The sequence below is a fragment of the Rutidosis leptorrhynchoides genome, chromosome 3 (genome assembly GCF_046630445.1).
Source record: "Rutidosis leptorrhynchoides isolate AG116_Rl617_1_P2 chromosome 3, CSIRO_AGI_Rlap_v1, whole genome shotgun sequence".
In the NCBI taxonomy this organism is placed as follows: Eukaryota; Viridiplantae; Streptophyta; class Magnoliopsida; order Asterales; family Asteraceae; genus Rutidosis; species Rutidosis leptorrhynchoides.
Window position 1 is genome coordinate 68988794 of NC_092335.1, and position 72089 is coordinate 69060882.

The window sequence follows — 72089 nt, forward strand, 5'->3', positions numbered from 1 at the left end:
ACAAAAACCCAGTCGAGCTGTGTTCTGTCTCCACACCATATATACACACATATACGAAAACACACACACATATCACCCTAAAATCGTCATTTTTTCACCAAATTCAACCAAATTTCTCACAAAACTTCACTACAATCATGCCTAGGTTCGAATTTTTCAATAAGAAGGTAAAAATTACACCCCTAAACTCTTAAATTTTCCAGTTTTTGTGATATTTACCAATATTTTACCTAATTTGATTTTGTTAATTTCTAGTGTAATTAGAGTTAAATTGTTAGTATATTATGCATGTATAACCTAGATTGATGCTATTTAACATGATTTAAAGCCAAAAACTTCAAAATTTTTAGGAATCTAGGGTTTGTGTTCTTGAGTAATTTGGGGCTTTTTGATATAAACAGGTTATGGCCGATTTTTGTCATGAATTATTGCTAAATTAAGTAGTGTAACATGTTTAGGTAGCTAAATGATCCAAACTTTGATCCTAAACATGATTTTTGAGAATTAAAGTGGACTTTTTAAGTCTAATATTCATGAACTTGATTAATTTGATATAATTGCCATTTGAGACTTGTTTAATTGTTAGTAATGACTATTTTGACATGTTATTTGAGTTAAATGCTTATGAACTTTGTATACATTTTCATATATGCTTATTTGAAAAAGTGTAGATTTTGATAAAAATATGAAAATGAGCATAAGTTTAGTATAGATTAAACATGTCATTGTGATTGTTTTAAGTTGTTATTTTGCTAATACTAATGCATATTTAGATGCACAAATTTTGTGTTTAATGTATTTTGCAGAAATATACTGAAACTGGAGGTGCATCATCATCATCTAGACAACCACAACCGGAACCTGAGCCAGAATTGCAATACGAACCAGAACCCGAACAAGAACCACAGCAGGAACAACAACATCAACCTGATCAACACGTACCTTATTATGATCCGCTACAATTTGTTGATGCCTTTATAGTATTTCTGATGCATCCGCCAGTAGAATACCCAACGATTCCTGAACACACGTTGCATCCTAATATGAGATTCGATAGAAGCTGGAGAGATTACCCGACATATCAAAGTAACAATTTCAAACTGATACCGAAAAATGTAGAAGTGCTGAGGGTAATCGATTGGGAGCCTTTAGAAAGGGTCCAACTAGTTAACTCAGTTAGGGAGCATCTGATCCAAAGGTATGGCAGTTCTTCTTTTCCCGATTGGGAACGTCTATTCACCATTCGTAGACCTGCATATAAGGAATGGTGTATTGAGCTTATGAGTACTATAGCGTTAAATGCAGATGTAGATAGATTAGATGATAGAAGTTTTCTTAGATTTATACTTGGCCGTAGGATGTACAGGATGTCCATGCTGGACATGGCCAGGGCATTACAGATTTACACTCCTGGTGAATTACTACTACCCGATTGTATGAATTTGATTTATCGAGGTAAAAGGGTAGATAGGAATTTTGACGTGAACGCCGTCTGGAGGCGTATGTCAGATTATAATGTTTTTACGCTGAGAGGAAAACACTCCTACTTACATATTAACAAAGCCGAGCTTCGTATAATTCATAGATTTTTGGCTAACTCGATTACACAGAGAGGTTACAACAAGGAGAAAATGACCTTACATGATTTATTTTACCTAAAGTGTATTCGAGACCCAAGAGGCATTGTTAATATCCCTTACTGTGTTGGTTTTTATTTGTCTAAGATGGTGGAAGGAATACAGGGGGGGAATAATAGGAGGAGGTATTTTTGTTACTCTCATTGGAGAGTATTTGGGTGTAGATAGGGACCAAGGGGGTCCACTTTTGGTATGTAGGGAACAGGTTGAGCCTTTTGGATTGAAGGTCTATCAGGGTGCTAAGGTATTAAAGAGCAGACGCAACCAGGCAGTACCCTATGAAGGTAGTCATCCTCAGGTAGAGAGAGGCTCAGATGAGGAGATGGAGGAAGCGGATGACATTAGGGATGTCATTAGAGAGGCTATGACTGACGTCTACCAGCGTGTAGATGAGGTAGATATGACAAACGAGGAGAAATTTAGTCGGATGGAGCAGTGGCAAGCCCGGAATGATTACGAGCATTCCAGGCAACGACAGCATGATAGATGGGCCTATCATCAGCGTCAGATCATGAGCCGGCTATTACCTCAGGATCACTATGTACCGACCCGACCCGCTTACTATCCTTCACACCAGCCCGAGATGAGACCACCATATACTCTCTACGACCCTAACCAGGCCTACCAGTACACCTATCACCAACCATGGAACCCGACCGATGACATGAACTGGAACCCCTATCCAGATTGATATAGTTCCTATTGGTGATTTCTATGATTTTTATCTTTTTATTATTTTTATTTATTTATGTTTAAACATATAATATTGTGATACTTTTATTGTAATGTTTAATATTTTTATTTGTTGTACTAATATTTCATATTTGATTTGAAAGTGAGATTTTAAGTCCCATTTCAAATTACCATGCATGTTATTATTTGTATGTATGTATATTGTCAAATGTACACAACAGGGTAAAACAGGGCATTTTCAAAGACTGACATTAAGTTCAGCAAAAGCTACTAATTTTGACGACAAAACGAAAAACAAATGTGATGTAACAACAAGACGGAATGAACAAATGATGTGCACCATTTATCATTCAGCAAACAAACACCAATATGTTTGGAAACTTTGGTAAAATTTAATCATTTTTCTACGCTAATCACCCTCAATAATTTAAATTGTTACTGATTTCTTGCAAATGAGGGCATTGCAAGATCTTAAGTGTGGGAAGGGGTTAAATTCTTTCGGATTTTTAAAATTTTAATTTAAACACTTGGTTACCATTAAAAATACTAGTAACGCAGTAGTTGTATTAGAATCTAGTGCTCTCTGATAATAAAGAACAGCCCTAGTCTTATATACTGACTACCCAATTCTAGTAAATTTTTTTAAAAGTTTCAAATAAATGAATTCAAAATTATGTTTATACATATTTATGAACGATAAAACTAGGTGTTAACACCAAAATTATTGTTACCTCGGAAAGGACATAAATTGAGAAACAAACCAAAATGCTAGATTTCATTTAAAATGTAATAGAGGACAATAAAAAGGTAAAGAAAGGAAAATAAAAGGCCAAGTGTGGGAAAAATTTACCAAGTTATTTAAAACATATATCACATATTTTTGTACAAATAACTGAAGATACTTTTATTTTGGACAATTTTATCAGTTTTACCCAATTTATTATAATATATTTGAAAGAAAGATGGATCTACACGATGAATCAATTCCATCATTAAAAGGAAGTAAAGTCTTCCGAAAAAGAAACGCGCTTCTTGATTTAGGTCAGGAAGTTGTCGTCCAGACCAGTTGTAGAGTCTACGAAAAACCTTGAAAAGTTTTCTCGAAAATCAGCTGGAAATCCACGGACCTCAGCATAAAACAGGGTCGCCAGGTGGTCAGACTTATCCTAACCATGAGAGGATCTGTCTCGTAAAATGGGGAGGGCGCCGTGCAAATTAGCTTGATAAGACTAATGAATCAGATCCCCAGAAAGGATAATCTCCTTAAAGATTAAAAATCAGCTTTTAAGACTGATATTACTCGATCCTTGAGATTGACTTTTAAAGATTGAGAATTACAAACTCATGGAATTCGATGATATCTAAACTCGAGCTTGAACGAGAAAATATTTTGATCAAATTACAAACCGATTTATTTTCTGAAAACCCTATTTTCAATGCGTTCATTACCATTGAACGTAAAATCCTAGGAATTCATCTGGAATTCATTAGGTCACCTGAACTAAATCGGGTGTCAACCGTAAGAACGGTGGTTGCATAGCATGGTCGAAGACAGGACCTTGTGCCAGACCGAAAAACTATAGGGTGAGCTATACTATTGCTCCTACCAAGGATAGTAATTGCATCCGACACGTTATAGACCATAATTAAAAGCATGTCAGGGGACATTGCCTTAACAGTTGCTTGTTCAACGCTTTCCTTTACAACCGGACAGTAGTTTACCGAAAGGTAATATACGGAGCAAGTATACTGGACGTGTTGCTTTCCCAATACAAGGTTAACAAGTGGGTGACACAAAACCATAAGTTTTGAGCTAAAATTTTCAAATCTGAAACCCACAAAACCCACAAAAATATTTTGCAAACACCGGTGAAGGGTTATTCTGGAAAACTTATCTAGGGTAAAAACTAGATTGTATTTTCAAAAGATCAAATGTTTTCATAAAGATCTAATTTCCTTAAGGATCTAAATTTTCATAGTCATGTGGGACTGTAAACCACATTGTTACTACCATTGTTCATACCACCGTATAAAAATCACTGATGTACAAAGTGTGAAGAATAAAGAAGTGATTCTAGTATTTTTATTTCAAGACTATATTGCTTGAGGACAAGCAACGCTCAAGTGTGGGAATATTTGATAATGCTAAAAACGAACATATATTTCATAGCATTATCCCTCAAGAAAGACAAGCTTTTAGTTGCAATTGTTCTATTTACAAGTGATATTCGTTTAAATAATAAAAGGTGAAGACAAAAGACAGACTCGACGATTTGAAGATGCAAACGACCAAAAAGTTAAAAAGTACAAAGTACAATCAAAGTGGTTCAAATTATTGATGAGAAACATCTCAAAATTACAAGAGTACAAGACGCGAAACGCAAAATACAAGATATTAAATTGTACGCAAGGACGTTCGAAAATCTGGAACCGGGACCAGAGTCAACTCTCAACGCTCAACGCAACGGACTAAAAATTACAAGTCAACTATGCACATAAATATAATATAATATTTAAATAATTCTTAAAATTATTTATATATTATATTTATTTATAAAAACCGTCAGCAAGAAAGAAAACAAAGCAATGTGAGCTGGATCCTACCTCCATGCGATCGCATGGCCTGTAGGCTTAATATCCATGCGATCGCATGGGCCACTTTTTGTGGCCACATGCCTATAAATTTCGCAGTTTTGAACGAACTCAAACACATCTTTTTCTTTATCTATCTCTCACTCGTATATATATTATAATTATAATTTTAATTTTAATAATAATAAGGGTATGTTAGCGAATGTTGTAAGGGTGTAAGTCGAAATTTTGTCCGTGTAACGCTACGCTATTATTAATCATTGTAAGTTATGTTCAACCTTTTTAAATTAATGTCTCGTAGCTAAGTTATTATTATGCTTATTTAATGCCGAAGTAATCATGATGTTGGGCTAAAATATTAAGACTGGGTAATTGGGCTTTGTACCATAATTAGGGTTTGGACAAAAGAACGACACTTGTGGAAATTAGACTATGGGCTATTGATGGGCTTTATATTTGTTTAATTAAATGATAGTTTGTTAATTTAATATAAAGATTTACAATTGGACGTACCTATAAATAACCATATACACTCGATCGGACACGATGGGCGGGATATTTATAAGTACTAATAATCGTTCATTTGACCGGACACGGGAATGGATTAATAGTTAATGGACTTATTAAAACAGGGGTGAATTATGTACAAGGACACTTGGCGTAATTGTTAACAAAGTATTAAAACCTTGGGTTACACGCAGTCGATATCCTGGTGTAATTATTAAACAAAGTATTAAGACCTTGTTACAGTTTAAGTCCCCAATTAGTTGGAATATTTGACTTCGGATATAAGGATAATTTGACGAGGACACTCGCACTTTATATTTATGACTGATGGACTGTTATGGACAAAAACCAGACGGACCTATTGAATAATCCAGGACAAAGGACAATTAACCCATGGAAATAAACTAAAATCAACACGTCAAACATCATGATTACGGAAGTTTAAATAAGCATAATTTATATATTTCATATTTAAGTTCACTTTTAATTATCTCGCTTTTATTTACTGTCATTATATTTAATTGCACTTTTAATTATCGTACTTTTTAATTATCGCACTTTATTTATTGTCATTTTATTTTATCGCAATTTCTTTATCGTTATTTAATTTACGCTTTAAAATTAAGTTATATTTATTTTTAATATTTTACATTAGGTTTTAACTGCGACTAAAGTTTTAAAATCGACAAACCGGTCATTAAACGGTAAAAACCCCTTTTATAATAATAATACTACTTATATATATTTATATATTTACAAATATAGTTTTTAAAAATATAGCGTTAAACTTGGCGAGTTCCCTGTGGACGAACCGGACTTACTAAAAACTACACTACTGTACGATTAGGTACACTGCCTATACGTGTTGTAGCAAGGTTTAGGTATATCCATTCTATAAATAAATAAATATCTTGTGTAAAATTGTATCGTATTTAATAGTATTTTTTAGTAAAAATATATTTATTTCGTACACACCTCTACGCACATCAGGTTGCGTTTTAACGGTCGGTTTAGCGTCCCGGGCCTTCGTGTGATGCCCCGTCCAAAACCTATATGATACGGATCATCAACAACAGGTCCATTACACGGTATAACACTATATGCTATTTTAAAAACAAAGTTTTTGCATTCATAAAAAGATAATGTTTTTTCAACGATAAATGTTTAACAAAAGTAACATGCTTCTACGGATAGAAAACATTAACCAAAGTACGTGACACTTAGGTCATTACAAAACCATAGTTCAAATATAACATAAGTAGTGAATGCAAAGTAAAAAGTCCATGACTAGGAGACATCTCTAACAATGCAGCGGAAGTCTAACACAACAAGTCTATTACATCGTAAGCAATTTCGTCTAAGCACATGAGAAATAACATGCTTTAAAAAGTCAACACGAATGTTGGTGAGCTATAGTTTTATTGTAAACAATAATGTAATGTAGACCACGAGATTTTATATTCAAAACAGTATGAAAAGTATATGCTTAACCGTGGGCACTTAGTAATTAACTTAACAAAGTAATATAAATATCACCCCCTAAAAGTACACTTGGCGAGTGCGTAAGTTTACGAAGTATTAAACATCCGTTAAATGCTAGTGCGACTAGCCCGAGTGGGGATGTCAAACCCTATGGATCCATATCTAAGATTCGCGTTCACCGGTTCATAAACCAATGACTAAACGTTACCGAGCTAAGGGGAATCTTTGTGCCGTTATGTCACCCGCACATATATAAAGTTAAAGTACTCGTGTCTAGTATGTAAAACATAAAAAGCGCATGTATTCTCAGTCCCAAAAATAGTTAAAGTAAAAAGGGAGCTATAACTCACAGTGAATGTACGGTAAAGTCGATACGAAAACGTGAGCAAGTAGTAAGTCGGTCCAAAAGGTCCTCAACCTAAGTCAATGGTTACTAAGTCAGTAAATCGTCCCATAAAGTTTAAAAGTAAGTAAGTTAAGTCTTAAGTATCATCATTATCATCATACGTAAAAGATAAAGTAAGTTTTCAACAAGAATAGAGGTCGAAACAAAAAGCTGAATTCGAACAGCCGCTACGACCTCTACACAAACTGAAATGACGCGCGGCCAGTGGCCAAGGCTCCTTTTATGAGTCCTCTTTCCGCTGTCCGAAATTCAGATCCTAACTCGACGTCTTTTGACCGTAGAGATGGTCAAAGCGCGAGTAGGTCATAAATTTCAGCACGTCGTTACGAAGGCGTAGTGAACTTCGAAAGACTATAAATCCTAAATCGTATATCGGGATTATGCGAGTCTTAAATGAAGACTCATCTACACATCCCAAAATTTCTGGAAATCAATTTTCCAGAAGCTCCAGGAGTCAGATCAGACCCTGAAAAACATATTCAAGTGCTCCGGTGGGTTTTTTGGTGTTTGATGCTTATCACGGTTCTCATCCTTGATGCGTATAAGCCTCAAGTGTACAACTCTTGATGTTTTAGCATCACTTTGACCAAGTTTTAACCATCAACACACAATGTCAAGACTAAAAAAGAAATACAACTCACTTAAGAGTTTTAGAAGGATGATGAACCAAAGTTACATCAAGTTCTTAGTTTCGACACAAGTACAAGTTCTATTTGGAATTTAAAGCTACAAACTTGGATACAAACCAAACAAGCAAGGCCTTAAGTTATAGAACTTAGATCTTAGCTAAATATTGAAGACCTTAGACTAGAAAGTCTAGATCTTATGTTCTAGGTGAAACCCTAAGTTATAGAACTTAGACTTTCAACTTTTACAAAACCTTAAGTTATAAAACTTAGATTTTTACAAAGTAGAATGAATATAAGCTAGTGAGCCTTTATTTTAACAAGTTGGATGATCATAAGTTACATAAATTAGATCAAACAAAATGATGAAACCCTAAGCTATAAAGCTTGGATCTCTTAACAATACTTATGAGACTTCAAGCTAGAAAGCTTGTATCTTTGTTTAATGAAAACTCAAGTTACAAAATTGAAGTAAAACAACTTAAAGAAGATCGTAAGTTAATAAACTTGATCTTTTAACAAACTTTTTGTAGAAACCTTAAGCTACAAAGCTTGGATTCCTTGTTCTTGCATCTTCTTCAACTAAAGTTTGAAGTTACAAGATATATGAAGATTCAAGTTACAAAACTTGAATCTTTGAAGAATAATGATGATGATTTCAAATTAGGAAAGAAAAAGAAGAAAGAAAGTTCAAGAAAACTTACAAGTTTTCTTAAGTATTTTAGAGTAAGAAACTAGAGAGAAAAACTAGAGAGAATTGTGTGTGTTTTGTGAGAAAATGAGAATGAAGTTTGAAAATTTAAGGTGGTGGTGGTGAGGCCTAAGGCCGACGGTCACAAGCATGGGGGGACCATTTTGGCTTGGCATGGGTGGTGGTACAAGGATGATGTATGCATGTTGGGAAGCATGTAGCATAGTGTTAAAAGATGTAATAAATGGTACATAAGCATGCTAATAATCTTGTCTTAATTCTTAATGGGTTTGTCTTATGTCTTAATGGATTCATAAGTCCATTAAGATGGGCTAACATACTAGTCCATTAGCTAGAGTAGGGTGAGCCTTTGAAAAACTAAGTCCATTAAGGTGATAAGTCCATTAAGACTAACTAGTGTGCATTACTAAAACACTAAGTGAAATTAAGCAATCAACAAGCTAAGTAATTGTCATTAAGAAATAACAATTAGGATTAAGTAGTCATAACACTCCAATTATGACCAAAGTTTAACGTGTACCACGTATCTCGTTATAAACAACAAGTGACACTAGCGGTCATAAAAGCATCCGAGGATCAAGTTAAGTGATTAAGCACTTAATAACACGTTGTAAGGTATTAACAAAAGTAATTAACATGAATAATGATCCCATAATATCATCTAGCTCAGTACGCACATATACGCAGATTCGTGAAAGTTTAAAGTATAAATATAAGTCAAAAAAGTCGGGTCGTTACACTTCGGTACGTTTAAACGGCACTTGAAACAGACCACGAACACACGCTTTTGCAAAACACGAGCCCGAGAGACACCCCTGTAACGACCCAACCTCATTTTACGAAAAACATGACTTAATTTTTTTTTTTAACAGACAATCTGGACGGCGTCCAGTTATCTGGACGGCTTCCAGCAGTGAAGATCAGGACTGCGTCCAAGACCTTTGGACGGCGTCCAAATGAACTAAAAGTTTCTGCTCGATTTTTCAAATTCACACGGGCAGAAAACCCGCTTTCCGACACTTTTAAACGAAACAGTTTTCACAACACATTAGTATAATTATAATTAATATATTTCCACAATAAAAATCAAGTTTTACAACACCGGGTCCACATCGACCCAAACTACAACAAGGTAACCATTTCGACCCATTTATATATGTATTGACGGATTAGGACTCTACAACCCAACCCGATACCATGAGCATAATCCCGGGAACTACCAAATCCCCCATCCGCGTCCAATTATCCAAAAGCTACCCCTTCGAGCCCAAGCGCTCCTGCACGTATAGTCTAACAACTAGCTAGCATCAATAACACAATACTTGTAAAAGTAAACAACGAGAGGGGTAAGCCTAGGCTTAGTGAGTGCAATAAGTATACACATGCATATATAATATACCTACTTGCAACCACCTACTCACATACCGCAAACATGCTAGCAATATAATATTAGCATACGAACTCCAAGTATAAAGCTAATAACCTCCATTACCGCAACTAGCATATACTCCAAAATATAATATGCTACACAACACTACATACACAAACTATATGGTTAACCATACACACGTCATGGTGCTACCGGCTCCGTGGTTCACATCATACGTAATGCTATGACGCTACCGGCTCCGTGGTTCACGTCACTACGCATTCGAGTCATACTCTTTTATAGTGCTACCGGCTCCGTGGTTCACACTTCGGTGCTACCGGCTCCGTGGTTCACACCTAATTTTATAGTGCTACCGGCTCCGTGGTTCACACTTTGATGCTACCGGCTCCGTGGTTCACATCACAACACGTGCACCATGATGCTACTGGCTCCGTGGTTCACATCATAACACACTCGCACACACTATGGCACTCCTGGCTCCGTGGGTCATACCATAGCATACAAATAAATATACTATATACATACATGCATAAATATCCCACTCACCTTGGAAAGCCCGCACAAGTCACGTATGTAAATCGCCTCCAAACGCCACCGAGCAAACCTTTACCTATAATACGCATATAGGTATACACATAATCAACATACATTATCTACAAGAGAATTCGACGCCAACACCCTTAACCAAGGGTTTATACCTACGTCCACAATCCGCCCATTTAGACACCTAACATGGACTTCACCAATTACCACTACGGGTGGTAATTTCGACCCATTCTAGTGAGTACAAACTAACCCAATTTATACACGACACCAATTAGACCAACCGAGATCTAAGCACTAAATTACTACTTAGGTAGTAATTATTTTAAACACCACTTACACCCAAAAACCCCAACACGTGTAATATTTACCCATTTTGTGTTGACCACGTTTGACTTATGTTAAAATATCATTTTAATCCAAAATTACTTCTCGCGAGAAATTACATCCAAAAACATAATTTAGCACTTAACAAAAGCGTTTAACACCCATTTAATCCAAGTTAGTGTCATCATCAATTTTGACCCAATCAAAGTCAACCCATTTTGACATAAGTCCCAAAAACGCCCAAAATCACTAACGGCTAGCGAATTCATTTCCAAAACACCATTTAACACATGGATCAAGGATTCACATACTTGACTCGTCAAATCTTGACTCAAAACTTAGTTCGACAACAATTAGAGGTTAGCACCCATTTTGACCATCTACCATGTTTTTATGAACATCTAAATCACAAACACACTTACAACCTAGCGGTTAACACCCAAACCCATGACAAATCTAGTCAATTTCATCATTAAACCCTAAACCTACAATAATCGGGTTTACATACACAATACATACAACAAAACCCCCAATTTCATGAGAAATGGGGTTTATACCCCATCACTAGCTCAAACCCTAACCTTCTATCAAAATCAAAGTAAAGAAAATCAGAGTTAGGACTTACCACCACTACCAAAACGTAGCTAAGAATGCAAGGAACAACTTTAACACTCGAACCTTCACCCGATTCAAGCTTCTTCTTCTCCAATCGAAGCTTTCTCTCTCTAAAACTCACCCTCTCTCTCTAAATAAGAAGGGAGTGTTTGTGTGGGTGAAAAATGAGGCTTGAAAGAGCCTTGGATCAGTTTTGATGATCCTAAACCGACCCCAAAGTGAAAAGACCAAAACACCCCAAAATATACCCTTTAAAAATATTAAAATATCACAGCTGGCCCGTCAGGCCATTTGGACGGCATCCAAAATGGCCGAACGACATCCAAAACAACTGAGACTGACACTGAATCTTGTTTTGGTCGTAACTTTCAAACCGTAACTCCGTTTTCGATGAATCAAATATCGTTGGAAACGTAATGAGATTTACTATCCAATGATAAGGTTTTGGAACATTAACTCAAACTTTATTTGGGATCCAAATATACGCTTACACTCCTCGTAATTCGAATGATGTCCAAAATAACGCGTAACTGAAAAACGGGGTGTTACAACCCCTTGGGCCATTCGGCCGACCCACTTCCCCCTCCCCCTTAAATTTCTATTTTGGGCTTAATTGGTACTAGTGCATGTGGATTAGGCCCTAACTTAACTTACTAGTTAAACCTTATACTCCACACTATCTCCCTAACCTAATTTAGTCGCCAGTTTTCCTCCCTCTGCTCCCATCGACGATCACACACACACACACACACAATCACCTTCAATTTTCACTCTTTGATTAAACCTCAAACACAAAGATTGCAATTCCCTTCGTTCTCTTCGCATAGGTGTAATCTATTTGACGATCAATGGTATAATTGTATAAACCCTAACTCTAAAAATTCAGATTTTATAAAGTTTCATAGTTTATGTTGGTCTATTGCTCGATTCATCATGTTTGTATGCTTTGTTAGTCGTTAATTTGATCGTATTGAAAGTTTTGTGTGAAAACCGAATTTAATATTGATGATACTGATATGATGGAGTTGTTTTTTGTAAATTATTATTATATAGATGGAAAGAGGTCCAAAAAATTAATAACGTTAGGCACAAGAATCAATGGATTTTGTTATCGTATGCTCTAGATATGTTAAATCGAAGTTTTGTTGTGATTTTGCCATGAATCCGAATTTTCTGAGTTGTATGCTTTGTGAATTTTGTTATAACATGTTAAACATTGTATATAGGACTTAAAAACACTCAAGTTAGACTAGGATTTCATGCGGTTTGGATTTGTATAGCTTCTGTTATGCTTAAGTGAATGAACATGAAAAACTGATTTGCTCATTATCTTGAAATTGACTTTTTAATTCATTTTCAATGAGATGATGATTTAAGAATTTGCATTTCTGAAAAATTTATATGTTATAGTTAACTTTTCACCTAAGCCTTGCATCATTTGGATTTGTGAAGCTTGAGTAATATGCGAATCAAAACGATAACCTGAATTCAGTCCAAATCTGTAATGTATGCACCTATAGCTTTATAGCATGAGTTGTGGACCTTTTGAGACCTTGGCCTTCTGGATATTGAAACTTTGCATGTTATTTGACTTAAGTATAGTTTATGTCAAGTCATGAAAACTGATTCATTGTGCACACTAAGGCCATAGTTTTGGTGACTCCTGATTTGAGCTGAAACAGGATGTCCAACTTAATTGATTTAACTGTACTAATTGGCTAAACAAAAGTTGCTCACTTTTGGATATGTGGTAATATGACTTGTCCTTGAACCATAGCCATTGACCTAGCTTGATTTGCATGTCCTTAGCTCTGGTTATAGCCAAGACGAGATTGGTGCGCAGTCATAAACTGATTTAGTGAACCATAAATTCGTCCATTCTGAAACCCGACTTGTAGATATCGTATGAGACCCTGTTATTGCTTTTTGTAAACGTTTATATGTCTACCTGAGATCTGGAGCTTGTCATACTACAATGTATTATGTGCTATGAGATATTGTGCATTGTTTGCAAGTTGTACATGAACGTTATGCTAGACGATAAACTGTGATCGCGTATTTGACAAATTATGATCTGAAACGTGTTAGTTGGCTTAGGTTTGACATGTTGACCAACATTTGACATGAACGTACTGATGCTGAATTTAGTTGACCACCTTGACCAAGTTTGACTTTTGGTTTGACTTTGGTTGACTTTTGTTGACTTGCATGAATTAGTTGACTATGTGTTGACTTTTATTTTGAAACGCATCGAGTCGAGCAATAAGACAACTTACTCTATGAAACCACTATGTTATAAGACATAAATAATGACCAACCTATATACGTATATACTTAGGTTGCTTTACTCGGGTATAAACTATACAAGTTATTTGCTTACTTTTGTTCAAGAGCTATCCAAAGGTGAGTCTACATTCCCACTTTTACTTACTATTTTTGGGATGAGAATACACGCTGTTACTTACACATTTTTCAAATACTTTTATGTTTGACACGAGTACTTATTATACATATTGAGTTTTGTTCACAAAGGCCCTAGCTTGAATACTTTTATTAACTTCAGGTAAGCACAATTTAGATGGACGGATCCGTTAGGTTAGACAAACCTCACCCAAACAATATTAACTGTTGTGCATTTACTTTGAACGCTAAGTGCACTCGAACAAGTGTATATATTTTTATGGGGTAAAGGGAGTGTAGTGGATTCTATACTCTAGTCATTGTTAGTATTCATGTGCTCATCGATTATGTAAACGTTTTGCAACTGGGTTGTACTTACTGAAATCTTGTGGTCAAATGCAATTAAACTATTTTTCTGATAGCTGTTTTCAGATACTGTTATATTATAAAACCTGTAGATTCACCAACATTATTATTGACCTGTTTTGCGTGTTTGTATTCTCAGGTCCTTAAGAGGTATATGCTTCTGCTGTGTTTGATGATTTGGTCTGGCTGATGAGTCATCATGCTTTTAATAAAGACAATTATTACTTTCGCATTTAAACTTTTGCATATGTTTAATACTATTGGCTTGCGGTTACGATCACAATAGTGTTACTTACTTATTTTGGTTTATTGACTTATGTTTTGAAAGTCAACTGTTTTTAATAAAATTAAATGCGATTGCTTTGAAACGTCTCATATAGAGAGCGTAACTGTTAACTGTGGGACCTATGATTAACACGCCGTCAGATGAGAATTTGGCGGAGTGTTATAATTTGGATTCATATTACCCCATCCGTCTCAAAAAGAGTGTCTGGGAGTTATTTTTGTTGTATTTAAGATATTGACGATAAATGTCAATTTTGTCCATATAGTTAAGGTAAGTTTGACTGAATTTGTTTAAAATATGAGTGATTGAAAGTTATAAATAAGGGTAAACTTGAGAGTTTAATGATATTTATTGATTATTTTTAGAAATGGAAAATTATTTTGCGAGAAATATAAATAGTAAGTTAGACACTTATTTTGGGACGGAGGGGGTATTTTGGAAAAGATTGATAACTTGAGATGAAAATATGGACGAAGGTGTGAATTTTGCGACAAATATAAATAGTAAAGAGATATTTTGGAAGATATAAATAGTAAGTTAGACATGTGTGGGGTATGACGGAGGTGAGACGTAGATAATTCTTCCTCTCGAATAAAGAGAAGTCATTTCTCCATCTGAGTGAAACACTCCAAGAGTAGTGAAAGTCGTCCCTCTCTCTATTCGACGGGTAAAAAGATTGCTTCCAAAGAGGACCTCCAGCCAAAAAAACCCATGAAAATGGTAGAAACAAATTTCCATGAATTTAAATCATGCATGAAACTTCAATTTAGGAAATGTGTATATAGAGTATAAAAGAAAAGAAAATATTGAAAAAGTCCTTAATTTTTTTTTCTTCTAACGGTCATATTTTTATATTTTGGTCCGTCCTCAAACATTTCACAAACGCATGATGAAAGAGATGAATAGGTAGGCGATGGCCTGGGCGGTCCGCTGCTATCGACGCCTAGGTGGGAGGATGGCTCGGCGACCCCCCGACTCGACCGTCGGGACTAGCCTAATACTATTATATGTATTTGGTATTTGGTACTCTCTCCGTCTCATATTAATAGTCAACACAGTTTAAAAAAATGTCATAAAATTACTATACTTTCCATTTATTTTTCAATTTTACTCTTTACATTTTCTTTCTACCTTAATTATATTTTGGGCAAGTTAAACTTACGCAGATATCGGTAAGTAAACACTGGTTATATAGCTATAAGATATAGATATAGATATAGATATATAGATATATTGACAGAGATAAATATAAATATTCCCCACATCAAACCCTAACCTAAAAAACCCTCCCAAATTTCTTCCTCACCTTACTATGCAGCCATATTTCCACCCAAATCCGCTGATCGCCGCTTCTCTCTCAAATCCGGCCATCCTAAATCCTTCTATCTCCTTCAAGAACAACGAACGTCCATAATCTCTTATCCTCTCCCTCTCTGCCGCCAGTGACCACCACAAAACAAACCGCCGCCTGATCTGGGTTCCGTCAAACAACAGATCTGGGTCGCTCGCTATTATTTGTGGCTATGTGGATATGCGTTTCGCAAAACCGCTGCCGATCGCCATTTATAACAGTTAAACTTATCTAATATTCTTTTTTCTGAAACTTTTACTACATAATTTTCATATTTTTTTATATATTCATTTTTTCTGAAACGTTTTGTTTTACTTTTTATATTATACGGCTTATAGATAATCATTTTTCTTGATTTATGGTAAGCTTCAAGTTCTTAATCTCATAATGACACTTATAATCGTGTGTTAAATGTGTTTTTTCTATTAGTTTTCCTTATATAATCGTGTTATAACAGTTTTCGGAAACTTAATCCGAGTTTTACCTATGTGAAAACTTCAAGTTACCATACATGAGTTGAGGTTTCGTTGCATCAATTATATGTGTACTGTTTACTTTTTTATTTTCATTCATTTAGGATAAAAAGGTTGGATAAAAATTTCATTTAGGATAAAAAAGATTAAATAAAAAAAGAGATAATGGATGATGACGTGTTCATGGTTTTCTGTTTTTTAAATAAGGGGAGTAATTAGTACTATATTTGTGGGATTGATATTTTTACCATGTGTTTTACTTCTTCCAACCAAATTGTGTAAATTACCCTCAATTAAATGCTTATACGGATTACAAATTTTCTAAAACTTTTTATTATAATTCATCAAGGGATATTTTGGGAAAAGAACATATAATGATGGTGGAAGGAGTAAAAGTCATTGTAAATATCATCTCCTATTTGATAAATCAGTTCGTTTGACCCAAATTTGTGATATGACTTTTACTTTCAATTTTCTTCCTCGTTCTTTTTTCAACCTTGTCGTCTAGTGGCACTACCACGTCAAATCTGGTGGTTTTAGTGCTCCGCCGTTGTTTTTAGCCTTTGTCATAAATTGTTTTGTTTTGGTGGAATCATCTTTTCGGCCTCCTCTTGGCATCGGATTCAGGCGACGAGAGTCCGCTTCTACTCTCTGGATTTGGATTTTGAGTTTGACGGATGGAGGCAAGGTTGTAGAACTCGGATCTTCGGGAGATCTCGTTTGGACATTTTTGTGGAGATATCGGCATCTTGGAAAGATCTCGGCCGTTGACGTACATTGATCTTTTAGTTTGGACATTTTTGTGGAGATATCAGCATCTTGGAAAGATCTCGGCCGTTGACGTACATTGATCTTTTAGTTTTTTTTAATATAAGTTATATATATATATATATATATATATATATATATATATATATATATATATATATATATATATATACGAGTTTTGATAAGAAAATCCGAGAAATAGGCGAGATTCTACTAGAAAATCCGAGGTGATTGTAGTTTTTTTCGACGACTATCATTTTGCTGGTTAGAGGTCTAGTCTCGCACACTTTGATTCTTCGCGATGTTCTTTTGTGTTCTATCTTTGCTGGATTTTGCTCCTTGTTGGTGGTCAATTTTTTCCGATGGTCGTTTATGGCAGCTAGTCGGCGGGGCGGTGACTAGTGATTTGTTACGGTGTCGGTGCAGTCATAGTTGTTTTGTTTGGTTTTAGATTTGATTTAGTATAACCTCTATTATTAGTATTTACGTTTGTTATATCTTTTGATCTTGCTTTACTTATGTTTGTTTAGCTTGGCTAGGGCTCGTTGGTTGGTTTATTATTTTTCGGTTATAATTGTTAATCTTCGGGCCGTAGTAATGTTATTATGTTTGTTAGCAAAAAAAAAGTCCAGTTCGAAAAAAAGCATGCACATGAAATATATACTATATAATTAATTCCTTATCACCGGTTTGAACTGCAATTAATTAATTTTTTTCTTTTTCACATTTGGCATCCCCCCATCATCATCTGAATCTTTATTTATCATTTCTCATCATCTGCGTCTTCCTTATTGTGAGAGTTTAACATCATAATTGGTTTGAGCCGTCTCAAAAGGCACCGTCCAATTTTATCATTAATATCAATTCAATATTTTGATTTTTCTTGGGTTTGGTTTCGTTAGTCATCTATTTTTTATGGATTCATTTGAGGCAACAATTTTTTCATTTTAATCTTCTTGTAATAAGTTCAGTACTTCCATGTTTTTTTTTTTTTTTTTTTTCATTTTTCTTCACATATATAGTTGGTAATTTTTTAGTGTATTAGGGTTTTAGTTTTGTTTGCTGAAAGATATTGTATAACTGTTTCCTTATTTCTTGTTCTTTTTTTTTTTCAAATTCCAAATATCACTTTTGTAGTAAAAAAGCTTTGCATGTAATGTGTCACTTTTCAATTTTATTATAATCTTTGGTTTATATATCCTCATGTGAATGTGAATGTTACTAGAATATATATCCGGATAAATTTAGAGATGAAGCCTTCTCGGTTAAGCATGTTTTCTCTGTTAAAAATGCCTTATGGCTCGAAGGTGTGCTTGTGATGCTTTTATCTATATATCGCAGGTCTCGCGCTTGATGGACTTGATTATCCAAGGTTTTACCCTCTATACGGAAACCAATGTGCTTGTTTATAGAGGGGTTTCTTTGCTACCTAAAAAAAATAGGTATGACTGTAAAGGGATTATGCTTAAAATTTTCTACTGTCATAAATCACATCTTCTTGTTGATATATGATGCAACTTATAGCTTGTGCAACGTTTTTGTAGATCTTTAATCTATTTGAAATTTTTCCCCTTATTTTCTAAGAGGTTCACATTGGTTTTCTGTATCGTGATCTTTATTAGCGAGTTTGATGACATTGTTTCTGCTTTGATTGTAGTTCGTGTATCCCATGGACAAGTGTTGTTCATCGCAGTTCCCCATTTCCTTGTTACACATGGCATCAAATGTAATGGTAAGAAATATTATCTCAAACCCTAATGTTTTGTTCTCCGTAAGCATGGATATTCGTTGTGTTTTGAGGTTTTGGCAATTATATAGGTGGCGTTTCCAACTCAATTATTTCTCATAGCATTAGGACCGGTCAATTGTTTTTGGTCTAACCGTTTAGTTAACACCTTTAAATTCATCACCTTTTAGAGCATGAAGATTAAATGTAACATTTTGCCTTTCATCCTGACGTTGTCTTGTTCATTTTTTTGCATAAATTGTCAAATGTAAAAGTCCAATCAAGTAACTCACGATCTCTTTCAAGGATGTTCTTTGTATAACCATTCATACATTAAATCTATACAACATAATCAAGAAGTATAAAGATAACATCTTTAATCTGAAGAAACGTAACCTTCTATTAAAATCAATGTGGGTAGGTAGAACATTGGATATTTTGAAGAAGATGTTGGAGTTGAAGGAAAAAATTAAGCGGTAATAAAGTTAGCTTCAATCCCAAGAATCATACCTAAAATGATAATATATAAAAAAGTTGGTGAAAACGGGATCTTTTGGTTGAAAATAATATATTCTAAATTGGAAAGAAAATTAAGATGAATATAAAAGTACTTGCAATTTCTACATGATATTTTCATCCGCCCTTTCGTTGTTGAAATATATTGGTGCAACTTAACCCATGTTTCATCTGGATTATCATCACACCTTTATATTCGCGAAACACACCAGATCATAACTTATGATTTCTCTCGGTAAATTATCATTCTCCATAATCATGAATGTGTAACCTCATGATTGGTTTGTAAACAACCCTGTTTAGAATTGTGTTAACATCCACATTCATACTGACCTTGATATCCTTTATATATTTGTATTTGATACAATCCTTCACATTTTTTTCAGAAGTATGACCTTTTCAAATTCCAAGAAGCCTAACGAATTTAAAACTAGAGTTAATTAGTCATTAAGATCTTAAGGTTCATTTTGAAATGATTCAACTATTGCTGGTGATTTTTCCATCTAGTAAATGAGACAATTTCCAAACACAAGGCGTTGCAAAAAATAGAGGACGTGAAGAATTAACGTGATAAGCAATTAAAACATTATACTCCATTTAATAGATGCCCAAGATTCGAAAAACTCGTATCCCGTGATATAAACATGATTTTGCAAGATGGTTGGTTCATGTTAGTCTAAAATAACATACCTACCATAATTTTCTTTTCACGGGCATTTTTGCCTACAATGAAAAATTAAGGGCAACAACTGTTATCAGAGCAATTGTCTAGATTATCGTTACTAAAAGCATACATTATATTTCAAACTAATTCACCACATGCAAATAACTTGAAACTATAAACGTGTATATATCTGGAGGCATATGTTTGTACATTCACTCCCATACGGCCAAAGTAGCCAGACGTTCCTAATTGAATTAAAATGTGTTACCATGTGCGTGGAATGAGATGGGTCCATCGTAGTTCATGTGGTCCGATGTCGTGGTTATATTCGCCGAGATATTGCCGAATGGCACACTCTTTAAGATTAGACAATTATCAGTGTCCCACCAAATTAATGTCTTGGCATTCCTTTCATTTCTAAACGGTGGTCGGATACGAATTCAAAAATGCTAAGACATCATTTTAGTAGGATGTTGAGAATTGTCCAATACTAAAAGGGTGTGTACATGATAATATTCAACGAATATAACCACGTCACTGGTTCAAATTAACTACTATGGACACATTTCATTTCACGTACGTGGCAGCACATTTAAATTTAATTGCGGAACGTATGGATGCCCTTGGTTATATAAGAACGAATTTAAAAACACGTGTCTCCAAGTATATATACATGTTCATAATCTCAAGTTATTTGTACGTAGTGAATTGATTTGAAATATTATGTGTTTTAGTAATGATAATGTATACAATTGCACTACTAACAGTTAGTTAGCCTTTATTTTTCCTTTTAGGAAAAAATGCCAGTGACAAGAAAATTGTGGTGGGCGTGTCGTTTTGGACTTGAATGAACCGACTGCTTTGCAACATCATGGTTATGAAGGATAAAACGGTTTTTCGAGTCTTATGCATCTATTGAAGCAGATGGGGTATAATGTGTTACTAGCTTGTCTTATTTTAATGTTTCTTCACGTGCTCTGTTTTCTGCAGAGACTTGTGTTTGGGAACAGTCTCATTTACTAGATAGAAAATCACCAAACAATAGATGGATTGCCTTAAATTAACTTTCAGAAAATCTTATTGATCCATTAACACTCTAGTTATAGATGCGTTAGGTTTCTTAGAATTTAAAAAAGTCATACCCATTAAAGAAAATGCGGACGAATGTAACAAATACACGAAGGATCTTCAGATAAGTATGAATGTATATATGAATACAATTTTTAACAGAGCAGTTGACAAGCAAATCGTCAAGTTACACAGTCATGATGATGGAGAATGTTTTTTACCTTCAGAAATCAGAAATTATGGTCTTGCGTGTTTCCCAGAAAGAAAGGTGTTAATAATTATCCACATGAAACATGAATTAAGTTGCGGAAATATGGTTCAACAACGGAAGGGGGTTATGTAAATATTAGGTGCAAATTGCAGGCACGTGGAATGATTCTTGAGCTTAATGTTATCTATATTTATCTTAATTTTCAGTTTTGAATATATTATTTTCAACCAAAAGATTTAGTTTTCACCTACCTTTTTTAGACTTTTTTTCATTTTGAACATGATTCTTGAGATTGAAGTTGTTAACTTTATTATCTTAGTTTTTTTCTCCAACTAACATTTTTCTTTTTTAAAATAGCCACATTTCTACCTACCTACATAGATTTTATTAGAAGGGTACGAGTTTTTAGCTTAAAGATAATATCTTTATATTTTTTGATTTTTGTTATATAGATTAAACTAGTTGTGGAGCCCTCGCTTCGCGCCGAGGGCTCCGTTTTGAATGCGAGTTAAAAAAAAAAAAGTCTTTCTATTTTATAAAAAAGAAATTTTTTTTCGACATCTAACATTGAAGGGTTGTTCCTTTTGTGAAAGTTACTTCTTTTAGCGTTAAAGTTAGTTGATCTATTTTGTAAAAAAGAATGTTTTTCGACATCTTTTGGTAGCATTGAAGGTTTGTTCCTTTTAAGAAAGTTGTTTCTTTTATCGTTGGAGACAAAAAAAAAAAATGAAGCGCAGTAGTGGCCTATGTGGGTCCTACTGTTTGAGCGCAGTGTACAAGTCGGTAAAGCGTGGTGGGTGTTATTATTCAGCATTTTTGGTGTTAGTGATGGATAAATAATAAGTTAGAATATAGGTATAAAGTGGAGGTTCGATTTGTATTTTAATGGAAGTTAGGGGGTTAGGTTTGTGAAAAGTGAAAAATTGAATAGTACTATTCATAACAAATAAGACAAATTTTGTCTGTTAGTTATATTGGTAATTTAATGCATCAATGATTATATAAAGAGGCTGCTTGAAAAATATCGTCTTGGGTGACGTGATTGAACTTTTAGATTTGGCAATTAATACAAAGATTAGATAGGATATCATCGAGATGGATGGTAAAATGTTACTTTTAATCTTCATCCTTTAGAAGGTGATAAATTTAGGGGTGTTCATTAAACGGTTACACAACCGACCGATCCGAACGCTTTTGAATGAAACATTTTAGCTAATTTGGATTTTCGGTGATACGCGAATTATTAATTGGTTTGTGGACTGGTTTTGGATTTAGAAATAAAACCATGGTTTTCACCCGAAGAGTTTGATTAGGTTTTTGAGATTACTTGATTATTATGTTTTCCTTCTCATTATGTTATATTGAGATTTTTTTTTTGTTGATGCTACAAAGCTTATTGGTCTGATTCATGTGATATTGTACCTTGATTGAATCGATTCTATGTGATATTGGTCTGATTCATGTGATATTGTACCTTGATTGGTCTGAAACATGTTGGTAAGAAGCATGTAGGTATACTATGCAGCATATCGGAATTCATGGTTCTTTATGGTCGGAGGTCCCTAGGAAGCAGCCTCTCTGCTCTACAGAATAGGGAGGGACGACTTCCTCTACCTGGGGACCGATAGGTATCCGTGGGTGGAGGAATGACTTCCCTTTTACTTTAGGGTAGAGGAAAGGACTGTCTACATCTAACCTCCCCCATACTCCACTCTAGTGGAATTGGGTATTGTTGTTGTTGTTGTTGTTGTTGTTGTTGTTGTTGTTGTTGTTGTTGTTGCATTAAGGTACTTAATTTTGTAGGTTAAAATGCTGAATATCAGAATGTGTAGTGTTATGGTATTTGTTTACATGCTTATGCAGGTGTGTAATATTGGCTGTTGACATGTTGTTACTGTTACAAAGGTATGACGATTTCTAATCTTACCAATCATATTTGTTAATTTACTATATTGAAGGTCTTGAATACTAGAATCATTAGATTTTTGCTCATAGGTATTATCTTATGATAAAATAACTGGGACTTTGTTGCATTAGCTACATCGATGCAAATTTAGGACATTTTCAGAGGTAGACCTGCAGCCATGATCGATGTTTAGTTTTACATGGATGGTCAGCCCTACACTCTGCAGTTACTCTCTTTATTACTATGTGTTTTTGTTGTTATTTTCGTTGGTTATCATGGTAATCTATTTCGGTTAATAAGAATTACAGAAGCTGCAGTTTTACTTTTCTCTAAATAAGATCTTACATACATATTATATTTGTCATCTGTTTCACTTGTAATTCATTAGAACTTTGATCATATGCTCACTATACTTATTGTTTTGTATAAATAGCTGATAATCCTTGATTTTACTTTATTATTCACATACCCTGAAGCTGCTGCAGCTACTCATAGTTACTATTACAATTGTCGCGTACAATTGTTTGCAGTTAGCAGCTTTCAAGTTTCACCTATGACGGGACCATTGTTGAACTGATCGGACTGGACAGCAAGCCACATGCAGGCTTATGTAACAAACACCAACTATTACAATGTTTATAGTTAAATACAGCCTAACATCCAAGTACAAACATGGCAGGTTTACCTTTTTGGGTGCACTGACTGAATCTGGAACTGTACAAAGTAAGCGAACTATCTAAGTGTATGCTCTCACTAAAAACTGACCGCCATTTTACAAGGACACAAGTTCACACGCAGCGGAACGATTCTCAGCGTCGAAGACCAGGTCGGAAAATGAAAGGACTGAAGACTGGGAACAAGAAATAGAGCATGTTATTTTGTGTAAACAAATATAAATCATGCTATAACATGCTCTGAAACAACCTCTATCAAACATTGTATCATTCAGATAGAATACTTCGAAACACTGCCTAACATCATAAAAGACTGAGGTCTCCGCAACAACGCTCGGCTGACCCTGAGCCATGTTTAAAATCAATCATCAATCAACATAGACATACAAATAAACCATGAATTTTCTAATGGAAGTCTTGCTGGTGTCATTTGAGATCTGTTCATAATTATATATCCTGAACATTGGATTGTGTATGTTATTCATTGGTTTAGTTAAAGGTGTAATAAGTAAGCAATAAAAAACAAAAGGTGATTAAGAGAAGCTAACAGCATCAATCAATCATTCCTAACGCTATTGGTATTAAAAGTTGAAACACTCAACTTTGTTTTCCTCGTGCCAAATCTTAGTTCCCAACAAATTTTTATTTCCACTTGATTTTCTATAATTTTAAGACAAAATTTCATTCCTCGTTCCTGAACTCTACATCGACTTTGACTCCCGGTCCCTTTTCTTTTTTTTGTGCAGTCCGAGTCCCTAAACTATGAAAAGAGTACATCTCCCGTCCCTCCGTCTACTTTCTGTCAAAACCTACCGTTACCCCTTATCACGTGCTTGTCATGTGAGGGTATTTTTGTCATTGTTTTTTCTTCTTCTCTCATAAAAACCCCCAAATCTTCACAGCTCACCCTTTTTAACCATCGTCCCCAAATTAGGGTTCCATCTTTCCAAAAATCGAGCACGCAGTCGTCAACAAACACATCAAATAACGATGGTTTATTGTAATTGTGGTATACTTGCAGCTCAACGAACGTCAACAACGCGAAAGAATCCAGATAGGCGTTTCTTCAGATGTCCAAATCAGGTTCTTCTTTTTGACGAATTTTATTTTGATTTTATTTCTGATGTCGAATCCAGAAATGAGGTTTGATTAAATAGTTTGTAATCTGTTATATTTTCAGTTTTCGAATTGTGGTTTCTTTTGTTGGATTGATCCACCTACGAGGGTTGACGCTATCAGGGATGAGCCACACCACAACAAGATCTGCTTCAATTGGAAAAGCAAAAAACAAGAAGACTAAAGTGGATTATTTTTCTTCATTGGGTTGGAATTATATTGTACTTTATTGTATTTTAAGGTGTCAATGGTGGTGTTTCTTGATTGTAAAATGTTGGTAATGTATGCTGAAGTAATGTATGTGCCAATGTTGTGTTTTAACATCAATAAACATCAATGTTTTGATTCTTTCTAATTTAGCTAATGACAAGTACCAAATAACAAGTACCAAATAACAAGTACCAAATTACCAAAAGACAAGTACTAAATAAAGGAAATCATTGTTCATTACACAAGTACCAAATAATCAAAAGACAGTACACTAGATTGTTCATTAAACTAACACCAAATACCAAATAACATTGTTCTAAAGACAATTAACACAAACCAAAAGACAATAAACACAAACACATTCAAGGACCACCATTTCCAGTTTTTGCTTTCTTCTTGCTACCTTTACCACTTGATTGCTTGTTGGCACCTTTACCACTTAGTTGCTTTCTTTTCAATCCTTCACCTCCATTAGGGCAACCCCTTATATTATGACCATATATTCCACACCTTGAACATTTAATACTTGTACCCTTCTTTGACAGCTTTCCTTTATTAACCATGTCATCTTTTTCTTCAAGGGATTTCCTCCTGTTCTTCTTAGGACGACCTGCAGTTGGAATTTTTTTTGGACATACCAAAGTTGTTGGCACTGGAGACTTGACCCACTCAGATTTGCCCTTCACAGGGTTAATGGTATGAGAATAAGTTTTTTCCCAAGTAGATAACCAATAAACATGATGGACATTTGACTCTAAAACAACATCTTGACTATAAACAGACATGTTCAACATTGCAGCTACTGCATGCTTACAAGGCATGCCTGTAAGCTCCCATTTTCTACAGCTGCAAGTTCTCAAAGTCATGTCAACCACAACCAAGAACTGTAGCATTCTGATTCCACAATTGCATAAGCAAGAGGATAAATTCCATTATTGGAGTCAAGACCAACAGATGTTAACATAAAACCACTAGCTGGTTCTTTCATAAAAGCTCCATCCAACCCAAGAAGATCTCTTCCAATAGCATTAAATCCTCTTTTCAATGGACCCAAGTATATGTAATTCCTTTTGAACACTCTTGTCATTGATGATGGTGTATCACAATCTTCTACCTCAAGCTTAACAGTGCTACCAGGGTTAGACCTTCTCAGTTCAAGTATATAATCTCTCAGTTCTCCATATTGATCCATGTAGCTTCCCTTTATCAATTGTCTGGCTTTTTGAAGTGCCCTAAAAGCTTTATGTGGATGTATTTTGACCTCCAAATCCTTCTCTAATTGGGCTTTCACTGCTTTCACTGGGATTTCTGGGTTTGTTTGTAAATGATCAACCAACTGTTTAGAAAGTAATTTTGATGTACATTGCCTAATTATTCTTGATTCAAAACAATCATGTCGATCTCTATATGTTTTAACCACCCATGTATCTGCATTGGGTTCCTTGGACACATGTAAAACCCAGTCACATTCAATGTGTTTTTCCCTATGATGTGATTTTTTATTCTTATCTTTATTGGTTGAAGTGTTTTTTGTTTTCTTTTCCTTGGGTGTAGTGGATGTATTTGTCTTTTTCCCTTTATTTCCCACCATTAATTTGGTCCCACTACTCTCACCTACCTCCACATCTTTTGAAGTTTGACCAGACTCTTTCCAAACAACACCCTCACATCTTGCCCTCACTCTAATCCTGTCATTTTTCACTATTACCAGATTTCTTCTACTCTCAACTGCATGCAAATTAATTGCTTCTGTAACCTCTGCCTTAGTTCCAAACTCTTGACCATGAATGAACCTAATAATACCAACTCCAGCTGGTCTTTCCTGCTCTTGTGCCTTCAATTCTTTAATTTTTTTTTTCCTCATAAAAGCAGGGTCATCCTCATCACCAATATCACTATCAAATTGATCAATACCAAAATCTTCATTATCAACATAGTCATCCTTTTGTGCTTCAACAGGTTGTTTGGTTGAATTTCCCATGTATTCAACATCAATATCAATATTGTTTACAAATTCTCTCATGTCAACAAACTCATCAAATATATCATTCTCTTCATCTACAATAAACTCAGCATCATCTTCATCATCATTATCACTTTCATTTAATGCCTCAGGTTCATCATCATCAACACCTTCTTCCCTAACTACTGGAACTTCACTGGATAGGACAAATGGTTCATCATCTTCAAAATTATTAGCTTCTTCCCTAACTACTGGAACTTCACATGCAGGGACCAATGGTTCATCAACTTCAACATTAATATCACATTCCCTAATTACTGGAACTTCACTAGATAGCACCAATGGTTCATCATCTTCAACATTATTACCACAATCCCTAACTACTGGAGCTTCACTAGATTGCACCAATGGTTCATCATCTTTAACAATTAGTTTACCTTTTAAAACTTCAGCTCCTTCTACAACTAGTTTCTTAGCAACTTTACTTTTTTTACCTTTTGGTTTATTCTTAACTGTTATTTGCTCTTCCTCAACTATCACCTGTAAAACAAATTTACTTCTACCAGCTGGACTAACAAACTCAGGCACAATCACCTTTGGGTTGAGTTCATGTTCTGTGTAAACAGACATTTCCACAATCCTATTCTTCTTCCTACTTTCTTTGAGATATTTAAGCATATTTCTAACATCATCATCTGAACCTAATGGTTCTAAACCAAAATCAAGGTCACTATCAGGTCTAAGAAAGTGATATACTATCACCTTAAAACCATCATATCCCAGGTCCTGAATGAGATGGTCAAGCTCATGTATTGAAAACATATCTATGTCAATAAAATCAATGTAACTTACTTTCCCATTCACATATTCCCTTCCTGGAGCATCGGTAAACTCTCCACCATGATGAATCTTTAGTGTAAATAGTAAATCATCACATCCTGTTAAAAATAAAAGACAAAATAAAATAGACAAAATTAGGGTTTAGAAGGATATCGAGTGTGAAATTACGGAACAAAAAATGCAATTAAGATACACAGACACTCACCATAAATAAATCTAAGATCGTAATCAGGATCTTTAGGGCGAATTGTGTAATCCATCGATTATGAGCTTCACATGCAGTCTAATGAAAAAGTTAAGTTCACGAACCCTAATAAATTTGGGGACGAGGAATAAAGAGTGAGCTGTGAAGATTTGGGGGGTTTTTATAAGAGAAGAAAAAAAACAATGACAAAAATACCCTCACATGACATGCACGTGATAAGGGGTAACGGTGGGTTTTGACAGAAAGTAGACGGGGGGACGGGGGATGTACTCTTTTCATAGTTTAGGGACTCGGACTGCACAAAAAAAAAGAAAAAGGACCGAGAGTCAAAGTCGATGTAAAGTTCAGGGACGAGGAATGAAATTATGTCTAATTTTAAACAAGGTTCCCCTGCCTGATTACACGATTAATCTTTTCAATGAGATGATTTCCAAAAGGGTGGGAACCAATTTGGTGTCGACTAGAAAAATACCAGCCCGCGCGATGCGGCAGGGCTTTTTTGATTGCGTATTCATTTATAACGTAGCGTTATGTATTTACAGATTTTAAAACGCATTGCTTCAGGTATGTTTGGAAACACCTGGTTAGTACATAGTATACGTAATGGACTCCGCGTTTTTAACGCCGGAAAAATCACGTAAATAAGGGAACAGAACCATCGATATGATGTGGTTAGTTTAAGTTGTTTATTATACGTGTACGTATATGTGAAAAATATCCCGAAATATTTAGCGTATTTTAAAAACATTCCGTTTCGCACATAGCTAGTTGCATTGTGTTCGTAAAATTATTTGGAGTTGAACGGTGAAGTCGGTAAAATTTAACTTGTGGCGAGCGGAAAGATATGGGCCGTTGAAAATTCGGGTGGATTTTGTTTAAGTTAATTTAATAAAATAATGAATTTATAATTTTAACCCTGAAAGATTTGAGAAGTGATCAAAGTTGCAGGGGTTTTTTGAAAATTGGTGATGTCGTTTTGATGGTGATGACTGATGAGACGATCAAAATTTGGACTTGGCTTAGTGTATAGGATAGATAGATAAATAAATAAATTATAGGTGCTCCCCAATCATGTGAAGCCACGTGTAATTCAGAAGAAGGTAAGAAAATTCATGAAATTGCTTCACAAGGAAAGGGTTTGAGCTAGATGCATTATTAGTTTCTACAGCTTTAATTGACATGTACATGATCTGTTTGGCAAAAAGGTTTAATTTGGCGGTGAAACCCAGACACCGTGTGCCGTAGCACCTATACTGCCCACCCCGTAAGGGCTAAGTATACCGTGTAAAACTCCTCCGCCCAATACCCAACAGTTGGCGCAGGCCAGATTCGAACCTGCACCCCATATTTGGCAAGGGGTATACAACTGCGGGCCCGGGGTTCATGGGAGCCGGGTACCATTCAACCTGTTCTTCACCTGATGAAGCTATTGAACTCTTTAAAATAACGCCCAATAAAGAAGCTGTTTTTATGTTTTTAAACTATATGTGGATAAATTATCGAGTCATTGAGATTTGAAAGGCAAATTATTTTTAAAAGGGGAAACTTTATGACTGGTAAACAAGAAAAAGCGACAGAAATAAATGGTTTCATTTAATTTAATAACAATAATATATGAAATATGAATTTATTACAAGCAAAGATACCAATCAGTTTTAATAAATTCAACGAACTACAACCTCTTCAACACATTCACATATAGGTTTGCAGTACTTGAGCAAGTAACTTGTGATCGCACTACACAGGTATTTCTTTTGATCGACTCGAACATCCTCCCGAGTAATCCATCTTCAAAAACTTCAAGTCTCGAAAAGGTGAACATCGCTTCACCAGCTCGTCTATAAATACATATAGAAGCTCAACAACAAATGGAAAAATCCTAAATTTTCAAATCTTCAAATGTTTTTAACAGGGCCGTCTCAACAATTTGAAGGCCCTAGGCGAAAATAAAAATGAACCCTCACATACGTTTAATTTTTTAATACATATAAAAAGATAATACTTAAATTTATCAATTTGTATATACTTACAATGCATTTAACTATTTAAAATAACAATATTACAACTTTAATTGACAATATTTTATTTAACTAAATGGAATATTTTGAGAATATATATATATATATGTATATATATATACATATATGTACATATATATACATATATGTACATATATATACAATGAGGAAGTAACCAATCGGGGAGAAGCAATTTTTTTTTCGTTTATTGAAAAAACTTTGTTCACGAACATTATAGATTGGATGAAAATATGAACATTTAGAAAAGACACTTCGTGATGAATGTTATTATTTTGGCGGGAAAACGATCGAAAAAAATAACATTCAAGATGATATTGTTCGTGAAGAATGTTAACGTTTTTTTTCCATGTTTTGTGAAGTAAAATTTAGCCCGATTTAGAGAATAAACTCAAAACACTAAACCCTAAACCCTAAACTCTAAACCGTCCGTGTTAAAAACTCAATCTAAATCCTAAATCTAAACCCCAAACCCTAAATTTCTAAACTCTAATATCTAAACCTTATAAACCCTAATATCTAAAACCTCAACATATGCTCGAAAAACACGATAATTGTTATATATTACTTCTTCGAGTATTTTTCCGCCAAAATAAAAATATTTATTACAAAGTGTCTTTATTAAATGTTCATATTTTCATCCAATCTATAATGTTCGTGAACAAAGTTTTTTCAAAAAACGAAAAAAAAAAATTGCTTCCCCCCGCTTGGTTACTTCCCTCTTGATCCTACCACTATTTATATATATATATAGTAGAGGGATCAAATGAGAACTTTTTTTTGTATGAGAACCCTGAAAACTCAAAAATACACTGAATTTCGAGAAAAATGGGAAATTCGAGCAAAAAACTCCATATTCGAGCAAAAAATAGGACACGGGCGAGCAAAAAACCTGATAGTCGAGCAAAAATAGAGAAAGTCGAACAAAAAAAAAAAAGAAGGACGAACAAAAATTTGATATTCGAACAAAAAATGTGTTCTACATTTTTGAAATTCGAACGCAAATATGTAGAACATATAGGTAGTCGAACAAAAAATGGTTCTACATTTTTTTTGGAAAACAAAAAAAAAAAAAAAATTTTTTTTTGCTCGACTATGAAATTTTTGTTCGTCCGTGTTTTGTATTTTTGCTCGAATTTAAGTGTATTTAGGTGTTTTTTGGAGTTCTTAGAGTTCTCACACTAAAAAAGTTCTCACTGGATCCTCTCCCAATATATATATATATATATATATATATATATATATATATATATATATATATATATATATATATATATATATATATATATATATATATTTGGGTCCTTCAAATTTTTTGGGCCCTAGGCGGTTGTCTATTTTGTGACGACCCGGAAATTTCTGACCAAATTTAAACTTTAATGTGTAAATGATTTCGACACGATAAGCAAAGTCTGTAATGTTGATGTTTCAAAAACTTTGAACTGTGTTCATGTAATCAATTACCCTTCGACTATTCCCGACGATTCACGAACCATTATGTATGTATATATATATATATATATATATATATATATGTATATATATATATATGTATATGTATATATATGTATTATAAATTAAAATATTATATGAGTTAATTAACGATGTAAATAAAATAATATATGATATTAAAATAAATAAATAAATATATATATATATATATATATATATATATATATATATATATATATATATATATATATATATATAAGGTATATTGAACGTATATTTATAGGGTTTCGAATTTATTTAGTAAACGAAAATAGCACTCGTTTGTCAGTCGATCGATATTAAGCAAGTTAAATTCAAATGTATATTGAACGTATATATATATATATATATATATATATATATATATATATATATATATATATATATATATATATATAAGGTATATTGAACGTATATTTATAGGGTTTCGAATTTATTTAGTAAACGAAAATAGCACTCGTTTGTCAGTCGATCGATATTAAGCAAGTTAAATTCAAAGTTATATGTGATTTTAAAATAAACGGTGATCCAAAAATTGATTTTTATAAATTATAGGCTTATTAATAATACATTTAGAAGTTATTTGATAAATTTTAAAACTTTTTATATTTTACTTGGGGTTGGGAGTGAATAATTAATGTAATTTTTATTTAATAGTTAATGCTCGAATTTTATACCATAATGACCAAAATAAATACATATATAACATGCAGTTTAAGATATAAAATATATTAGGATTATTACAAGTTATATATATAAACTACAACACCAAATATATAAATACTATATAATTAATAGATGGAATTATTTGATTTTCATTATATGTTTTAATATATATATAACTGATATAGGTTCGTGAATCCGATGCCAACCCTGCATTGTCCAGTGTCGTCATATGTATTTTTACTACAAAATACAGTATTGTGAGTTTCATTTGCTCCCTTTTAAATGCTTTTGCAATATATTTTGGGGACTGAAAATACATGCGCTACTTTTATAAATGTTTTACGAAATAGACACAAGTACTCGAAACTACATTCTATGGTTGGATTATCAAATCGAATATGCCCCTTTTAGCTTGGTAGCCTAAGAATTAGGGAACAGACACCCTAATTGACGCGAATCCTAAAGGTAGATCTACGGGTACTAACTCCCCCCATACTGGAAAATGGTATGCTTTAGTACTTCGAAATTATCATGTCCGATGGGTGTCCCGGAATGATGAGGATATTCTATATGCATCTTGTTAATGTCGGTTACCAGGTGTTCAATCCATATGAATGAATTTTTATGCATGATATTTATGAGAAATGGAAATATGAAATCTTGTGGTCTATTAAAATTATGAAATGATCGATTATGATAAACTAATGAACTCACGAACCTTTTGGTTGACACTTTAAAGCATGTTTATTCTCAGGTATGAAAGAAATCTTCCGCTGTGCATTTGTTCATATTAGAGATATTACTTGGAGTCATTCATGACATATTTTAAAAGACGTTGCATTCGAGTCGTCGAGTGCATCAAGATTATTACTAAGTCAATTATAGTTGGATATATTATGAAATGGTATGCATGCCGACAACTTTCGATGTAATGAAAGTTTGTCTTTTAAAAACGAATGCAATGTTTGTAAAATGTATCATATAGAGGTCAAGTAGCTCGCGATGTAACCGAATGTAATGTATTTGTCCAGATGGATTAGGACGGGTCGTTATATATTTTGCTTATGTACAAAGACGCCTCTGGTTTTTAAACGCCCGAAAATAAACACAGCAAATATTCAAATGTTTTTTTCTTGTTTATATGTAAGCCAATATTGGGGTAATCGATAGCCACTGTTTGAAGAACAGGAAGACCATGGAGAGCTTTCAATTCTGAAAAATTACGTGCTTGAAATTCAAACGATTTAAGGTTTGGAGTTATGAGCTCCAAACAATTAATCCACTCGCGGGATGAGACTTTTAACTCCAAAAGCTTCAAAGCATGTATGTTCAAATTGTGATCCCCAGTTTCATTTATAGGACAATCAATCAACGTTAATTTCTCCAAAACCGGGAATCTTGAGAACGGTTGTGAATCACTAATAATCGTCCCCTCAAGATGTAAAATAGCCAAATTCTTGAACGGGCCTGATTGCGGTTCCAAAAGTGGGCAATAAACATTAACATCGCTTCGTAGTTTCAAACTTGTTAACGAGTTTGATGAATTCTTTAAGCAATCGGGCCAAGATCCGTTTCTGCTAGTGTCGATCCACAACTCAAGTTCTTTAACATTGTGTGATAACGTGTAGTTAAAAACTTCTTTTAAAATCTTGGCACTCGATATTCCACGACGGGTAAATGTTAATCGATCCAATTTCATCACAGGATCACGAAGAGACAAGCTTTTGTGTACAAACTTATCAAAAATATTGAGTCGTTTAAAACCACCGTCACAATCTAAATTGACGGTAGGGATCGACGTCCATAACGATTTCCATGTTCTGGATAATCCGGATGTTCTAACAGCGTATTTGACATCAAGAAACGATAGAATATGAAGCTTTAAACATTCGGGCAGATTCGTAAACACATCTACGTCCGAAGATGAATGTTCAGTACGAACACTTTTGGCATTGTCCACGTCAGCAGGTTTTATTCCTTCTTCATCACGTGTTCTTTTATTATTGACTTTAGTATTGGTAACCGGGAGTTTGGCGGCCTTCACCGACCGGTTTTGACGTGGAAGAGGTAAATTGATTGGCTCATATTTAACGCAACTGGTTATCACGTCCATTGATGGTTTTTGTTTATACATACGTCTGCAAGAATATAATAATAATGTAAAGAAAAAAGAAGATAACAATAATAATAATAATAATAATAATAATAATAATAATAATAATAATAATAATAATAATAATAATAATAATAATAATAATATAAATTTCATAAATTTTCAAGTGTACTAAAGGAATCGATACCACCAGAAACCTTCATATATACTTTAATTTCGACACTAATCGACGGCTTTTTAGTCACGTACACATTAATTAGTTCCACGTTATTATTTTTAATTTAATGAAATAGTATATTATTACGAGTTTAATATAAACATAAAACGTTAATATATAGTTTAACAGTTACCTCAAATTCTCAAAACTGCTCCTCCGACTTCAATCAAAGTTTCCGACTCGGACATTCTCTGTTCGACCGCTAAGGTTTTAGAACAAAATATTGGTTATATTTATAATTTTTAGAATGTTTGCTATTTAACGACAAATAAACTAGTAACTCTAGAGCCGGCCCAGCCCATGGACTATATGGGCCATTGCCAGAGCAGCAAACCAACTCGTTTTAGTTCAAGAACTCAATTGTTAATTAATTTATTATTTATTTATTTATTACTTTAGCTCAATATATGTATATGTTTGTAATTATTAGGGAGTATATTATCTATCTATCTATAGTTAATATTAAAAATGCTATAATGATAATTTTATTATTAGGTAATTTCTTTGTTAAGAAAAAATCAAAAAGAAAAAGAAAAAAAATTTAAGTATGGTGAGTGATGTCATTGATCAAAATAATTTTGAATTAAAATTAAATCTTATTAATTAATTATTATTATTAATAATTATTTTAATTATTAAAATTAAATAGTTTTAAATTATTTTAATTAATTATTTTGAATTGAGTACGAGAATGTATAAAAGCTAGACAGAAAGAAACCAATTCTAAATTTATATTTTAATTTACACTTTTAAAATAAAATAACAATCAATATTATCTCTTATGATTGCATGTTGATTGTTTAATATGCATTTTAGGTGTTTGATGAAATGTTCAGCTGACGAGTTTCTTAGTCGAATTCTGTGGTTCCACGTGGCATTAAATTAAATAACTTTAACATTTACGTTCACTTAATACCTAAAACATATGATTAAACTATTTCGTTTAAACAAATATGTGGTAGGTCATATTTCAGCAAAAGTTACGCCAGCTTAAAATTAAATACCGTTTTTGTTTAAAATAAATACCGTTTTTTGTCTAACTTTTGCTTTATAAATTGTGATCACAAGTCCGGACACATAATTGTGAGTTTTTAAAAATGATAGTGTTCTATCCTCTGCACCGAGTCTTGGCTACATGGACAAAGTACCAAATCCAAGTCCATGCCCATGTGATCGAAGATCAAGTTTATAACTTCAAATAGTTCGCATGCAAAGAAGGGAGCTTGTTCTTGATCTTTTTAGATTATGCAACAATTGTAGCTTTGTGACACAATTGCATTCGGTCACCATCAAGACTGGATTTATCCAAGATAGTTTTTTTGCTGCTAAATTAAGCAGCTGTTATGCAAAAGATTCATCACTTGAGTCTGCACGCCAGGTGTTCGATGAAACACTTCAACGAACTGTGTTTATATGGAACTCCATTTTAAAATCTTACTGTAGAGAAAAACTATATGTGAATACACTTCAACTCTTTCGTGAAATGGTACCTGTTGAAAAACCGGACCAAGCTACCATTTCTATTGCATTAAACACATGTTCTGGATTGCGGGAACTTAGGTATGGTCGAATGATTCATGGGTTTGTCAAAAAGAACTATGACCTGGATTCAGATTTGTTTGTTGGGTCTGCACTAATTGACATGTATTCCAAAGGTGGACTAATAGGTGAAGCTGTCAAAGTTTTTGAGGAATATACAGAACCAGATATTGTTATGTGGACACATATGATTACAGGGTACCAACAGATTAATGATTTGGAATCAGCATTCGGGATCTTTTCACGTATGTTAAAGGAGGGACGTGTAAGTCCTGACTCAGTAACAGTTGTCAGTGTTCTTTCACAGTTACCAAATGTGTTGGCTTCAAGTTGTGTTCATGGATTTGTGATTAAAAAGGGATTTGAAAAGGGTCTGTCAGTGTGTAATGCTTTACTGAATTCGTATACAAAATTCGGTTATATCAATGCTGCAACGAAGTTATTTAGAGAAATGGAAGAAAAAGATGCAATTTCATGGGCTTCTATGGTTTCTTGTTATGCTCATAACGGTGCTCCTGATGACGCGATTGTTCTTTTCAATGAGATGATTTCCAAAAGGGTGGGACCTAATTCGGTGTCGATTATAAGTGCTCTCCAATCATGTGAAGCCACGTGTAATCTAGAAGAAGGCAAGAAAATTCATGAAATTTCTTCAAGGAAAGGGTTTGAGCTAGATGTGTTAGTTTCTACATCTTTAATTGACATGTACATGATCTGCTCTTTACCTGATGAAGCTATTGAACTATTTGAAAGAACGCCCAATAAAGATGATGTTATTTGGATGGCTTTGTTAAGTGGATGTGTTCAAAATGGAATGGCGTATAAGTCAATGGAGGTTTTCGTTAGCATGTTATATAATGAAGTCAAACCAGATGTTAATGTTATGGTGAGAATACTCACTGTTTGTTCAGAATTAGGTGTTCTTCAACACACTGTATGCCTTCACTGTTTTGTAATCAAATCTGGATTTGATGATAATTCTTATGTTGAAGCTTCACTTATTGAATGTTACTCTAAATGTGGTAGTTTATTTAACGCCGTTAAAGTATTTAACGTTATAGAAAATAAAGACGTTGTCATTTGGAGTTCAATGATTTCCGGTTATGGTATTCATGGGAAAGGAAGGAAAGCTTTGGAGTTATTCAATTACATGGTCAACATTTCAAAAGTCAAACCGAACAACGTGACGTTTCTTTCAATATTATCTGCATGTAGTCATGCAGGGTTGATTAAAGAAGGCCTGCATTTGTTCAATATCATGTTAAACGAGTATGAAATAACACCTGAATCGAATCATTATGCAATCATGGTTGATCTTTTTGGACGTATGGGGGAACTGGACAAAGCGATTGGTGTTATTAATAATATGAATGTACCAGTCGGACCTCAGATTTGGGGAGCGTTGCTTGGTGCTTGTAGGATTCACGATAATCCTAGATTGGGAGAAATTGCAGCGAATAATATGTTTATGTCTGATTCTAATGATGCTGGGTACTATGTTTTGTTGTCAAATATGCATGCTGTTAATAAGGATTGGGATAACGTAGAGCGACTTAGAACAACAATTAGTCAAAATAAGTTGACTAAGGTACATGGTCAAAGTACAATTGAGGTTAAGAGTGAGGTTCATAGTTTCACAGCAAATGACAGATTTCACCCTCAGGCTGAGACCATTCATGGGTTGCTCAAGTCACTGCAAGTGATAATGAGGGAAGAAGGCATATCTTCTTCATATGGGTTCTATTGTCGATGATTCTTATTTAATAATATAATTCTTGATTTTCATTATTTCTAAATCATATGATTTCTTTCACCCATGTCTTTTGGCAAATAAGCATTAGGACAGATCTTATGGGCCATTTCAAGAAAGTATGTTCTTTTTGGTGCTTCTCTTAGTCCAAACAACACATATACATAATAATAGACTCGACTAAAAGACACAAAATATACATTTTCTAATCGTATTCATTATAAAGTTTCAATCTTTCTAACCTAAAAGAAATCAATCTCTAAGTAGTTACCAGAAGGTTTCACATCTACACTACCTGGTGGAGTTGCACATCGGATCAGTGCCCAATTGACTGCAAGTTATGATGAGGGAACAAGGCTTATGTTCTTCGTATAGGTTCTAATGTTGATTATTTTTATTAAATTATATAACTTTTTAAATAAAATTTCACCTACATTCCTAATAACTTATAGTTCTATCATTTATCTCTTGACCAGTATATATCACACCAAATGCAACTTTATATTTAAAAAAAAAAATGTTCTTTTTGGTGCTTCTGTTAGCACAATCCAACCAACACAAAGAATATACACTTTCCAATCATATTTTTTTACAAAATTTTCAATCTTTCTAACCTAAAACAAATCAAACTCTAAGTAGTTACCAGAAGGTTTCACATCTACACTTTTTGGTGACGCTATCGGTACATCTGGTGGAGTTGCACATCGGATCAATGCCCAATTCACGCTCTCAAAAAACGGGTGTTGCTTTATCTCAGTAGCTCCTCTTCTATAAGCAAGCCGATGTTGCGGTTCTTTAACCAATAACCCTCTGATCAAATCCCTCGCTGCAAAACTAACGGACGGTGATTCCGGGAACCGTAACGGGTGCCCAACCACATTGAACAAAGTAGCCCGATTACTCCCACCTTTAAACGGAGTTTTACCAAACAGCAACTCATAAAGAAAAATCCCAAATGTCCACCAATCAACAGCACTACCATGCCCTTCACCTTTTATGATTTCTGGTGCTAGATACTCGTGGGTCCCGACAAATGACATGGACCGTGCGTTTGTTGGCTCTGCGATTAGCTCAGGTAGTGGGATCATTTGGTTGTATATTTCCACTTTTGGTTTAGATCTGATGTAATCTTTTTTTGACTTGCTGCTCATGAACCGTGGACCGAAACAGGATGGTTGGATGCATGATGGTTGGATCATACAAGATGGTTCCATACAAGTGGGTTGAACACGTGAACTGGAGCTTTTGGGTTCTATAACGGTGTTCGTGGATCGAACTAGTCTAGGTTTTACAACACATCTCAAAGAAAGATCGAAATCCGAGAGCATAATATGACCATCTTCCCTTACTAATACATTCTCTGGTTTAAGGTCTCTGTAAATGATCCCGAGCATATGCAAGTACTCCAAAGCAAGGAGAACTTCTGCTACATAAAACCTGCATAATATTCACCACTTAATCAGTAACATATAAACCAGAGGTGAACAAATGGGTCATGGGTCAAACACATTTGGGTCAGAATGAACGAATAATAAAGTTCATTAGATCCACTTTCTGTCAAAATCCTTCATAAAATTAATTAGTGTACCAAATATGATTATAAATTTATATTTTGGTTTAAAAATAAGGTAACTATTTCAACCAAATGATTCAAGAGGCTTTAAGCGATAAAAATACACTGATGACGTTTCACCCCATTTGAACCATGCTTGATTCTAACTACATTTTTTCTGTTTGACCCGTGACCCATTTCATGCACCACAAACTAACTATCAACGTATAGCATATGACCCAGTTTTGAGCAATAAAAATACACATTCGAGATGTTTCTACCCGTTTGACCCATTTGACCCAATTTTTTATTCTAGCTACATTTTTTCTGTTTGACCCGTGAGACCCATTTTGTTCACCACACATTAACTATCTATGTATAGCTAAAATATTAAGTGATAACTGATCTTTAACAAATGATTTATCCAGATATTTACGCATTTAAATACTCGTCAGGTGACTTTCAACCCATTTTCAACCATTATAAATCAAACAAAAACCCATATTAACCCGTTTACATGTAAATAATTCACAAGTCAAATGCAAAAGATAACTAACCTCGCTGCGTGCTCAGAAAAACACTTCCCTGGTTGTTTTTGGCGGAGAGCATGCAAATCTCCTCCAGGACAATACTCCATCACCAAACAAGACAATTTCTCAGTGTCAAAATGGGCATACAAAGTAGGCAAAAACGGGTGATCTAAAGATTGCAAGATTTCTCGTTCTGTTTGTGCCCTTACAAGCTTATTCCTACTTGCTAACATGGCTTTATCCATAACCTTCAGTGCAAAATAAGTTTGTGTACCAATTAACTCAGAAAGATAAACACTTCCAATATCTCCACATCCTAACTGCTTCAACTGTCTAAAATGTGACATTTCTAACAACCCCGATTCGATTTTGGATCTCACTTCTTGAATAGCTTCCCATCTCGTGTCGTTTTGCATGTGAGGTCTGTAAATGGCACTATTGTAACTACTCGAGCTGCTGATATCGCTAAAATCACTCCCAGTGCTTCCCCTATATAAACTACTTGACTTGTTGCTTTCAAGATAGTCAATCGGTTGACTAATTTGACCGTTTTCGATAGCCTTTTCATACGTGCTTGCAAATTCACTAACTTCTGTGCTGAAACTTTCTTTGGCTTCAGTAAAATGTGTATTTGAACATAAACTGTTTTGTGGGCTTGGGTGGAATCTAACCTGGCTACTGGTTTGACTGAGGACTACTTTGGGTCCAACTGATTGCGGTTTGACCATAACAGGATCCAAATTATCTTTTGGATAATCATAAGTCGTTTTGTATGAAAGTTTTGAACTTCCACTTGAGGTTTCTGCTAACAAATGGGTTGAAGGTGTGGATTCTTCGGGTCTTGATTGTTTCGATGAGAGTGAATTTGGTGGTCGGTTATTAGCAGTGCGATTGAACCCTAATCTTGTTGCAGATTTATGGCTAGTTGCCAATGAACCAACCCCATCAATAATGGAATCCATCTAAACGCATTCAACCACTATTGAAATAAACACAATCACCACCTACAAGAACATCAAAAATGCAGTTTTCTTGATTTATTAATTGGATTATCAATTTATCATCTCCATGTCAACTCAACAATATTATTAGCATGTAAAGAACCCATTCTAAATCTTTAAGCAAACCCTAAAAAGATTATATCGCATTACAAGTTTTATAAACTCAATTAACAGATAGAGAATCACGCAGAAACTAGAATTTCAAAATGAATAGAATTCAAGACGTAAGATTGTTCACTCAAAGATCCCAAATTTGGGTGAAAATGATGAAATTAAAATGCATACCTGATTAAAGATTCATAACTGCATGAAGAAAGTGAGAGCAACGGAGAACTGATCTTACTGTAACCGTTTTGAGTCTGATCGAAACAAGATCAAAATTTTATTTTTAAGAAAATTAGCGAATCACTTTTGGGGGAAATTGGAGGTTTTGTTTTTGGAGGTAAAAAGAATGCTGGTATTTTCAGTTTTGTGCACCAAACTTTGTAAAAGTTTAATTTGACCCCCTAAAACTCATACTTACTCAGTTACTCCTATTTGTTGGTTCCTATCTTGTACGATTAAGTGTATCAAGTTAAATGTTATACAATCAACCTTATAAATTTATGATTCATGAAGAAATAAATAATGGAAACTGATAGTGCAACTTCATTATGGTATAAATTTTTAGAAAAAATACATCTTTACTATTAATATGAGTTACTATCAATATATGTATTACAGCATATACGAGATGTTAAATTGTTACACGAAACTTGATTTAAAACAATAACGGTACTTAATTGATTGTATGACTTCACAAAGAATGCATTCTTATGTTATGCTGACAATGTGACATAACGATAAACCTAGCAAAAAAGACACACTAATATATACTGTATAACATAAAATTGAAGTTTATGGTTAATAATGGTTTAAGCGCATATTTCTAGTTATCATTTAACCATTTAATTGTATTCTAATGAATTATTCCTTTAAATGGTTACGTTAACATATTTGTTTAATGTTTTATGAATTTAGCCCATGGAATTATTAAAAGATATAACAACAACAACAACAACAGACCCAATTCCACATGTGTACGGTATGGGGAGGTGAGACGTAGACAATCCTTACTCTATCTTTGAATAAAGAGAAGTTGTTTCTCCACCCCGAGTGAAACACTCCAAAAGTAGAGAAGGTTCCCCTCTCTCTGTTCGACGGATAAAGAGATTGCTTCCAAATGACCTCCGGCCAAAAAAAAAAAGAAGAAAAAAAAAGTGTGTGTTTGTGTATATATATAGATATATCTGTAAGATAACAAAAAAAAATAAATGAATAAAAATAAAATACTCTTAATTAAACTTTACAAACCTTGGAAGTCGTTGCAAAAAGATAAACATTAGAAACCATCAAAGAACATCTATCGTTAATATTAAAATTTTATAATGATAATGTCATTATTAGACTAATTTCTTTATTAAGAAAAAATAAAAAAAAGAAAAAAATGTAAGAATGGTGGGTAATGTCATTAATTAACTTAAATAATTTTGAATTAAAATTAAATCTTATTAATTAATTATTAATTATTATTATTAAATCTTATTAATAATTATTTTAATTATTAAAATTAAATATTTTTGAATTATTTTTATTAATTATTTTGAATTGTGTACGAGAAGGTATAAAAGCTAGGTAGCAGGAAACCAATTCTAAATTTATATTGTAATTTACAATTTTAAAATAAAATGACAACCAATATTATCTCTATGATTGGATGTGGGTTGTTTAATATGCATTTTAGGTGTTTGATGAAATGTTCAGCTGACGAGTGTCTTTGTTGGACTCTGTGGTCCCACGGGTCATTAAACTAAATGACTTTAGCATTTACGTTCACTTAATACCTAAAACATATCATTAAACTGTTCAATTTAAACAAACCCGTGGTTCCACAGGTCATTTCACTAGTTAATATTAAAATACTATAATGATGACATCATAAATAGTCATTTTTCTTCATTGCAAAAAAATCAAAAAGAAAATAGAAAAAAATCTAACCCACTTAAATGACATCATAAATCAATTTAATTTACAATTAAAATTTAATCTTTACAATCAATTATGATTAAGATATAAATTAACAAAAGATGCAGCCTTTATTCCTTTTGTAATTTAAGGAGTATTTATTTTTTTATATGGTAAATAAAATTACCCCCGTGCTCCGCAATATATTCGCTAAATCAAAAAGCATATACGGATACAACTCGCTGACCTCAAAATATCTGCTTTTTTCCAAATCAAATTAAAACCCTAGAAAACGATAAAACATCCACATGATCATATGTACAAACTTTAAAATAATTTGTACAATCTTCTACAGAACACTCAATGAACAAATGTACAAATTTTAAAGTATATTATACAAATTTTATATAATAATTATATTTAATTTTTAAAAAAAAATCAAAAGGCATTTGTTATTAGTAATAATTATTATTACAGATATAAATACTCAATTTTTAAGCAAACTTTATTATTATTATTATTATTAATTATTATTATTATAATTAGCATTATTATTATTATAATATTAATATTCAAATATTGATTTTCTTTACGTGATTAATTGCGTTATATATGTATGCGAATACATGTCTACACATGTTTGTAAAAACAACGATAAGTTTCTTAGTCATAATCCGTAGTTTTACGGGTCATTAAACTAAACGACTTTAGCATTTACATTCACTTAATTCCTAAAACATATTATTAAACTGTTTTGTTTAACCAAACCCGTGATTTCACGGGTCATTTCACTAGTATCCCGGTTAAACCGTTAAAATTTCAGCTAGAAGATTAAATCACAAGGAAAAAATAGTTAAAACTTAAAACGCAAAAATATATCTTTTTAAGAACTAAACCATTATTAACCCTAAACTTTTTATATCTAAACTAACGACTATTGTTGTTTATATCTATTTCGATTTGGAAACAGAAAAATGATTCGATCATAAACTTTTTACAAAATATTGAAAAACTCTAATAACATGTATGACTGTATGAGACAGAAAAACGTGCTAATATTTTATATAATATTCTATTCTATTCGACTTGATATTGACACATCAATTTGTAAATTTTGTACGTATACTTTATTTCTTAATGAGTTCCAACATTTCTAATTGGATTCAAGTATTCAATGTGATACATCAATTATGTAATTATACAGTCAAGCGTTGAAGAGTTTCTTATGGTTTATTTATGTTACTGGGACCGAGAGCTGAGATACTTTGATAATTATTCTAAGAGTCACTGCTTACAAAAATTCTGATTACTTCCGATTAATCCACAATTACTCCTTTTATAAAAAGGCCAATCTGATTTTTCAAAATTCATTTAAGGGCAAATAAATCGAAAATATAACACAAGTTACTTAAATTGACAATAAATGTAATATCATTTTTGCTCAGTCACGTAGAGGATTATGTACTTTAAATTGTCAGGAAAAGGATTATGATTTCAAAAAGTGTAGAATTGAGGTAATATTGTCCAACCCACTAACGACCGTTAATCAACTTTCGTTAAGTGTTCACATGTGCGTGTTCACATGTGCTTAGCATGTGAGGGTATTTTCTGTCTTTTTTCAATCACCTTCATAAAAGTCATTGTTAACATGTTAGTATGAATTTAAACTAGAATTTAGAGTTTCTAAACAAATGAACGTTTATATTTATTTTCTAAACGATTATGTTAAACTTTATATTTACAGTTTTTTTTTTACATATACAATTTTAAAATTTATTACTTCGTATTTTAAAAGTATAAAAGATTAAATTCGTTTAATCCTCGATTAATTTCTGAGTTGTCGATTACTCGCTTCAAAAATGCCGACATATTACTCTGGGTAACGAGTTTTATAACCTTGTACACGGGTAAATCATCTAAAAGTTAGTGATATTGAAGTATATAGTACTAATCTTCATTTCTGACACATCGATTATGTGATACTTAAACATATACATTGTTAATTAAAATGATCTCAAACCACCGAGGCATTGTCTGAGTGGTACAACTCTTGTGTTGATTCCGGACCCACGTCCTTAAAATTATAGGCGAGGGTTCAAATCCTGGGAGGGGAGTTTTCTCAAGGATTATGTTGGGGTAATATGGTGCATGCCTTAAGACTTTCTGTTTAATTTAAAGCACATCAGGTACCCAATGCGAAGATAGTGTGTGAATAGTTTCCTCCTGCGTGTATATGTGACGAATGAGAGCATATTGATATCACCGTTAAAAAAATGATCTCAAGCTTAACACCACGTACGTAGACCCAAGTTGGTCCTTGTAACAAAAGGTGTAAAAGAATATGGCACTCACCAACTCTTTTATATTCTTTAATAACCAAACAGAAATATGTAAACGATGTCAACATGTTTATGTAAACTTACTCTGATATATTTTTTTTTTTTTGAAAAGCCAACTTTGTATTAAAACTCTCAACAGAATACAATCTTTTTGAAGCATATAGCTTCTCAAACACACCCACTATATACATTCATACATCACACACTTACTCTGATATATTTAAGCATTTAAGAAACGCGTAGTTCGGTAGTTATGTAGTCAACTGTTTCCATAATTATTAGCTACCCCATATCTTTCTTTTTCGCTCTATCATATTATCATTATTTCATTATTTCATTATTGTATATATATTCAAATAGAAAATGAATGAACAGTAAATCTCAATTGAGATTTTGCTTTGTAAAACGACTTCTGTAAAAGTAAATATATTAAATATCGTACTACGATATAACAAAAGCAAGATTGGATAAGTGGTTATAACAAAAGCAAGATTGGATAAGTGGTTAGACGCGTTTGTTACCGGGAGTGTCTTGCTTTCGACTCCCTGCTAGCGTTTCCCCCTTTTGCTACTTTATTTCCTTTATCATACTCTTTTGCCCATTAATCCTCCATTTTTTGAAGTTGTTCACAATACACCCCTTAATGTTTTTTATTTGTCCTCTACTTTGTTTATTTTTTATTGACCACTTTTTTTATTTTTTTAAATATTTTATTTAAAATTTTTATTTACATTTTTCCTCTTTTTCTTTATAAATTTTGTTTCTACTCCCACACTTAAATATTAAATGAATATTATGTTGATTTTAATTATTGATTTGAAACATATTTTCTTCTTGATTTTGTTAAAAATTATTAACGCTTAAGTATTTAATTTAAAACATAAGTTGCATACAATGAAAAACTGGATAATTACGTTAAATATAAAAAATAAGGGTCTGCTGTCGCAACGCGTGGCTGACCGTTTATCATAAATCATAAATCATAATAAAATCATACTTTCAATTGATATAATTTGAATATACAATTTACAAACTAAACGTCGAAATCTTTTCACACTGCATATTATATGAGACAACGAGAAACGTCCTATCAAGTCCTCTCCAAATCACACATTTCAGTAAATATAGTGGCGGAGTTTGAACGTTGCGGTTGAAGAGGCTGATTTTTTTTTTTTAATGCGTGATATGTTTTTAGCAAGGAAAAACACTATTTTTGGGTGGACAAAATTGCATATTTTATACACATTTTAGTTGACAATATGAATCTTAAGTTTACATCATCTAAATTAACTTCTTAAACTTTAGTTTTAAACTTGATTTCAAGATAAAAATGCCCAAGAGATATGAAAGAATGAAGTAGAGTGTTGATGAAAACAAAATGTACGCGTCTTCACAATTTTCGTCATATCTTCTTCATACAGCCAACGATTTAAAGGGAAATTCGCCCAAATACACTTTTTTAAGTTTTATTTCAAAATACACTTTTTTTGTAAAAAAAAAAAAATGTCTTTTTACATTTTACACCATTGGGTAGACCAAAGTGTTAGTCGACCACCATATACCTTGGTCGACCACCTCATTTTTCAAGGTGATCGACCAAGCTTCATTGAGTTTTCGGGTCGACTACCGTGTAAACATGGTCGACTACCTCTCATTTTTTCATGGTCGACTACCCCAACAAAAAACAATGCGGGCGACCTAATACATGGTCGACTACCAATTAAAAGAAAAGGTTAAGGTTGCTTGAATACTGCCAACAAGTAATATGTGCTTGAATACTGCCCAATAATAATATTAATAAACTAAATTCTTGAATCTTGAAAGAAAATGTTGCTTTCCTTTTAACCTTGTTGATATATTACTACACTCTTTATTGGTTTTTGTTTTTCTCAGTCAATAAAAAACGACTGCCGGAGCATCCACGTTCTTTATTATTATTTTTCCTTTTGTATCCGTACTTGAAGCCACCAAGTTCAGCCTCTTTTAGATTAATTGGTAATCGACCACGTTTTAAACGCATCTTCTTAATTGAACTTTTTAATTGGTAGTCAACCATGTATTGGGGCGCCGCGTTGTTTTTTGTTGGGGTAGTCGACCATGAAATAATGAGAGGTAGTCGACCATGTTAACACGGTACTCGACCGGAAAACTCAATGAAGCTTGGTCGACCACCTTGAAAAATGAGGTGGTCGACCAAGGTATATGGTGGTCGACAAACACTTTGGTCTACCCAATGGCATAAAAAGACAATTTTTTTTAAAAAAAATGTATTTTGTAGGAAAACTTAAAAAAGTGTATTTTGGGCAATTACCCTGATTCAAAAGGTCAAACATCCGTAACTCAAAGGACTACAAAATACCATTACTTACTGAAACTTTTGGAGGGGCGAGGGCCCCCTAATGCCCTAAAAAAACTCCGCCCCTGACTAAATATGAGTACGAGTACTCAGGGGTTATTATTTATTAGCCTGCTGTTATCGAGCTAATCATTAACCATAAGTTTGTAGGTTCAAAATTGAAAATTAGTATATAGTCGAGAAAAACTTTGTGTTATATCACCGGAAATTAGTAAGTTTTTCGAACAATCCCCATTAATTGTTACATACTAATTGAGTATAACGTTGTTGTTTTTAAATAGCTAGCTTGTATATTAATTCACAAGATTTGATGATCACCCCAATAATTGTGCATCATTTTTTTTTGAAAAGCAAGCACAAAGATTATATATATATATATATATATATATATATATATATATATATATATATATATATATATATATATATATATATATATATATATATATATATATATATACACACACACACACACACACACACACACACACACAACCCATACAATTATAGTTGATCCCGAGAATTTAATTACCTAGAACAAGATGGGAAAAAAAAAAGACATTTAGACTCTAACGAGTATTAGATATTAGATATTATTTTAAAAAGGAAACAAATAATATAAGCTATTTAAAATAAGACCCTCTGAGCCTTGTCAGAATGTTAGTGGACTTTGATTTCAATTTTTATAGAGCTTTTTTTATTGTTGTTTTTGGGCCTATCTTGTGATTCACCTTTGTTGCTTCAGTTGGATTTCCTTAGTTTCTCTATTTTCTCGAATCTTCTATTGTGTATGTATGTATAAAAAGAATTGACCTCTAAAAACTATATCCTGGGCGATCTATCGGGTTGCTCCCCCTCCGAGCCTCTCATGATCGTTCATATATCGCTCATATAGTAAGATGACTAAACACAAAAGTAGTCCAACACTAGAAAAGGAGGAATTTGTCATTATTTTTCATAATATAAATTCAATATAATTATGTGTTTATGTATTTAATTAACACATTGGTCCTATGGTCTAGTGGTTAGGACATTGGACTCTGAATCCAGTAACCCGAGTTCAAATCTCGGTAGGACCTTTTTTTTATATTTACACAATTATTTTTATATAAATATAAAATAAAATTCAACATAACTATTTTTTTAATGTCAAACAAAGTCGGTTTTCTGCTGTTGTAATCATCCATATTCTTTAATCAATCTACTAGCTTATACTGATTAAGACAGTAATTTATAATATTCGCTTTATCTGTGTTTTAACTTACACTTTTACTGTCAAACCCCATTTCTTATTATTCGGATTTTTAAAAATATATATAATATATAATAATGTATATATTTAATGTTATTAGCTCTCTGCAAGCGAAGTTTTTTTCCTGATAATTATAATTACTCCGATAATTTTATGAAACTTAACTTATTTAAGTATATAATAAATAACTAATTAATACGCGTACAAAATACTCCGTATTATAATATACAAACACAGATATAGCCTACATTTTATAAGATTACAGGTTATTAACTAAATAAATAAAAAAGTAGAGACTACAAATATATTTTCTTAGACAATTGAAGAGTAGTTAAACTATATTACTCTGTATGTCATACTCATATACATTTCGATATATACATAACCAGTTATTATTAGTTATACTCTTCGATAAAACTCAAAACATAAATATATAATGCTATCAGGAAAGCAAAATCAATAAAAGTAATACGAGTACCATATTAAATTTCAAACTTATTAATTATTATTGTTTATTCATCATATATACATAGCTATGAGCCTATTAACATAAAATATATATACATTCATACAAAAGCTCCCAAAAAATTAAGACCTGCATTTTGTACTGTGAACATTTGTAAAGTAGTCAAAAAAAGAATCCAATTCCGGTGAAGTAAAAAACTCGATATCACCATTTTTACGGCATTTTACCACCGGCCGCCTCTTCCTCGGTGGCGGGGGACACGTAAGCCTCGATCCTTTGGCAATTGGAGTCGTTGAACCGAAATCGGAACTTGTATCACACTCACCGCTTTCTTTTTTACTTGAAAAGGATCTCAATCGAGTACACATTTTAATCGCAATATTTATTTAGGAAGAAAATTTTTATAAAAATAAGAGCTGATGAAATTGAGAGTACATAGGAAGGGGAAATGAATAAATAGTAGAACAAATCTCGTTGAAAATTTGGGTTTTTGGCGCCAAGATGTTTATAACGGCTATATTTCCCGCGCTTTGTGAAATTACAATATTACCCTTTTGGGGGTGGGTATTGGAACATGGGCAACTGTTTGGATATGATTAGTGAGTGTGGAAGGTGACAGACCCGGGCCCATTAGATTCCCCAGAAAATAAGCCACTACGTGTGATTGCGTTGCCATCTTGGCCCATAATTAATTTAATTAATGTAATAATAAATCTTTATAAATATAAATATACTGTAATTATTATTATTTTCCAAATATTCCATATGACATTTAAGAAGGAAGAGTTAAAAAAAAAAAAAAAAAAAAAAAAATTGATTTTCATGAACAAATTTTGTGCGCCTTACAAGGAAAGTACAATCTTTTCACAAAAAATATTTTAAAGTTTTTTACGAAGTAAAATCTTTCTAGTAAAAATCGTTTTCTTGAATTTAAAGGCTAATAATTTGTACTGTACATAACAAATTTTGTACACGTACCACTATCTTTATTATAGCATTGTCGGCTACAATATTGGAACATAATTAGTAGTGTGTGAGAAAAATTGGTATGGTACGAATTGGTACCCTAACTTAAAAGCTATTATAATTGTAATCATATTCTTTGAGTGTTCCATTTCTGTTTCTAGAATGAAAGTTCATTTATTCAATTTAGTTAGGGTGTGTTTGAATGAAAGTAGCTGGAGCCGGAGCTTGTAGCTGGAGCTGGAGCTTATGAGATAGAGCTGGAGCTGGAGCTTATTTTTGAAGCTGGTAGCTGGAGCTTATTATTTTTTATAAGTGTTTGGTAAATTAGCTGGAGCTTATTATCCAGTTCATAAGCTCTATTTTTTTTCATAAGCTACTTAAAGTAGCTTATTTTTTCAGAGCTTATGATTTTCATAAGCTCTACTTTTTTTTATCTACCAAACGAAGCTTATGACTTGTAGCTTATTAAAATCATAAGCTCAAGCTCCTATAAGCTCCCATAAGCTTCAATAAGCTCCTAACCCAAACACACCCTTAGACATCATCCAAAACGGAACATAATAAAATTTTAAACATTGTATAATAGCTTCGTTACAACCAACAATGCAAGTAGGGTTCTGCGTTCACGCTATTGGAGACGGCAGATATTCTACTCAAATTTCATGACCGCACTAAGATGCGTCGCTATTGAGATTTGAATATGTAAAAATTTCATAAAAATATCAAAACCCTGCTATGCTATTTTGAGCGGGGCGGATTTGATGGTGTTTAACATGTGCGCTTGTACATGGCCCATAATTCAAAGAGACTCATAATCAACCAATTTGTAGTACTTATGAACATTACTGTTATGACTGATACTTGCACTTAACCTATTTTTTTAGTATTTTTTTAGTATTTTTTTTTTTGGTATTTTTTTAGTATTTAATGAACTTATTCTTGCAATTGTTTAAAACTTATGTATACTAAAGGCCTATTTTTTAATAACTGAACATGACCTATATGAAAAATTGAAATCGACAGGACGCCCCTGATTTTGAGATAGTTGTTACAACTAACCTTAAGTTATAAAATTATTCAGTGACAAATAATCAGCTATTTTAACTGACATCAACTAGGAACTAGGGTTAGTTTACAAAGAAATTTTATGTTGAGCACTCGACTAATTGCATGTTAATAAATATGACCTTGTTTCATAACATTTTATTCAAGTTCAAGATGTACCTAAAATGACAGTACTTAAATTAATTGACTGTTGGTATTAGTCCTAAACTCCTAATGTGGTCATGTAGAAGAAAAGAACAGTATTCAAAGCCTTCTTCTACATTTGCTCACAAACTAAATGGTAGCATGGATTGTTTGGTTTCGTTAGTTTGTTGTATGCGTTATTTGTTTTCAGGTTTTATTACGGTTTGATTAAGTTGAGGCTCGGATAGATAGTTTGTAAAGTTGTCGCATTCTAGGTACAAGCCTCTTCGGAGTTTCTATCGTTGTATCCTTTATTGTAGATACTTTTCTATTCGAAAAAGTTTTCCGTATTTATAAAAGTTTCGTTATTTCGACAAAAAAAAAAAAAGTAGTAGATTTAGATTTGTATTAGGACAAAAGTAAAATAGTACGGAGTATAAAATTAAAATTCAAAATGTAATGTAAAAATGAAGACCGTCTTTATTCGTTTCCACACCAGCATTGTACATGGGGGTTACTATGATTGTATCCAGGTGTATTACAGTACATAAACTACCATGTCCTATAACACAATATTTAAGCAAGCTAATAGGGTTATGTAATTCCTTACTGTAACTATGTGTCACAAACTTACATATAGACTAATCGTTACAACAAAATGGAGATCATCTCATCCACGTGGAACAAATCATATCCATCAATATTGCCACTTCGAACATAAGTAGGTTCAGGCAAGAACGAACCACAACTACATCACGAAATAGGGTTATGTAATTCCTTACTGTAACTATGTGTCACAAACTTACATATAGACTAATCGTTACAACAAAATGGAGATCATCTCATCCACGTGGAACAAATCATATCCATCAATATTGCCACTTCGAACATAAGTAGGTTCAGGCAAGAACGAACCACAACTACATCACGACTGAAAAATAAAACAGCTTAATCTCTTCACCAATTGACACTTCATGACCTGGACACCAGTAGAACATTAACTAACAAGGCATTAAAGCTCAGACACAAGACGTATAGAAGTGGCAAATGAGCAGTCCAGGCTGGATGTTTAACGGTTCAAAATGGGTATAGGTCTGAAGATTCAATGTTCAGTATGGGTTGGACCAACCCAAAAACACTTTATTGTCTATACTGCATCTTATATATAATAAACGTGTTTTATGTATTATAACCAAGGTTGAAAAAGACGCGAGACGGGGTCGAGACGGTCAGGACCTTAAAACTATACTGCATCTTATATATAATAAACGTGTTTTATGTATTATAACCAAGGTTGAAAAAGACGCGAGACGGGGTCGAGACGGTCAGGACCTTAAAACGTTGAGACAGGGTCGAGACGGGCGTTCTATATAATATATATATATATATATAGTGGCAGGATCAAGAGGGAAGTAACCAATCGGGGGAAGCAAAAACTTATTTTTTTTTTTTTGTTTTTTGAAAAAACTTTGTTCACGAACATTATAGATGGGATGAAAATATGAACATTTAGTAGAGACACTTTGTGATAAATGTTTTTATTTTGGCGGGAAAACGCTCGAAGAAGTAATATATAACAATTATCGTGTTTTTCGAGCGTATGTTGAGGTTTTAGCTATTGGGGTTTAGATATTAGGGTTTAGATATTAGGGTTTATAGGGTTTAGATATTAGGGTTTAGAAATTTAGGGTTTAGGGTTTAGATTTAGGGTTTAGATTTAGGATTTAGATTTAGGGTTTAGATTTAGGATTTAGATTGAGTTTTTAACACGAACGGTTTAGAGTTTAGGGTAACCCGAGGTAGCCCAAGTGGTTGGGGCCCTGAGATCCTTGCAAGAGGTCTCAGGTTCAATTCTTGGGGTGGCCAGGGAAGGGTTGGAAACAGCCAGGGAGTATTCCTGATGGGCTGCGTACACTAGAGTATGGGGTCGGATTACTCGCCCTTCCCGGGTAACCCGAACAGGGAAAACCTTACAACTTTTACCTCGCAGGCGCGGGATTGGGTATTGTTGTTGTTGTTGTTTAGAGTTTAGGGTTTAGGGTTTAGGGTTTGGTGTTTTGGGTTTATGGAATAAACCCAAAACACCAAACCCTAAACCCTAAACCCTAAACCCTAAACTCTAAACTCTAAACTCTAAACTCTAAATCGGGCTAAATTTTACTTCACAAAACATGGAAAAAAAACGTTCATATTCTTCACGAACAATATTATCTTGAATATTATTTTTGTCGATCGTTTTCCCGCCTAAATAATAACATTCATCACGAAGTGTCTCTTCTAAATGTTCATATTTTCGCGTGATCTTGATGCCGAAAAAAAAAAAATCCAAAAAACACGAAAAAAAAAAAAAATTGCTTCCCCCCGATTGGTCACTTCCCCATTGATCCTGCCCCTATATATATATATATATATATATATATATATACACACACACACACACATTTTAAAGCCAAAAAACCTTCGTTTGACTGACCAGTTTGTACCTATAATCGCTATTACTGTTAATATAATACAGTAAAGTAACACTAAAACTACATCTATTTCGATCGATTTGACCGATTTTAACCAAATTTTTTAGTTTTGACCGACGTTGACACGACCTTTCCCGTCTTTGACCCAACTTTTCCGTCTTTGACCCAACTTTTGACCGTTGACAGACTTACTAGATGGCGAGACGGGGTCGAGACGGACTAGTCACAAAAACGTCGCAACGAACGCACCGAACGACGTTTGCAACACTGATTATAACAAGATCTAAATTATCATAAATAGCTAAAAGTTTGTTTGAGATAATTTTAAACATAGTTTTCAAATTTGTTTACTAGTTTTCATTTTAGCCGCAGTTATAGAGAAAGTATAACCCATAAAGTCCAACAGAACGATATTTCCACCTCTAGATATATGCTTACCGATGAATGATCTATTGGATGATGTAAAGCTCTTGTTTAGCAATGGAGTATCGGCCAATAACATTCCCAGCTTCCATTATAAACTGTTCTTGAAACGTTCCCATTCGTTTACTAGGTATGTCGATATTTAGATCTTTGAAATCGGGTACGTCTTCTGCTTGTATACCATCTCCACATATCAAGAATTGGTTTCCAACAATGAACGATCCCGACACACGAATTGCAACTCCATCTTCACCGTGGGCCTTACATTGTAACTTCTCAACCACATGAACAAGCTTTTCAGAAGGCCATTCCCCAGCTAATGTACTCCGAATATTCGACAGAGTCGTGAAAATATCATTCGGACCAATTGATTCTTTCCCCGAAAAGCTGAAACAGTGAAGCAAGATAATGTTACAAAAACATATGTTTAGGAATATTGCACACTCAACCCACGGTCACATGTCATCGCGGCCATATCAAAAAGGGAGAGGGTAAAACTGTCATTTTCCGCAACTCTGGTGGAATTTTAATTATTTTCCAGAACATTGGTGGCCTAACTATTACATGTACAATTGACATAAGCTACAATTAAAACCAAAAAAAAAAAAAAAAATTGTCAATCACATCTACCTGAAAGTTGAACAGTCGGTATAGAAGCTCTTTGCATACTTCCAAAGTTCATCGGACCCGTCAAAAAGTAGATAATAATGTACTGCTAGCATCTGATGAAACAATAACATAAGATTCAATAGATGCAATGAAGATTTATCCATGCTGCAGATGTTTTTAACGTGTACATATTACACCTTTTGAAGTGCATAAACTGTTTCTATTTAGTCCTGTGCACATGCCACCAGCTTGAACGTGTTACTTCATTAGTATACAAGATATGAACAGTTACTCTTATAAGAAAAACAACTTACATCTGCTAAATCTTTCAGTCTTTGTGTTGGATCAAAAATGTTACGAACGAACGCTGCCAAGTCCACTTCGGCATTCTCGTACTTTTTGATAAATGGATGTGAAAGAAGCTGCATAAGTATATCAACTGAAAACTATAAGTTCCTTATAAAATACTAACAACCCTTCAAAAAAGTAAACTCATAATCTCTGAAATGTGCCATTACTAACGATCCTTCAAAAAGTTATCTTTTTTCTCTCTCTTTTTTATGTCAAACGCGAACAAATCATGCAAAGTTGCACCCTTTTTTTACCTGCTCTGCAGTTGGTCTTGCATCAGGGTCTTTCTGCAAGCAATCATCGATAAATGAGCAGAATTCTGGAGAAAAGACGTCTTTTGGAGGTGATGGAGACGAATCATCGAGGATCTGTTAAGATATGACAAATATATTATATATTATATATTATATATATAATAGCACAAATATAAGAAAACCAAAAAAATAGGAGACAACTCAAAGGGTGTTGTTTCACTTGTTTCTATATACATTTTATTCACAAAATGATATATTTCGTATAAAGTTTACCAACTATCCTCGGGGAATTAGCATATACGTAGTATATGATAGTACAAAATTATACACCGGTTGATTTAGCTTAGATATCCTTAAAACGTTAAACCCGACATGTCCAATAAGAACTTGATATTCATACCTGCAACATAAGATTAACAGGTCCTTCGTTAGCTGTATACGGAAACTCTCCAGTGCCACACTCAAAAAGAGCAAGACCAAGGCTCCAAATATCAGCAGGATATGAATAACTTTCATTTCGGATACGTTCAGGTGACATATATGTTACAGTTCCAACGAATGTAGCACACTGAAAAAAGGATCTAGAGATATTACAAATAACAAATTCATAAACAACTTTGCATTTGAAAGTAAGTGAAGTAAATAAAAACAAACCATTTTAAGAGATGCATACCATGGCCATAGAATTCTCTAATCCGGCACTTATTCCAAAGTCGGTTATTTTTGGTTCTCCCTTGAGGTTCACAAGCAAATTTGCAGGTTTTATATCTCTATGGACCAGGTATCTAACTCCATGCAAGTAACTTAGTCCCTGAACAGTACAATATAATAGAAAGTATCAAGTACAGTACAAGAAAAAAAGCCATGAAAACACGAAAAATGTGACTCACTTGCAATAGCTTTTGAACCATTAAAGAAAGAACTGCTTCAGGTATGCATCGTTGTCGTTTTACAATATCAGCTAACGAACCCCCGTCCATATATTCTAACGCGATACTAATCTGCCCGGATCCAGGTGTGTAAAACGCCCCATAAAATTCCACTAGACCTTGATAACAAGGTGCCTCACATAACGTTCTTATCTCAGTTAAAAGTTGCTGCCTTTTCTCCTAATAAAACATAAGGGAACCAAATTTCATACACAATACTAACATATACATACAAACTATTGAAACAAAAACAAAATGATACATTCATACACAATAATACAGACCTTTTCAAAGATGTTTATCTTCTTTAATGCAATTATTCGATGAGTTGGAATATGAATTGCTCTTTGAACTACACTGCTAGCACCACTACCTATAGCTCCATATACACGCATTTCATGTGAAGCACAATTATAAGTCTTTTCTGTTTCGTCAACATCATTGACGGATCTCGACGTGCACTTTTGCAACCCGAGTTCGTTTATATTGTATACACCGTAAGATCGGCTAAGTAAGTTAACAGTCCCACCATCTGATAGCTTCATATAATTAATTACAGAATCAGTAAATTTACTGTAACCTAAGTGTAAATTTACTCAAATAACGACATTACTGTTACCATATAAGAATCAGAAGGATCCAAAGTTGATCCTGAAGAAAAGCCCTTTTCTGCATCAAATAATGGTACTAGTTTCTTTTTCAATTCCTCTAGTCCAGCCATTGTATATTGTACATACACTATATACTAGTAGTATATTAGTATATACATATATACTTTGTGTATATGTATATTTATATCAATGCTACAACATACTCAATCCTGCAAATGACACACATACATCATGAATTAAGATCATCATTCTCCTCGATTTCTCTAGGGTTTTTTTGGGCATAATGACAAGAAAAGCTAAAAAATAAATATCTATAATTTAGGGCGTATACTCATTTCCCTCCACAAAAAGGAAGTAAATTCATTTTTTTGCAAAAAAATAAATCTAAGTTCAATTTAGAGAAACATACACTGATACACAAACGGTGTCAAAACATTAAACATATACTTTTCTTGACACTCAAACAGTATAAAAAAGTAACTTTTAATGATAATATTTTAGCAAAAGTTGTGTTGGTGATTTTAGTGTCATCCAATATTCATTTTAGTTGATTGCGATTTACTTGAATGCAAGAGTTAGCTAGTTATACTTAACAACGGGTTTGGAGAGTGTGGAGTACACGCCCGTAAGAGTTGGCTGCTAACTGTCGCGTAATTGCGGGGGTCAAGGGGGTTGCGCCCCCTTGCGGGGTCCAAGGGGCAGCACCCCCGGCGGGGTTACATATTTGAGTCAGAAATGAAAGGTTACATCTTTTCAAATATTAACTGCCGAATTGAAGAGTTTTTCTTAATTCGGTTTTGTCATACTGCATTCATACACACAACAACAGAAATATACAAAATCTCTCTGATAATTTGATTAGTGATTTCATTGCCAAAAACATTAATTGCATTCTTGTCTTATCCTTGTAAAGATTTCGTGAAACCAAGGCAATCGTTGGGTCAAAATACTTTATAAAGAAAGTGAATACACGACTCAAAAATCAATCCGGACCGTCAATTCATACCCAATTTCTAACAAGTTGGATATCACACCGCAAAGATTGAACTTTAACCTATATTTGAGTCAGAAAAATGATAGATATATTAGTATATAACTCAACATGACAAGTTTCTAATTGTACGTTTTATTTACAATTTATATAAGTAATTTGCAAGTTTTAATCATTGGGGTTTTTGTACCGTCTTAAAAAGTAATAGAGATTAACTAACAATATGGAGGTTTAAGGTACCTTAATCATTTTCCAGTGAGTAGATAACAATGTTATGATCAACAGTGGTAGTGATGAGACATCTAGGACGGTGGCAGCAGACGACGGAGATGGATCGACGTGTGGTTTAGATGAACTGTAGAGATTAATATTGATTTAATTAATTATCATTATTTGATTTGATGAGATTTTTGGTGCTAGGTCTTGACGAAGAAGAACAAGAACTGGGTTGCAGAAATGATAAGAAGACCTCATAAACACGTTAAAAAAAAAAAAAAAAAGTTGAAAGTTGAAAGTTTTAGTGGTTTTTAGGGTAATTTTGGGGATTGCTATTTTGCAATTAAACCCTCAAGTGTCATGTATTTCCAGAATTACACAACAAGTTATATACTTGTTGTAGTCTTCGTATATATATGAAATGCATATCAAAACCATAAGTCATTGATGTGAGTAGAACAACTATTAGGATTCAAAAATCACACCCTTAATGGGTTTATATTACATGTATTGATAATAGTTACAGTTGCATACAACAGGAAACAATATTCTATCTATAATTGTGCCTAGCTTCCTCATTAATAAAAGACTTCGACTTTATCACCAAGTATTACGTTAATACCCCCTCAAGTGAATAGGTGACGGGCTAACTTGAAGCTTGGAATGAAAAGACTCAAATAGCGGTCGCGGTAAACTTATGGTGAAGATATCAGCAAGCTGAAGATGAGTAGGAACATATTTAGTGTAAAGTTTCCATAAAGAGACTAACTCGCGTACAAAATGATAATCGATGTCGATGTGTTTTGATCGTTTATGCAAAACGGGATTCTGACTGAGAAAAAGAGCACTTATATTAACAACTATGTGTAGCATTATTCTACAAATATATGAACGGCTTGTTAATATTTTCATAATTAACAAGTGTACTTGGTCAAGATTTTAAAAATATTTGGGTGCTTTAGAAGAATAATCTCTTACAAATATGCTGATCGATATTACAAATTTAATATAAAGGCTAATCGCTAAGATCGTGAATCATATTTTTTTTTTTTACTATTGATGTGCCATATGTAGACAAACTATAACGTATAGAATGATAGTTATTAGGAGTGATCCACGAAGATATAGTTATTAGAATGATAGTTATTAAAAGTGTTATGTGTATAGCCTCCAACCGTTTAGTTGGTAAAAATGTTATTAGTATGACCCTTATAAGTTACAATTAACCCAATAAATTAATGTTGATATTGATGTGAGATGTGTGGTTATAATGAAAACTGTGTCTAAATGTAGATTATCGGGTGTTGTTCATGCATATTTTTTCCAGGGGAAAACCTACACACGAACAACAATGCGAAAGGGTTTTTTTAGGCGTCAACGTCGTTGATCTCCGGTCCGTTTACCGTGAATAACACGTGCCCGAGATGATGATCTCGGGAGGGTGGCCAACGAATTGCCCGCCGGTCGATAGTCGGAACCTATCGACGGCAAAGGGAGAAAAAACCCTACAAGACGCGTAGGTAAAAACCCTAGCGTTGCGATCGTGAAGACGATCGTGGAGAAGATCTGGCGAGAACTGCCGCGTGCTTTCATTGAGAGAGTGAGAGGTGAGATCGAATGACCATATGAGGTGTGATTTGTGTAGGGAGAGAACCCTATATTTATAGGAGAAAGACTAGGGTTAAAGGGAAATTAGGGTTTATAGCTTATGGGCCAAGCGTAAATATAACCCTAATGGACCGTACCCGATCAAGTCCCCCCATTTCGGTATGATATCTTTTGTTAAGTATCGTATCGAATTCTCCATTGCAATACAGTAAGAACAAAACAAGTATGCGCGATAGCTACGCGAGTGATACGCGGACAGCCTGCGGAAAACCAATTCCGCGTGAAGCTGCTCAAGGTTGCTGCACGAAAGCTACGCTGAAAACTGTAATGACCCGTCCTAATCCATAAGAACGAATACAATAACATATGATTACATCGCGAGGTAATTGACCTCTATATGATACATTTTACAAACATTTCATTCGTTTTAAAAGACAAACTTTCATTACATCGAAAGTTGACAGGCATGCATACCATTTCGTAATATCCATCTATAAATGATCTAATCTGTCATTTACTTAATCATAATCTTTACTGAACTCAACGACTTGAATGCAACGTCTTTTGAAATATGTCATGAATGTTTCCAAGTAATATCTTTAAAATGAGCTAATGCACAGCGGAAGATTTCTTTAATACATGAGAATAAACATGATTTAAAGTGTCAACCAAAAGGTTGGTGAGTTCATTAGTTTATCATAATCGATCATTTTCATCATTTTAATAGACCACAAGATTTTCACTTCTCATAAATACACATCTCGTATCAGGCATTTCGCAAACTGCATAGAGATAAAAAATCATTCATATGGATTGAACACCTGGTAACCGACGTTAACTTAATGCATAGAATATCCCCAAAACAGAACCTCTCGTCTGTATAATAATCTCGAAGTACTAAAGCATTCGTACCCCGAATGGGACTTGTCAATGTCCATAGATCTATCTTTAGGGTTCGAGTCAATCAGGGGCCAGTTCCCTAAATTCTTAGGTTACCAGACTTGAAGGGCGATATTCGGTTTAATAATCCAACCATAGAATGTAGTTTTAAGTACTTGTGTCTATTTCGTCAAACATTTATAAAAGCAGCTCATGTATTCTCAGTCCCAAAAATATATATTGCAAAAGCATTTAAAAAGGGAGCGAATGAAACTCATCTATTGTATTTCGTAGTAAAAAATACATATAACGTCATTGAACAAGTGCAAGGTTGGCCTCAGATTCACGAACCTAAATTAATTATATATATATATTTATATGTTGATCAATATTTGTCTAACAAATTAAGTCAGGTCATAGTGTACCACAATCCTAATGCTCGAGACTAATATGCAAAAGTCAACAAAAGTCAATTTGACTCAAAATGATTTCCAAAATTTATACTTGATTATTATATAGTTTAAATATCGACGTTTTATATTTTTAAATATTTTTAAAAGATTTATTAGAGTACATAATATAATTCATTTATTAATAAATAAAATTTTATATAAAAATATACTTTTATATATCTTAAAATTTGTAAAGTTCATTTAATATCATAAAATATTATTATTATAGGTTTTGTATTACATATTTATTTGATAAAAATAACATTGATAATAATACTAAGTAAAAGTTGTATTATTTTGTAATAATAATTGTTATTATTCTATTAATAAGAATATCTATATTTATATTTACTAAAACTGATATTATGATAAAATGATAATCCTAATTATGATAACTTTAATATTTACGATACTTTTTAATATAATTTTATTTAAAATGATAATAATAATGATATTTTATAATAACAATGACATTTCTATGATAATTTTAGTAAAAATATTAATAATACTTTTAATAATAAATTGATAAAAGTAATAAGAACTATAATTTTTATCCAAATTAATATCTTATAATATTTTAATTTCATCTTGATACTCAAACTCATTATTTCCTAATTGATTTGTTAGTAACTTTTAAATCGTCTTTTATATCGCGTTCATTTTAATGATAATAATAGTAATTATAATAATTAAGTGTTACTAATATTAGTTTAATTATAATAATACTAATAATAATAAACATTATGATAATGATAATACTAATGACTATTCTAATGATAATAATAATAATACTAATTATAACTTTAACGATAGTAATAATAATAAAAATAACAATTTTTAATGATAATACTTTTTATTGATAACAATAATAATAATAATAATAATAATAACAATAATAATAATAATAATAATAATAATAATAATTTGATAAAAACTAGAACGACGATAATAACGACGATAATAATAATCATTTTTAATAATAATACAAAAATTCAATTGACTATAACTTCTAATCCGTTCATCGAAACCATTCGATATCTAAAGGAAAAGTTCTTAATTTTTCGCTAGCTTTCCAATGACATGCATATCTTATACCTTATCTCAACCGCAGGTGTAACTAATTTAAGATTCAACATAACCTATCTAAGGGCAATATCAAAAGTACAAGCATGCATAATCCTATATACTCTAGCACTAGTCAGAGATACACTATTATTATGTAAAAATTTATTTACGAGTACTCACGTATCAATATTGAGATTCAATATTGCAGGAAATGTACGTAAACGCAACGGAGATGATAAACACTAGGTTGACCTCACGAACAAACCCATGAACCATACCCATCACCGCCATAGCTATAACCCATAATTTCCTTAGCCCTATCCTACTCGCAAACTAATTTTGAAAATTACACGAACAGCACTCCGGCGTAGTATTTTATGTATAAATACTAATAATAATAATATTAATACTAATACTAATAATTATAATAATATTAATAATAATAATAATAGTAATAATAATAAATATTACTGAGTATAGAGAGATTTGAGAAAGACGGATAGATAGTTCAGCTCGTAACCGAATGAATTTATAGAAGTCATTCATTTTCACCAGTTTTCCTATAATAATAATATAATTAAATAATTATAATAGTATAATAAATAAAAAATAAAAAAATCAAAAACGTGTAATGTATGGGTATGAAGAAAAGAAAAAAAAATGGTCACCTTTATGACACCCGTGATTTTGAATAAACACTACGTACCATTTTTTTATTTAATAATATTATATATAAATATATATTTAATTGATATGATTAATTATATATTATATTATATTCACGTTCATGGTAAAAATATAATTTTTACAAAAATGACACGGACGCGGTCTCACGACTCATGTACCACTTTCGGTTTTTCGAGCGCACTTTCGTACGTTTAGAAAACTAGTCTTTTACGTTACGCGGCGTGTACCTTTAGTAATAGTTTGATTTATTCATCAATAAATTACTTTGTAAAAATGTATCTTATAAAATTTGAGCGTCGTGGTCATTTGCTTCTATAAATCAGTGACTCGTTGTTTACCAAAATATTTTATTTTAAATTAAGATGTTTTATGACGAGATTAGAATATATATATATATATATATATATATATATATATATATATATATATATATATATATATATATATATATACCTTTTTAGAAATATAAATTTTGTATCCAAAATCTTTCATCTGACAATATAACATTTAGTTTTTCAAAATTATTTATTTTTCAAAGTTTATTTTCATTTCATTTAGGAAAATAGTTTAGCGCGTAACGTTTTTCTTTTTTTAAGAATTTAAATGGATACAAGTACTAATCGTTTTTAAATATCAATTGCGTCACTAGGCGGGTGTTACTACTGTGATGCCCCGTACTAAATCATCATGTACGGACCATCAACGACAGGATCATTACAAGGTTAAGTACTATATGCGATTTCAAAAAGAGTTTGCATTCATAACAAAAGTGATGTTTTAACCAACATCGAATGTTTTACAACAAAAGTATGCTTCAATGAACAGAAGCAATTAGTAATTGTACGTGACCCCAATGGTCGTTACAAATCATGTTTCAAATGAAATAAAGTTTGAATGCAAAAGTAAACGTTCATGCGGGACATCTCTAAAGCAGCGGTTGTCTACAGCAAGACTAGTACAACAGCGGAAGCAATCTTAAGCACCTGAGAAAAACATGCTTAAAAACGTCAACACAAAGGTTGGTGAGCTATAGTTTAAGTATAACAGTAATGTAAGTAGGCCACGAGATTTCAGTGCTTCAACAAGCGTTTAAATCAGTAATCCAAATCAGTATGATAAAGTATATGTTCAACCGTGGGCACTCGGTAACTAACTTAACGTTTAATAATATATCACCCCCTGAAAGTACACTTGGCAAGTTCGTATGTTTACGAAGTATTAAACACTCGTTAAATGCTAGGGCGACTAGCCCGAGTGGGGATGTCAAACCCTATGGATCCATATCTAAGATTCGCGTTCACCGGTTCAAAAACCAATGACTAAACATTACCGAGCTAAAGGGAATGTTTATGCCATTGTATAACCTACACATATATAAGTTTAAGTACTCGTGCCTAGTAAAACATAAAATGCGCATGTATTCTCAGTTCCCAAAATAGTTGAAGTAAAAAGGGATGCTATAACTCACAATGGCAAAGTAGTAGTAACGTTGGTATGGGAAAGTGAGCAAGTATGTAGGTCCAGAAAGTCCTCAACCTAAGTCAAATATTACTAAGTCAGTAATTCGTCCCAATAAGTTTATGAGTATATAAAATAGGTCTTAAAGGTCATCATCATTCATCATCAAACGAAAGGTATAAAGTAAGTTTTGTTCAAGGAAAGAGTTTAAAACAAAGGCTGACTTGGATCAGTCACCACGGCCTCTATACCTACTGAAATAAGGTGAGACCAGTGGAAATGGCTTCGTATATGAGTCCTTTAAGTGTGGTAAAAATTCCAGAAGAAAACTAGTCTTCGTTTGACCGTGGCGACGGTCTAAGTGCGAGTAGGTCAGAATTTTCAGCACAACGTTAAATGGACATAGTGACGATCGGAGGGCCATAAATCCTAAACCGTAACTCGGATTAAGACGAGTCCTATATGAAAAGTTATCTAATCGAATAGAGATATCTGAAAATCATACTTACAGTAGCTCATGTTGTACTGATCATACCCAGAAACAGTAAAACAGTAGGTTCCGGTGGGTTCTTGGTGCTTGATGTTCATCACGGTTCTCATCCTTGATGCATATAGCTTCAAGTGTACAACTCGTTGATGGGTTTACATCATCTTTACTAAGTTTTGACCATCATAACACTAGTGCAAGTCTAAGATATGTAGCACAACTCAATTAAGTTTTGCAAGTGTTTTGATGAACCGGAGTTACATCAAAGTCTTAGATTTAACACATACATGAAATATAAAAGTAATATTGAACTATAAACTTGAAAGTAAACTAACTAATCAAGATCTTAAGTTGTAGAACATAGTTCTTAGTTTGATCTTGATGATCTAAGACTCAAAAGTCTTGATCTAAAGTTATTAAGTTAAATCCTAAGTAATAACACTTTGAATCTTTACTTTTATGAAACTATAAGTTACAAAACTTAGATTATCATCTTGTAAAGTGTATGTAAGCTCATAAGCTTTTGTTTATAACAATTTAAGTAGACCATAAGCTATAGAACTTAGATCTTTCAAAAGTATGTGAAGTTATAACTAAAGAGTTACACTTCCATGTTCTTGAACTTTAAAGTTAACTTTTGTTCAAGAAAAATGAGATCAAAGTTAACTAGTAACACTTGACCATTAACAACCAAAATCACGATTTTAAAGTGCAAGTAAATGGAGAAATAAGCTAGATAAACAAGTAATTAGTTCATGGTTGTTCATACTTTAAAGATTCAAGCCAAAGTCTTGATCTTTAGGAAGTAAACTTTTAAGTTTACTTCATGAACTTCAAGTATGATTTTAACAACACATGAACTTACAATCTTTCAAACATTGAATGTAGAACATAAACTAGAAAGTTTAGTTCTTGTATGTTCTTGTTATGAACAAGATAAATGGAGAATAAACTAAAGAGTTTGATTCTTTAATTACTAGTAAGTATATAACAATAACAAAAGAGCAAATAATTAGTCAACAACAAGAACAAGTAACAAAACAACAATGATGATGATGTATATGTATGTATGTTACGGTTTTGGCCAAGAAAAGAAGAGAGAAAAGATGTTCATAATACTTACAAGTATTTGAGAGAAAAGAGAGAAAAGTTGAGAGAATATGGAAGCAAGTATGTGTGTGTTTGAGAAGTGAAAGAGTAAGATGAGAATGCTAGTAGATATGAGTTACAAAAAAAAAATTGAACACACTCACACCTATTGGAGCCGACGGTTTTGGGGTTCAAGGGTGGGAGGAGTTTGTCTACTAGTTCCTTCATGTAACAAGATCAAAAGTTGGTTAATAGGTGTACTTGCATGGGGATCATGGTGTAACTAGATTCTTACAAGTATTAATCAAATTAGTTAAGTCCTAAAGTGATACTTACATGAAAGAATGGGCTAATAAGTCCATTAAAGAAGTAGGGTGGGCTTCTTAAGTCCACTAACACTAATAAAGGCCCAAGTTCAAGTAATTAACAACTAAATCCAACAAAGCCCAAGTAATTAACAAGTAACCTTAGTTAATTAAAATGATTAATAAACCTTAATCATGAATGTAAATAATATTCAAAAATATTATTCGTGAAAAGTTCGTGTGTCACAAAGACGTGTCGGGCATTCAAAAGTTAATCGCGGTAACAAGTAAATGTAATAACATACATTCGTTTAATCACAAGTATTAATAATAACCATTATTAATTAAAGATGGAAAAGTCAGGGTCGTTACATTACCCACCTGTTAAAGAAAATTTCGTCCCGAAATTTTAAGGAGTGACCAAACAATGGTACCGTATTCGAATAAGAAGGGCGTATCAAAGTTCCGTGAGACTCGTGGGCTCAGAAGTAAGTTATTTACCTTGAAAGGTACTTCGGCGTATGAAAGTGAGAATAGGTATATGCCGTTAATTAAGTCTCTTGTCCTAAGAGGTCAACAAATTGATTTCGTTTCTGATTAACAGGAGTATGTCATCTGAATGTATATCCACAAAAGGAAAGATGGTGTGTTTAGCCTTACAGGCACCTTCAGTTAGAGGTGTTCAAAATATCCGAATCCGAAATCCGAATCCGAATTATCCGAAATCCGAATCCGAAAATATCCGAAAAATCGGATATCCGAAAATTCGGATATCCGAAAATCGGATATCCGATTTTTTGGATTCGGATATCGGATGGAGTGTTTAAAATTTTCGGATATTCGGATATCTGAATATCCGAAAATTTCTAAAAAATCCGAAAAAATCCGAAAAATATCCGAAATATCCGAAAAATATCCGAAATATCCGAAAATTATCCGAATATCCGGAAAATTATCCGAAAATATTCGAAGTTCTTCAAAAATATCGGATATTCGGATAATCCGATATCCGAATCCGAAATTTCGGATATCCGAAAATCGGATATCCGAAATTTCGGATTCGAATTTCGGATGAGGTTTTTCACTATCCGAATTTTCGGATATCCGAATTTCGGATATCCGAAAATGAACATCCCTACCTTCAGTAAGCTGAATGCGTGAAATGCATCCTTAATATTTCTAAGCTCATCTAAAACATCGAGCGCTTATGTCGTAATACAAAGCTGACAGGTAGAATGGAAAACATGGTGATCACAACCATGCGATTTGATGTCTGGATAGTGTTAGCCACGGATTTTACTAACCCCTTGATTTTGGAAGGAGACCATAGGCGTAAGGAACCCGATATTTAAGAACGTTTTATTTGAATAAGTGAATTGAAATATAGCTAAAATTGATCAATCGGACATGCAAGCCATAATTATTCATAGTGTCTTCAGAATGGTCTGAACGAACAATGAGGGATATCACCTAGTTTACCATACTGCAGGTGAACCTATCCTTGGATGAAATGAAAACACAGTTCCGCAATGTAGCTTCATCCTTTCAGTTACATGTTGAAGTTAGGGTTAACGTTAACTAGAGCAACATACAGTTGCAACCAATGAAGGAAGAAATATATAGAGTATCCATCTGAGTGTCATAGATGTTTTAAGCAGTCTCTTCCCAAAAGGGATAACGAGATTCATAGGTTCTCAGAGTATCTTATATTACATTTCCAAAAGGAAGTCGCACGAAAGGCGTGAGAGTGAACTCTTCGAGTGGTTCGTTCTGAATTTACTTGTGTACTTAAGGGGACGAGCTGATGAGAAGATACGTGGACTCTTGGTCCTAAAGAATGGTTTATTCCGAGTGAAAAGAATCTCCAAAATGATTCTTGTATCTCAACATACTGATTCATAGAGATGATGTTTACGAGGGTGTTGCGTTTAGCAGTGAAATTTTGAGAGTAGAAACTCACCTAGTGCCTGTCCTACAATGGGGTGGCCACTGAGTGTACCCTGTAAAACTGATTTATTGGCCCGCGTTTTTGTCATGTATAGCTTTAAAAAGAACATTTTATGGGTGCAAAGATTTTCTAACAAATTTCATAAAACCGCCACCCAAAGTGGCTCAAGAGTTTTTTTTTTTTTTTTTTTTTTTTTAACAAAGATCCCAATAGTAAGTTTCATCTCTATCAGATGGCGAGAAAAAGTGTGACCCATACATGGTGTAGTCTAATATGAAAACCTTTAATAAAATCAACTAAGGGAATTTTGAAAAAAAAAAAAAAACAAAACCTTTAAATGTTTGTTGTGACAACATAAACGGAACGAAGTTCCTAGTAAATTTAGAAGTAGGTACAACGTGTACCATTTTGCACAAAACTATTTGACTTAAGTTGAATGACTCGGTAAAGGAGCAATTTGAAGATATAACTTAGTATCAAAATAAGTAAGTATAAATTTATACATATATGATTTTATAAATCGTATAAGTGACAGAAAAGTTTTTAGCACTTTCATTGTCTGTAAATATTGTGAGGACCGCACAACGTGTAAAAATTTGATAAACATAGTTTTTCGTATTTCAAAGGTTATGAGTTGAAAAAGATTGAGTGGAAAAGCTTTGAATCATCGGGTGACCAGTTACTAGGTAATGAAAACTAATGACATATATGTAGTTTTTGGTAATTATCAGGACACAAGTCTTTGGGCAAAAAATATTTACGTGCGAAGCCATTGCTAAAAGTGAGATACAAAGGATAGAGCACGAGGATGAGAAGTTAATTGCTTCTTGAATTTGCAAAGTGCCACACAGGTTATGACTAGTATTAAAGTCGGAATACTGATGGTGTTAATATCACTAAATGAGAGTTTCTTGGAATGAGTCAGGACTTAGAGTTATGTAAGAAAGAGCGTTGTTCCAACAGGTGTGGTGAAATAAATCTATGGGGTAACGCAATAGTTTTGAATGGTGTAAGTGTTAGTGGACGCCCGAAGGCCTTGCATGACGTGGTAGTCAGTGCCCTTATCACATACACAGGAATCTCTCAATTTTGACGGTTATAAGGTCTCCATGATGACTTGGATACGGGTGAGCAACGAAAAGTTTTATACAATAAGCAACGGAAGTTTCATAAAAATTGTTCATGGTGACAATGTAAGAGAAGAAACGAAGTTCTTAGTAAATTAGGGTTATGTACAACACGTACCGTTCAAAGTATAATATCTTTTAAATGAAAGACTTGATTTGTAAAAGTGAAGGTAAAGTTTCATATGTATTTGTCAAAAGTAATCATTTACTTTATTTTATATAACGGGTACGATTAAAAAAAAAATTTGTATGAATGGCAAACAGAATAAATTTATTTTTATAAAGCTTTGAGAGGATAGCATAGTAAAATAGTGTGTGTAAAATTTTAGCAAACAAAATTTTCATATTCCGGAGGTTACAAGTTGGAAAAGATTGATGAGAATCGAGTAAAAGACTTTTGAAAATTTTTGAGTGATATTTGAGGTAATAAAAACCATTGAATTTATATGTGATTGACGACTATTAGTAGGGCATAAGTCCTTTGACCAAAAATGCTTAAGTGTGAAGTTGTTCTTTATAAGTGAGATACGTATGGGAGGGCATGAGGATGAGAATCAACCACTCATTGATCTTTGGAGAATTTAGAATTGGTATGACTAACATCGAGGTAAGAAAGATGATGTTGTGGTTATCATCGAATAAAAATTTCTCGTAATAAGCTAGTATTTAGAGATGCATAAGAACTAGTATCAAATAAGATTCTTGGGTAATCTTTAATATAGAATTTGAATTGCTGAAGTAACGGAATAGGATTTCCTTTAAGTATCGTTGTGCTAGGTTGTCCATTGTATCGATTTCTTTTATAGCTAGAAAGTGAGCAGTTTTGGTGAGATGGTCAATAATAACCCGGATGATATCCTAACCGCCTACCGTTTTCAGCAGCTTCGTGATGAAATCCATTGTTATTCCTTCTCACTTCCCTTGTGGGCTTTCGGATTGTTGAAGTAACCCAGGTGGCTTTTGACTTGCCATTCCCGCGCGGTATACTAAAATTTTCTCACTATCAATATCCTTCGCTTTTATCCTTGAAAGTCAGTTCGTTCCAACTATTTCATCAAAGCTTCCTAACTTGATGAGTATTAGGTTAATCTTAAAGTTCATCCCAACTATTGCATCCAATTTCCCTAATTGATGGGTGTTAGGTTAATCATAAGGTTCATTCCAACCAATCTTATTATACTGCCGTGAAAATTTTTATCAATCTTCTCAAATAACATATGCATGTGTGTAGGTAACTAATCCTTTTCAACTACTACATTAAAACTTCCAAGTTTGGTTAATATGAGGTCATCTCCAAATGACCCACCTGTTAATCTTAAAGTACTACCTTAAATTATTCCCCTATCTCTGCCAGCTTACCATTTGCTGGCCCAATAGAATACTTGACTCTCATGGTTGTTAATGGTTTATTATTCATAACGCTAAGGTTCTTAGATATAAGGTTTATATCATTCTAGTATTAAACAACTCCGAAACAATAAAACGTTGTGACGAAACGTACCCTAACAAGAATCAGGATCCATGCAAGTTTCCATAACGATTGCTTTACCGCAGGTAAGTTTAAAGTTTTTCCTATATGAGAACTTTCTCTTTAAATGTCCAGGGTGTCGATATCTATAACAAATTTTCGGGTTATCAGTTCTGCAATCAAAGCCCTTCTCGTATAGTATCTGGGCTATGTGGTTATTCCTTCCCTACCTTTAACCGACTATAATACGTATGCTCAAATGATCCCTGCCAAAATTTTCCCTGGATCACTCCATATTCCTCATGTAGTAACATTGGGGCTTCTGCATGATTTACTTCAATATAATCACGATGGCCTGGCGTCATTATATTGTACTAAATCGTACGTTCATTCCAATATCATTCCATATGGTCAATGTAACGTGATCACTTCCAATTTTACACAATTTCATCTAATGGTGCTTTATCTATGCCATCTCAAAACAGAATTCACACTAATCTCACAGTTTCTCGATGTGGGTGCGTAGGTTCCGTAGATCATGTATTAATGCCTAATTGTCCCAAAATTTCTTCAAAATATTCGGGTTTAAGTAACGTCGTTAGATTCCTTTCTAGAAAAAAAATCAATCTGGGTCTCGCATCGAGTTGTACGTGTAGCAAGTAGTAATACGATGTGTCTCGAGGCGACTCGCAAGTCTTTGGGTATGGCTGAGCATCAGTAGAAGACACTATGACCTCATTAAAGGGAATGCCTTCCCGACTTCTCCAATGTCTAGGAGTGGTAGGGACTTAAGTCCAGAAGTGTCGTTAGATCGTCGAGCAGTGGTGAAGAATGAAAGAGTTAAGTGACGGTCATGAAAGCGTACAGGGTATGTGTCAACTGAACAATCTTCTAGATTGCGTGAAGTAATGTTTCGATCTCT

The 72089-nt window shown here is 33.4% G+C and overlaps 4 protein-coding genes, 1 long non-coding RNA gene and 1 other non-coding gene across 9 annotated transcripts; 3 read left to right on the top strand and 3 right to left on the bottom strand.

The window, feature by feature from the left end:
* The first annotated feature begins 15853 nt into the window (after positions 1 to 15853).
* LOC139899883 (uncharacterized) lies at positions 15854 to 24763 on the top strand. Of its 3 annotated transcripts, none has more exons than XR_011777627.1 (5): positions 15854 to 16153; positions 18516 to 18616; positions 18832 to 18906; positions 23223 to 23264; positions 23355 to 23666. It is a non-coding gene; the product is annotated as an uncharacterized lncRNA (long non-coding RNA). The 3 variants fall into 3 exon arrangements; XR_011777628.1 differs by lacking the exon at positions 15854 to 16153 and adding an exon at positions 23945 to 24763 and having other exon boundaries at positions 17365 to 18616; positions 23355 to 23875; XR_011777629.1 differs by lacking the exon at positions 15854 to 16153 and adding an exon at positions 23796 to 24763 and having other exon boundaries at positions 17365 to 18616; positions 23355 to 23471.
* An 8790-nt stretch (positions 24764 to 33553) lies between these two features.
* Positions 33554 to 34579, bottom strand: LOC139900072 (FBD-associated F-box protein At3g52670-like). The gene has a single exon (XM_071882877.1). It carries the CDS (start codon positions 34577 to 34579, stop codon positions 33554 to 33556), a length of 1026 nt encoding a protein of 341 aa, XP_071738978.1.
* Positions 34580 to 35940: 1361 nt separating this feature from the next.
* On the top strand, positions 35941 to 38176 carry LOC139896283 (putative pentatricopeptide repeat-containing protein At3g01580). The gene has a single exon (XM_071878881.1). It carries the CDS (start codon positions 36004 to 36006, stop codon positions 38086 to 38088), a length of 2085 nt encoding a protein of 694 aa, XP_071734982.1. The 5' UTR covers positions 35941 to 36003; the 3' UTR covers positions 38089 to 38176.
* A 487-nt stretch (positions 38177 to 38663) lies between these two features.
* Positions 38664 to 41553, bottom strand: LOC139896284 (protein kinase PVPK-1-like). Its single transcript, XM_071878882.1, has 3 exons — positions 41454 to 41553; positions 40195 to 41171; positions 38664 to 39522 (listed from the first exon to the last, which is right to left on the bottom strand). Exons 2-3 carry the CDS (start codon positions 41127 to 41129, stop codon positions 38700 to 38702), a joined length of 1758 nt encoding a protein of 585 aa, XP_071734983.1. The 5' UTR covers positions 41130 to 41171; positions 41454 to 41553; the 3' UTR covers positions 38664 to 38699.
* Positions 41554 to 48874: 7321 nt separating this feature from the next.
* TRNAQ-CUG (transfer RNA glutamine (anticodon CUG)) lies at positions 48875 to 48946 on the top strand. The gene has a single exon. It is a non-coding gene; the product is annotated as a tRNA-Gln (tRNA).
* A 3558-nt stretch (positions 48947 to 52504) lies between these two features.
* On the bottom strand, positions 52505 to 57593 carry LOC139896286 (mitogen-activated protein kinase kinase 3). Of its 2 annotated transcripts, none has more exons than XM_071878883.1 (10): positions 57396 to 57593; positions 57061 to 57315; positions 56738 to 56956; positions 56521 to 56658; positions 56248 to 56415; positions 55848 to 55961; positions 55557 to 55664; positions 55264 to 55355; positions 54649 to 55020; positions 52505 to 52718 (listed from the first exon to the last, which is right to left on the bottom strand). In XM_071878883.1, exons 1-9 carry the CDS (start codon positions 57495 to 57497, stop codon positions 54660 to 54662), a joined length of 1557 nt encoding a protein of 518 aa, XP_071734984.1. In that variant the 5' UTR covers positions 57498 to 57593; the 3' UTR covers positions 52505 to 52718; positions 54649 to 54659. The 2 variants fall into 2 exon arrangements, with proteins under 2 accessions (XP_071734984.1, XP_071734985.1); XM_071878884.1 differs by having other exon boundaries at positions 52505 to 52740.
* Positions 57594 to 72089: the final 14496 nt, after the last annotated feature.

Coding starts and splice junctions, on each gene's coding strand:
- LOC139900072 (XM_071882877.1), bottom strand. CDS start 34,579: ATGGACGTGATAACCAGTTGCGTTAAATATGAGCCAATCAATTTACCT.
- LOC139896284 (XM_071878882.1), bottom strand. CDS start 41,129: ATGGATTCCATTATTGATGGGGTTGGTTCATTGGCAACTAGCCATAAA. Junction 39,523..40,194: donor TTTTCTGAGCACGCAGCGAG/GTTAGTTATCTT, acceptor AATATTATGCAG/GTTTTATGTAGCAGAAGTTC.
- LOC139896283 (XM_071878881.1), top strand. CDS start 36,004: ATGCAAAGAAGGGAGCTTGTTCTTGATCTTTTTAGATTATGCAACAAT.
- LOC139896286 (XM_071878883.1), bottom strand. CDS start 57,497: ATGGCTGGACTAGAGGAATTGAAAAAGAAACTAGTACCATTATTTGAT. Junction 56,957..57,060: donor AGATAAACATCTTTGAAAAG/GTCTGTATTATT, acceptor ATGTTTTATTAG/GAGAAAAGGCAGCAACTTTT. Junction 55,962..56,247: donor CTGTTAATCTTATGTTGCAG/GTATGAATATCA, acceptor ATATCTTAACAG/ATCCTCGATGATTCGTCTCC.